This window comes from Delphinapterus leucas, chromosome 1, assembly GCF_059928025.1.
Source record: "Delphinapterus leucas isolate spDelLeu-1000000601 "Yukka" chromosome 1, BTC_Dleu_Yukka2, whole genome shotgun sequence".
Classification (NCBI taxonomy): Eukaryota; Metazoa; Chordata; class Mammalia; order Artiodactyla; family Monodontidae; genus Delphinapterus; species Delphinapterus leucas.
Genome location: NC_143129.1, coordinates 75,836,086 through 75,908,174, shown reverse-complemented (window position 1 = coordinate 75,908,174; position 72,089 = coordinate 75,836,086). Strand labels below are relative to the sequence as shown.

Genomic DNA, 72,089 nt, shown 5'->3' with positions numbered 1-72,089 from the left:
TTTCAATTATAATTCCAAAAAAATTAAAAAATGGAAAAAAGATGGAAAATCTTTGCAGAGAAAAAATTGCCAGCAAAGTAATAACAAATAGAATGATAGCAGTTTCCTCAACAATAGATGCAAGAAAACTACAAAATATAACTTGACACTAGAATTTGAAATCCGGATATATCTGGACATACATCTGCTATTCAGATATAAAGATCATATGAATCCACTATATGACTGTTAAAAGATATTGGGAGCATGGGATTAGCAGATGCAAACTATTATATATAGGATGGATAAACAACAATGTCCTACTGTATAGCACAGGGAACTATATTCAATAAGCTGTGATAAGTCTTAACAGAAAAAATATGAAAAAGAATATATATTGTATGTATATATATGTATAGCTGAGTCACTTTGCTATACATCAGAAATTAAACACAACATTGTAAATCAACTATACTTCAATAATTTTTTTAAAAAGGTAGACAACAGCAAAAAGAATAGTAAATCTATAAAAACAATATCATAAAAAAATGGAACCCCAAAACATGCAGTGTGGATTGAAGGGCCAATAAGACAAAAATTCAGTGGGTTTGCCAATCAGTCTGTTTCAGAAGTTTAAGTCACTCTATGTCCAAATGACTGAGGAGGCAGGTAAAATTTTGCAGGAAAAATATTTCTTACAGGTCAAGTTTGAGGTTCTTTACAACTCTTAAAAATCTGTGGATCCTAGACAAATTTAAGCCAATCAAGTTTTCTGAGCTAAAAGGGTCTGTGAACTCACCTCCAAGTTTTGGATAAGGTGGGACGACGGGTCATGACATTTCATTGGTGAAGAGGTAGTGAAGAGCTGCTATAGGTGCAAGCAGTAGGCACTCAATTAATAACTAACTATTGAATGAATGAACAAATGCATAAACAAGTAAGTCAAAATATACTTGTCTTTTTTAGATTTATTGTTAATGTTTATTACTTTGTTAAAATCACAGCGCTAAAAAAAAAAAAGAGCAATACCATGGGCTACTCATTTCCTTCAGTTTCCTCTGCCTAGTTTAGCATCTTTAGGTACTGTGACCACCTCTCAGACTGTATAGGATTGCACACAGTAGCAGCCCGCAGGCAACCGTTAGATACCAGCTCACTTGAGCAGCTGCCTTGTACTTCAGTGGGAGGCCCTCTGTTGTCCTCAGGTCTGTGGAAATTTTACCTTTGGATCCAAGGTGTGTCGTCTATGCTTTTGGAGTAGAATTTTAGGATATTTGTTGTATTTACTGTTGTTAGGAATTTGGGGCAATCAGAGGTAAATTTTCACCTTTTCATTCCTACCTTTTCACTCTACTTTCCACCAATAAAAGCAGGACCTTGCCTTTTGAGCCTCTTGATTTGCAGTAATCTTGATTTTAAAATATTTTTTTCCACTCAGGCTTTGTTTTTTGAGGCATGAGCCATTTGAAGGAGGAGTCTTTACAGTATTAGTGTGGAGTGGCTTGTGGAGAATAGTGGAAAAATAGTGAAAAAACTGGTGAAATCTGAACAAATCTGCACTTTAATGATAAAGTACCAATGTTAATTTCTTAGTTTTCGCAAATTTATCACAGTTATGTAAGGTGTTAATAAGGTGTTAACTTTAGGGGAAACTGGGTAGAATTTTCTGTACTATCTTGCACCTTTTCTTTAAACCTAAAATTATTGAAAACAAATTTAAAAGTCCTAGTAAAGTCTATAAAAAAGTAGCCAGAGTTAATAAAGTATATGAACTGGTAAGAAGGCCTACACAAGTGTGTGCCACATGAAATAGCACTTACTCAGTGGGCCTACACACTATGGTATAAACTAAGAACAACTAAAAATAAATTCCCTGAGGTAAGAGCAGTGAAAGAAAAATATTAATTAGAAATAGATGGAAGAGATGTTGAATTAATAGGAATAAAAAAAAATAAAAGCTGAAATTCAGTATTAAATCTTCTATTCAAATATTTTTCATTGAAAGCCTTCATGAGCCTGTTAAGAAGTGTGAACTATCCTGGCTGGAGATGATCAGAGAAAAGGTACTCAGGCTAATGAGAAACCAGCCTATGCAATGGCCACTTCACCTTCTGCTGTACTTCAAAATAGTGCAAAGAATTAGGAAATAGTAATCTTTAGCCATAGAATATAAGCTATCATGGACTGGGTAGTGTGGATGGAGAAGGGTAGGGTGTCATGATGGAGCCTTCAGACTCCCTAAATGAAGCACTGCAGTCAGCATGCAAGTGTGTAAGGGGTTCCAGCCTGGGCTGAACAATGTCTTCAGGATTCAGACATGAGGGGGAGGTCTGAGCTGGACACATTTAAAACACAAAAAGCCATAGGGATGTGGATAAAAATGGAAAGTTATTATTTTCAGTTTAAACACTAGGAATGCTCTTTCCAAATTTAAACTAATGTAAACTAAATGCTGTACCATTAAAGCACAGAATAGAATATTTCCATCATACAAATAGTTTTGTTAGACAGCACTACTCTAAGATGCGTTTAGCATAACTCAAAACTCCTTAAGATACATAACAAAAATGTAACTAAAATTGGGGAGAAAGACATGTATTTCCATTTGGAATTAGCACTTTGAGGGCCTCAGAGCATACAGTACTACTTTGGAGCATGTGGACCCAGTTCATGTCAATAGCCATGACTGTAATGGCCCATGACACTGAATGGCTGAGGACACAGAAGACAGGGCCAAGAAACTTGTACACAGGTTTTCAAAAAGTGGGAGCTAAATGGACTCATCGGTAAGTTCATGGAAGTATCACAGAGGTGCTCTTAGAGATAATTATTTAAGACTTTGGGGAATCTGAAGGTAATCCAATAAGAGGTAAGGGCAATGATAAAAGCAATGTAGATTAGAACAGCCAAAGAGACCTTTTTGCACCCTGTTATTGTGGCTATCTGGGACAAAATTGGCTTCATAAATTCACACGAATGGAACTGTTATCTAAATGGAAATCTCTCTGAAAAAGAATGAGACCTCAGAGAGAAAATGTCACTGAGCTTTAGAATTAGATTTGGAAGGAAAAGAGCTGGAATATATAAACCTCCTGGAAATTAACCATAGGCAGGAGTTGGCTGTGTGGGCAGAGTTGGAAGATTAAACAATTGCTGAATAGATGAATGAAGCTTAGGAATGGTCCAACTGTGTGATCATATTGGACTGTCTGGGCACTTTCTCTTCTTTTCCCTGCATCTTTGAAGAAAGAGTGACACACTCAAATTGAAAGATGAGATTTTATTACACAATGGTTGGTTGGTTAGCTATTGAATGCTTGTAGATATAACAGGAGTTGATATTATTTCTGTTAACATTTTATTAAGTTGGCACTGCTTATTCTAATATCATTAAAGTTGTAAATCAGACTTCTTTGGAGGAAATACAGGAAGGTCACCCTGATGATTACAGAGTTTTCAACAGTAGCAGATTGAACCACTTCCCTACATTTATACAAATGTATTTAAAAATACTATTTTAAATCAATTCTAGGTGATTTCCCCCTATCATTTTCATACTTAGGAAGATTACGTTGTCTAAAGCCACATCTCTTGTCATACGTTTCCAGTTAATTTTTCGGTTTTGGCAAGAACATTAACAAAAGGTGATCTGTGACTGTGATTGTGGGTTAGCCTCAGAGTAAAGCAAAGGAGGGGGAATTTCTTCTTAAAAGAGACCTGACCACAAAGAGTAAGTACTTTTAGTCAAAACTGGTTAGGCACTAATGAAATTTGTCATGCAAGGTGGAAGTACTCATACCATAATGTGTACCAAAAAATTAAAGTTAGATAATTTTTCCCTTGGAATTTATCTTCTGCATAATTTAAATTTAGAAGAAATCTCAGTGATTTTGTTAATTATTTGGCTTTGTTATCAGAAATTTCTTTCTCCTTTGCTCAGTTTATTTCTGTGACTTGTGGCTTCAGTAAACTCAAAAATTGAAAACTCGTGTTTGGTTATTTTCATCTACATAACAGTGCAATTTCTTGTGTAATACTGAAATTATTTTCTTCTCTAAATTGTTTTTGCTTTATTTTAATTTTAAAATGATTATAAAATTCTTTAAAGTAGTACAGTTACTTGTAGTATGTTTGGCATATATCATTTGAATCTTTTGACCATATATTATGTTTTTTGTAGGGTAGTATGTATTCTCTTTACTATCTATCCTTGTCCATAGTCCGTAATGGTATTATGAAACCAAAGTAGAATTGCAAGCATTTTATAGCTTAAAATGTATTTGTAGAGAAGAAGAAAAATTGAAAAGAAGTAACCTAGACATTCACTCAGGAAGAAAGTAAAATCAAAAAATGAGTAACGGGCTTCCCTGGTGGCGCAGTGGATGAGAGTCCGCCTGCCAATGCAGGGGACATGGGTTTGTGTCCCAGTCTGGGAAGATCCCACACGCCATGGAGCGGCTGGGCCCGTGAGCCATGGCCGCTGAGCCTGCGTGTCCGAAGACTGTGCTCCACAACGGGAGAGGCCGCAACAGTGAGAGGCCCGCGTACCGCAAAAAAAAAAAAAAAAAAAAAAAAAAAATTAGTAACACAGGAAGTAAATATAAAGGCTGTATCATTAAAATAGAAATTAAAACAAATATAAGAAAAATGACCAAATGAGACACAGACAGCTTCTTTGAAAAAAAAAATATAGCATAAAAGTAAACTCAAGAAGGCACGATAAACAAGATAATACACAAATAAAGAACACTGGGATTTAAAAAGTGGATGTTAATGGATATAGTAAAAAGTGAAAATAAGAGAAAAGTATGTACAACTTCATTTCAGGTCATTTGAAATCAAAATGAGGTGGAAATTTTTATTAAAAATTATGAATGAGTCAAATAAGGCCCAAAAGAAAAAATCTTAAGGATACCAGTTACCATAAAAATTGAAACTGTTGGCGAATTTGTTGACTAATCCAAAAGGCCTCAGGATCTAAATGACGATCAGTTTCAAGATATATAAAATAATGGAAAACAAGTGGAGTCATTTTATGAGGCTAGAATATCACAACACAAAAACTCAGCAACCCGACAAAAATACTTGAAGATAAACAAAGCAAACAAATAAACCAAACACAAAATAGCTATTATCCAACTGCACTTAGGTATTGAAGAAAACTTAGATATACCATACAGAGTTTTTACCAGGAGTGTAAGAATAATTTAACATTAGAAAATCCATTAATGTGGTTGTCTACATTAACAGATTAAAGGGGAAAAAAGGAACCATCTAATCATCTCACTACTTGCTGAATAAAACTCTCAATAAAAATACACATACATTGATGAAAAAAATCTTATTGATTTTTGAATAAAAGAGAGCTTCCTTTGTATGGTTTAGTTTAGCCATAACCAACATGTAGTAAGTATACATAGTACCAAAATTTGAAGATTTACCATTACAATTAGGAAAAAGACAGCGGTGTCTGCTACTGTCATGGCTATTCAAAGTGGTACTAAAGTGGTACATTCAGTGAGTAAATACCAAAAAACGTATAAAGAAAGAAGACCTAGAGTCTGTCATACAGAGTGAAGTAAGTCAGAAAGAGAAAGACAAATACTGTATGCTAACATATATATATGGAATTTAAGAAAAAAAATGTCGTGTAGAACCTAGGGGTAAGACAGGAATAAAGACACAGACCTACTAGAGAATGGACTTGAGGATATGGGGAGGGGGAAGGGTGAGTTGTGACAAAGCGAGAAAGAGGCATGGAAATATATACACTACCAAACGTAAGGTAGATAGCTAGTGAGAAGCAGCGGCATAGCACAGGGAGATCAGCTCGGTGCTTTGTGACCGTCTGGAGGGGTGGGATAGGGAGGGTGGGAGGGAGGGAGACGCAAGAGGGAAGAGATATGGGAACATATGTATATGTATAACTGATTCACTTTGTTATAAAGCAGAAACTAACACACCATTGTAAAGCAATTATACCCCAATAAAGATGTTAAAAAAAAAAAGAAAGATGAGATTGTCATTATTTGCACATGATATGATTTTCTCTACAGAAAAATAGAGAAATTAACTTAAAATGAAATAATTCAGCAATTTAGCTGGACAAAATATCAACATGCTAAATCAATATAATAGTAAAACAAAATTTTCCATTAAATCCCACTTATCCAAAACGATATTCAGCAAAAACAAAATAAAACAGTATAAACAGAAAAACACTCTATTGGCAGGAAAAACAAGATAATTGTTTATGACATATGTAGATGTAAAATGAATACAGGTATTACATTTTTGTTAATTTTCTTCCTTTTTCTCATTATTTTTTGATGCCACCATGAATGAATAAAATGTTTCTCCATTTATTTAGATCATTAATTTCTCTCAACAATCTTCTTTAGTTTTCAGTGTACGTCTTGCATTTCCTTTATTAAATTTGTTGATATGTATTTTATTGTTTTTGAGTCTTTTGTGAATGAAATTGCTTTCCTAATTTCATTTTTCATTATCTGTTGTTAGGATATAGAAATATAATTGATTTGTGTCCTGCTAGGAATTTATTGTACTTTTCAATTTGAGAATTTCCACTTAGTTTTTTAAAAAATATTTTCTATTTCTTTAATGATAACTCTCTATTTGATGCATCATGATTGACATACTTTAATTTTTGATTCTTGAACATGTGCTTTATTCCTTGAAAATATTTAATGTTCATTGCTTTCCAGCTTTGAGGTTTTTTGATTATGTCAGTTATGTCTAACACTTGAACAACATCAAAGACAGTTTGTATTGACTTCCTTTCTCCCTGTGTATAGTCACACTTCCCTCTTTCTTTTTATACCTTCTTGTTTGTTGTTGAAAAATGGAAATTATAGATGACATGTTGATTCTGATATCCCCATGTTATTGTTGTTGTTCTTTGCTTCTTTGTATTGTATGTTTGTTTAGTCACTTGGCTGGGCTAATCTGTCAGTCTGACTCTCCCACAGTATTCAACCACGGGTGTCTCTGTTAAGTTTTTGGTAATTCTTGTTTTTCTTTTTAAGCCTGGTTTCTCAGGGATCACTCCTGTGTAAGTATAGCTTAATAAGGTCATGCTCAAACACTTTGAGCCAATAAGGCTTCTATCCTTTGCCAGTGGATCTTTGTTTGAGTTGGAGAGAGTGTTCAAAGTTCAGGAAGTTTCAAGTCAGCCCTGACTTTTACTTTCCTGTCCACTTTCTTATTTCTCCTTGCAGCATGTGCACAAGCCACATCTTCATCCAGGGACCTGCAGAAATCTGGGATTGGTTGTTTCTGGTCTCTTGTGAGCATGCATGCAGCCTTGCTCCTGTGTGCATTCTTCCAGACAGGCAGGGATGTGTGGCAGATTATCCATGCCCACTAAACTCTCCCTCTAAATTTTCTGGTTTTTCTGCAGGTATGTTGCTCCATCTAGTGTTAAACCCTCAGGATAACTGGGAAATTAAACTTTTCCATTTGTTTGCCTTTGAGTTTGCAATTATTTTCAGTGATGCCCTTGGGTTTGGCTGTTTTCCCTACTTCTCTCTAAATCACATTAGCCACCTTCAGCAGGGAAGCTTCTGACTTTCATGGCCTTCCCTGCCCTAGTAGAACTTCACTGAAGGTACTGGGCATAGGAAAAAGATGGGGGCAGCCCAGCTTAGAGCCACAGCTGTTCTTAGCCCACTTATTAATTTGTGATATACATTTGATCCATTTCCAGAGTCTCGATATGGCTGTTTTTGAAAATATTCTCATTTTTCATTGCTTTGGGGGAGAGGGTTAGCCAAGGTCTTTACTCCACCACTGTGGAAGTTCCTCGTACTAGAGAATGAGGGAGTCAGAGTTACTGCAGCACCTCAGTCTGCATAGTATTAGGATGAATTCTGAATATTCCCACTTAACTAAGGGCTTGGTGTCATTCACAGGAGCAAAAAATTTCAACGGAGGCATTGGAGGCCTCCTGAATAGTGGCGGCTGTAACATAAGTGAATTATTCAAGTTTTAGCTCATGTCTGCTCTACATGGTGGGGGTAGGGGAGGAAGTCCCTATGTTACCCAGATGTTACATAAAAGGCTGTTATTCTGAGAGTGTTGGCTGACCAGCACATAGGCACCTGGCACTTTAATGAATTGATAGAACAATGAGCTCTGCCATGTTCATTACTGAGTTTGAGACTTGCAGATGTTGTAGACTATTATGAGTGGACTGCACTGTTATTAGATGATCAACCTCCTGAATATACTACCTTGCTGTAAACACGGTACACCATTTACTAGTGTACTCTATGAGGTTCAGTTTATAATCATGTCAAGGAATATCTTTTGTCCATTTTTCGAGAAAAGATATACTTAAAACAGAGAAGTAGATTTTAATGATATTTGAGAAATATTGTGTTATGAAATACATAAACTGTGGCCTTTTTAGTTTCTCAGATGAGCTATATTCCCTCTATTTACTGGGTCTTTGCATGTAATGTGGCCTCTTTTCCAGGCTAGCTCCTAATCTTCCCTCAGAATACAGGTCTGTCATCACCTTCTGGGAACACTTTTTGGATCTCCCTGACTTTGTCCATTCCTCTTATTATTAGTCATCATAGCACTGTGTACTTCTAAATTCAGTGTTTATGACAGCTGTGCTTATCTATTCATCTGTATTCGTGTTAAGCTCTACCAGGACAAGGACTATATCCCTTCTTTCTTACTCTTCTCTTGCTCTACCATTATATTCTCAGCTCTTAGTAAAATGCCTGGCATATAGGTAAGTTCTCAATAAATATTTATTTATTAAAAATATTTTAAACTCTTTATTGAATTTGTTACAATATTGCTTCTGTTCTATGTTTTGGTTTTTTGGCTGTGAGGGATGTGGGATCCTAGCTCCCCAACCAGGGATTGAACCTGCACCCCTTCCATTGGAAGGCAAAGTCCTAACCACTGGACTGCCAGGGAAGTCCCTCAGTAAATATTTATTTAATGAATGAAGGAGATAATGAATAAATGAACAAATTCAAGAGCCTTGACCATTTTCTATGACACAGATAATACTGTTTATTAAATTTAACTTAAAAATATAATTTGAAAAAGAGGAACAGATTTATAGCCATCTACACGTCTTTCTATAGTACCACATGCTTGGCAGGTTCTGTGTTATCCACAACACCCCCTTGTGACAACCCATGTGCTGGGAAACACTTGAATACCTCCAACTGGAGCCTTAATCTAACATGACCCAATCTGAGCTGTGCATCTCCATGCCATCCTTCCCAAGCTTGTGCTGTCTACCTTCGTGAGTGGCCCCGTTTTATCTCCTCCTGGTCATACTTCTTTGTTTGATTACTCCTGATGACCTCCAAGCTATCTTTTGTTATTTCCACACCTCTCCATTCTCACTGCTACTACCTTTGTCCAGGTCACTAAGGTCATGTGCCATCATGGTCTCATCACCCTCTGTTACAAGCTCCAGTGAATTTCCTTGGGATTTAAGAAATTTTCCTAAAGGTCATTTTAACCACAAAACTCTCATGTTTAAAATCCTTCGCTTGCTTGAAAAACTAGACAATTCTTCAGTATGGCTCACACATCAGGTCGTACCAGCATCTCCTGCTTTGTCTCTTTTCCTTTCTCTGGTTCCTAAGCTCCAATATCCACTTTCCTATAACAAGTTTCTGTACATTTTCAACCTGTTTTAACACAAACTTTCTAGTATGTTTTACTTTGTGGTAAGGCAAATACTCCCTTCATTACTCTTTAGCTAAAAGATGTAGGATCTTATACTTTTAAGTTTTTCAGATAAAGTTGAAAATAAATCTGCCTGAACTTTCCATAGAACTAGGAAAATGCACCCCTGCCTCCCTCTGCTTTTCTGTGCAAATGATGCAATTGATTCTTCAGTTTGTAGCAAGAACAAAGGAGGTGCTGTTGGGGGTCTAGTTGCCTTTGTCCCTGATCTGCTTCCCCTGCAAGTACAGTGCCTGTTTTCAGGCTGGAATATCTCCCCAGGCAAACATATCGCTCTGCTAAGAGAGAAGTTCTTGGAATACTGTCATATGACAAAATGTATTGCAGCCTGAAACTCAGTAAAACAAGTTGTAATAAATAATTATCTGATTAATTTTCATAATATTTTGCATGTTTTTATTTATGTTATAGTATTTGCAAGCATCTTCTTATACTAGTGTTATTTTCCTTCTGCATATGTTTTGGGCGGTGGATTTTGAAGCCATTTCATCTGCTTTTATTTTTGAAGGATTTGTTTAAAATTTCTCTTCAGCAGTTGGATCTCTTCCTTGTTTTCCAGTATGATGAGTTATTCATCTTTTTTAAACACAGATTTTAAACATTTTAATTGTTTTAGAGATATGAGCTAAATGTTTGTACTCTCTGTCATCTTGTTTCAATCTAGTTTTTTATAAACAACATAATTCAAACAATTTTTCTAACTGACTCCATTTTATTTTGTGCTCTTATGATCAATAAAATATGATTTGAAATAAATCTTATTTCTTTCCTTTCTTTTCATCTCCCTTCCCAGGTTTTAGTGATGTAAAATGGAATTTAATTATTTGGTTGTTATTAATATTTTTCCTAAAATATTAAACAAATGTGCTAAATTTTACAAGCTCATTTTAAACAACTGTTTAGAGTTAACAATATATTTTATTTATTTATTTATTTATTTATTTATTTTGCGGTACGCAGGCCTCTCACTGCTGCGGCCCCTCCTGCCGCGGAGCCCAGACTCCGGACGCGCACAGCCGCTCCACGGCATGTGGGATCCTCCCAGACCGGGGCAGAAACCCGCGTCCCCGGCATCGGCAGGCGGACTCCCAACCACTGTGCCACCAGGGAAGCCCAACAATATATTTTTAAAATAATTTTATTCCAGAATGTTTTACAACATTTCCTGAGTTCTTTATGCAAGCTATTTTTTGGTTTTACTCAGATAATTTGTTTAATAAAAGGTGTTAGATCTCACATTCTTTGAGTTTCTGAACGTTCAAATATGGATTAATTTTGCCCTCATTGGAGAATGAAAATTTGCCTAAATAAAACATTTTAGGATTATGTCATTACCTCAAAATTCTGAAATCTCTCTCCACAGCATTGCACTAGAGGTATTTGAAGCCAGTGTCATTCTCTTCTTCTGTAAGCAGTCAGTATTTTGTCTAAAAATTTGGGATTTTTTTTTTTTGTCCTGGGAATTCAGAAACAACCCCAGAAGAGACCTAAAACAAGAACAAGAAACACATAATGCAGTATCTGGGGGAAGAGCATTCCAAGCAAAGAAGCTACAAATAAAGTAGCATTATACTGGATGTGTTCTAATATCTATAAGAACTTCATCATAACTGGATTGGAGTAAGTGATGGGGAACACAGTAGGGGATGAGGCCACTGAGTTGGAGTCGCACCATAAAGGAGCCTTATTAGGCCATTGCACAGGCATTGGAAGTCACTGGAGAGTTCTGAATTAAAGTATAGCACTTCTTAGGTAAAAGAATATGAGTTCTAAAACACAAATGATACCTGGTCTCACCATCAAATGACTGTAAAATCGGGCACAATTGTATCTATACGCAAATTACAGTGACCCTGATTTGCTTATTGGGTACAAACTTAGCCTTACTAAAAGTATGTCTCACTTATGCTCACAAACCAGATTTTCAGCATCAGTTATCAACTGGCTTCTGACTTGTTTTTTTTCTCTCCAGTTCATGTTTCCACTTGCCAACTATCTTCTGCTCACAAGGTTGCTTGGAGCAGCATTATAACTTCCACTGCTGCTCATGTACCCAAGGTGAGAAGATGATATATTCTCACCTGTTTCTCCCAAAGCAACCAAACAATGCTCAGGTGCCTTTTGGAGGGATGTTTCATACAGGGGCATGAGATATGGCCTATTTTTCAGTTCTATGTCTCATTTGATACCTAGTTCCAGAAAATGTTTTGCTTGTGTCTAATCTAAAGCCTCTTATGTACAATAGCATCAGCTCAGGCTTTTTCACTTCTCTTGGGATTTAATAAAAAATCTCTTAACAACTTTTCCTTCAGTTGCAGTTGACTGGCCAAATTAGATAGTTAAGTCATAGCAGCAAATAAAATCATATTAGTTGTAAAGGATTTACATAAACTCAATTAGAACTCAACATCTTAAAAGACCTAAAAATTATTCTCAATATTTGTCATTATTAAAAGTGTCCCCAAAACACTAGTAGCAGCACCTTTGCCTATCACTAAAATACCGTATGTGTCCCAGAATCCATATTCTACATTTAAAGAAAAAAGAGAAATTCCTTTAGGAGAGGTAGTTGCTTTCATTTTGTGTTAAGAAAATGATTAACTATAATTAATAATTTCTATTAATTATAGTTTCATTTGTATGCATGGCTATTTGTGTAAGCAGATAGGACTAAACAGGGGATAATAAGCCAAGTAATCACAGGCAAAGTACACGTTGAATCAAATACAGGAATAATTGTTTACCAGCAGTAATCATCTATACAATAAACAGGTAGAAAAGGAGTCCTGCAGTTCATCATTATAGATGATCACACAAAATAACCAACCACAAATAAAGTTCAGAAGTGTCTTCCAACATGATGAATTGGTCAAATATTTTATTTTATTTTATTTTATTTGGAAAGAGACTTAATTTTATTTTACTTTTAAATTCAGAAAACGGAAGCATTAAATTTTATGAGAGATGTTTTCTGGGAAAAGCAGTATAAAATATATCACTGAGATAACCTTTATTCTGTAATTATTTAATAGTCTAAAAAAATACATTATTTAAATATGGACGTGACAGAGAATCATCTTAAAACAACCTAATTTTTTTAAACTGAGCATACAAATTTAGGGTCAAAATAAGTTTAATTAAAATTTATTTGATAAACAACAAAGCTTTACCATATAGCACAGGGAGCTATATTCAATATCTTGTAATAAACTATAATGGAAAATAATCAAAAAAGAATATATATATATAAATATATATGTATAACTGAAGCACTTTGCTGTACACTTGAAACTAACACAATTTTTTAAATCAACTATACTTCAATAAAAAAATTTATTTGCATTTATTTGTGACCTAAAGTAACATTTATCACAATCATTTAATCTTGAATGTTTAAGAATCCAAGAAAGAGGAAAACAGCACTGTCATTTCTCGTTAATTCACTCAGCATTTAAGAACCTAGCAACACGGTTTACACCGTGAGTCAAGTAACCATTTTGTCATTGAATTAAATTATTACAAAGAGACAACATACTATATTTAAACTATACTTAAGTCCTGAGTTGCTAAAACATTTCTCCAGTCCTCAATGTCTAACGACCATGTAATTTGTGTCAAGTGCAAACAATCAGAGGAGAACAACTAGGGACTCTGAACATTGGGACTTGGGGATGCTTTGCATCGCGCCCCATCCTCTGCTGTCCTCCTATCGCTGGGGGCGATGAGACACCCTCACCTCCCAGCCCAGGATGCTGCCACTGTGGGTGCTGCTCCTTCTGGCTATTTTCCAAGGAAACTTTCCTTTCACAATTTTTATTTTACACAAAGTCTAAGAATGATTTACACTTTCTTTTGTCTGAATATAGAACATATGTTTGCTTTTGGCTCATCTTGAAGTCACTCTTAAAGCATCCTTGGAACTGTGATGGCAGCATCTCCTGGCCTCAGACCTGAGGGGCTCAGGTGGGGATAAGAACCTTGAGTGTTTGCCCAGCACTACGCCACCCTGTCACCCTGCCAGTGTAGCCCAGGGATATAATGGTCCCTGGCTGTAGGGCTTTGCCCAATGCAGGGACCCAGGTGGCCTGTTTCTGGAGATCTCTGGCTCCTACCAGTTACTTGCCCCTAACCCTTGACCAGAGTTCACTTGACTAAGGTTCTGTTCCTTGAAACCTTAAGAGGTCTGCCCCTAGGAGCCCCAAGGAGGTAAATTATGAGACATGCAGGAAGAGCTACAGCTGGTAAAAGTTCCTGTACAAGATAAGTACTGGTAGTGGGTCACCACACCACCAGCTGAAGAGCAGAATCCATTTGCTCAATGATCCCATAAACAAGCTGTCTAGTGCACCAGGTTATCTGCTCTGGGACAACAGGATCTTAACATCTCAGAAGTTGACTCAGGGCACATCTGCATCTGCGTGGTCGTTCACTAGTTCCACGGGTGACAAATACATGCCCACTTTCCATTCTCTCCATCTGCCTTCACAGAGATGGTAACATATAACAAGAGATATCTTTAACAGTTTGTAATTGGTTACTATGGAAAGTCACCCTCAAAGTCTCTAAGAATTGATAAGCGAAAGGAATTAGAAACAATAACACTGGAAGTTGCCGAAAGAAGACCTTTAAATGACCTTAAAGTCAGTTAGTGAGTTTGATGGGGTGGGGGAAAGAATTAAAAGCTAGAATACAGTTCATGCCTCCGGGCTCGCTCACATGGAACCAGGGTCCTGCCCAGTTCCCTAACTGCTGTTGTTTCTTTGCAGATGCACACAGTGTCACACGGGCTGGTGACAGGTTGTGTTTAGCAGAGGCTGTGGCATGATGCGTGAGATGGGGTTCTTGTGTCCCCTGGTGTTTGGTGCAGTACTCCACTCCCTGAGGACCTCTGTGGACACCTGGGTTAACAGCCCACAGAACTGACGGGCTGCGCTGTGTTCACTAGGAATCACAGTGCTCAGCGGCACTGGGTGTCTGGCTTTCCTCTTCAGAGTCATCCTCGTCCATCCGCACAGCCCTTAAAAGCCTGGGGTGGGGATGGGGCTGGGGGTGGGGTATGCGGTTGATGTGCTTCCTCTGGTCTCTGGAATTTCTCCTTGGAAATCATCTTTGGTGGCAACAGTTTATAAGCCACAGAAGAAATCCAGCCTTTTGACTCTACTGTCACACCTCATTTTGGAATAAAAACTCTTTGCCAAGTGGCTTTCTGTAAAAGCCAGATGTCTGTCCTCAGAGGACAGGCTTGTGACCTGGTTCTGAAGGCCGCTTTCCCACTGCTGAGGCAGGTTTCCCTTCTCCCCCGCCATGGCTCCAGGACACAGTACAAAGCGAGCTTCATCATTTTACAACCACATAATCCTATTTGAAACAATGCTGATTTTTACAAGAATTGAAACAGAGGGACATGATACACAGCAAGCTGTTCCAGAAAACTTTGGAAACACTCTCTGCCTCACTGGGGTAAATGGAGAAAAGTTCCCTGTAAGTGCTTCTGCCATCTCCTGGGGTCTGATGGAGGAGTCTCAACTACTTCCAGGTCTGTGTGCATACACCTCCCAGGACAGCTGCTTTTCCTCATGGCCTGGACCTAGGGACCTCCAACAACCATGGCCCACTGGTCAGGTGAGGCCTTGGTAACACTGCAGCCAGCTTCCAAATAATTCCCATCAGTGGAGTCAAACTTTTCAAGCGAAATTTTATTAATATTTTAATTCTGTTCTCTTTCAAACTGGTATAATTCAAAAACACAGAAAACAGGCACACAGTGCTTGGCTTTAATATCACTTTCCTGAACAACAGCCAGCTTGGAATCCACAGTCAGGATGGAGCCACATGGGCCTAGTGCACAAGGACCTGCTTTTTGACCTGATTCAGGTCTCAGTTACAGGCCTTTGGCATTTAGTCTTGAGTGAATAAGTTCTTCTTTTTCCTTATGAAAAATCAAATTCTGGTTTTCCCAGAAATGTTGGTTCCATTCTTGTGTTTTTTAACTTAATTCTCTTAGCTTTTGTTCCAATGGTGATTCATTTTCAGGGATGTAAAAGTGAACAGGTCGAAGGTTAGAATATTTATCTGGGGGTCTTATCCAATCATGGCAAGATTTCCATGGAGGGTTGGGGGGTGACCTTCAAGATGGTGGAAGAGTAAGACATGGAGATCATCTTCCTTCCCACAAATACATCAAAAATACATCTACATGTGGAACAACTCCTACGGAACACCTACTGAATGCTGGCAGAAGACCTCAGACTTCCCAAAAGGCAAGAAACGCCCCTGGGTAGGGCAAAAGGAAAAAGAAAAAACAGAGACAAAAGAATAGGGACAGGGCCTGCACCTCTGGGGGGGAGCTGTGAAGGAGGAAAAGTTTCCACACAATAGGAAGCCACTTCACTGCTGGAGATGGGGGGTGGGCAGGGGGGAAGCTTCGGAACCACAGAGGAGAGCACAGCAACAGGGGTGCAGAGGGCAAAGTGGAGAGATTCCTGCACAGAGGATCAGTGCTGACCAGCACTCACCAGACTGAGAGTCTTGTCCGCTCACCCACAAGAGTGGGTAGGGGCTGGGAGCTGAGACTCAAGCTTCAGAATTCAGACCCCAGGGAGAGAACTGGGGTTGGCTGCATGAACACAGCCTGAAGGGGCCTAGTGCACCACAGCTAGCCAGGAGGGAGTCCAGGAAAATGTCTGGACCTGCCTAAGAGGCAAGAGACCATTGTTTTAAGATGTGTGAGGAGAGAAGATTCAGAGCACCAAGTAAACGAATTCCAGAGATGGATGCAAGGCGTGGCTATCAGTGCAGACACCAGAGACAGGCATGAAATGCTAAGGCTGTTGCTGCAGCCACCAAGAAGCCTGTGTGCAAGCACAGGTCACTACCCACACCTCCTCTCCTGGGAGCCTGTGCAGCCACCACTGCCAGGGTCCCGTGATCCAGGGACAAATTCCCCAGGAGAAAACATGGCATGCCTCAGGCTGTTGCAATGTCATGCTGGCCTCTGTTGCCACAGGCTCACTCCACAATCCATACCCCTCCCTTCCACTGGCCTGGGTGAGCCAGAGCCCCATAATCAGCGGCTCCTTTAACCCCGTCCTTTCTGGGCGGGAACAGATGCCTTCAGGTGACCTACACGCAGAGGCGGGGCCAAATCCAAAGCTGAACCCCAGGAGCTGTGCGAACAAAGAAGAGAAAGGGAAATCTCTCCCAGCAGCTTCAGGAACAGTGGATTAGATCCCCACAATCACCTTGATGTACCCTGAATCTGTGGAATACCTGAATAGAAAACAAATCATCCCAAAATTGAGGTGGTGGATTTGGGGAGCAACTGTAGACTTGGGGGTTGCTTTCTGCATCTAATTTGTTTCTGGTTTTATATTTACCTTAGTTTAATATTTAGAGCTTATTATCATTGGTAGATTTGTTTATTAATTTGGTTGCTCTCTTCTATTGATTTTAATGTATATATATATTTTCCTTTTTCTCTTTTTGTGAGTGTGTATGTTTATGCTTCTTTGCGTGATTTTGTCTGTATAGTTTTGCTTTTACCATTTGTCTTATGGTTCTGTCTTTCCATCTGTTGGGTTATTTTTAGTATAGTTTTTAGTGCTTGTTAACATTGGTGGATTTGTTTATTGGTTTGGTTGATTTTATTTTTTAATAATATTTTTTAATTTTTATTTTAATAATTTTTAATTTAATTTAATTTTTTTCTTCCTTTCTTTTTTTTCCTCCCTTTTCCTCTGTCAGCCACATGGGGCAGCCACCCTGACCCATGTGGCTGACAGGGTCTTGGTGCTCCAGCTTGGTGTCAGGCCTGAGCCTCTTAGGTGGGAGAGCCGAGTTCAGGACATTGGTACAGCAGAGACCTCCTGTCCCCATGTAATATCAAATGGCGAAAGCTCTCCCAGAGATATCCATCTCAATACTAAGACCCAGATCCACTCAACGACCAGCATGCTTCAGTGCTGGAAACTCCACACCAAACAACTAGCAAGACAGGAACACAACACCATGTATTAGCAGAGAGGCTGCTGAAAATCATAATAAGTTCACAGACACCCCAAAACACACCACTGGATGTGGTCCTTCCCACCAAAAAGACAAGATCCAGCCTCATCTACAAGAACACAGGCACCAGTCCCCTCCACCAGGAAGCCTACGCAACCCACTGAACCAACTTAACCCACTGGCGGCAGAGACCAAAAACAAGGGAACTACGAACCTGCAGCCTGTGAAAAGGAGACCTCAAACTCAGAGAGTTAATCAAAATGAGAAGGTAGAGAGACACACAGCAGATGAAAAAGCAAGATAAAAAACCACCAGAACAAACAAATGAGGAGTAAATAGGTATTCTACCTGAAAACAAATTAAGAGTAATGATAGTAAAGATGATTCAAAATCTTGGAAATAAAATGGAGAATATACAAGAAATGTTTGACAAGGACCTAGAAGAACTAAAGAGCAAAAAACAGTGATGAACAGCACAATAAATGAAATTAAAAATTCTCTAGAAGGGATCAATAGCAGAATAACTGAGGCAGAAAAATGCATAAGTGACCTGGAGGATAAAATAGTGGAAATAACTATCGCAGAACAGAATAAAGAAAAAAGAATGAAAAAAATTGAGGACAGTCTCAGAGATCTCTGGGACAACATTAAATGCACCAACATTCAAATTACAGGGGTCCCAGAAGAAGAAGAGGAAAAGAAAGGGAATGAGAAACTATTTGAGGAGACTATAGTTGAAAATTTATGTAATATGGGAAAGGAAATAGTCAATTAAGCACAGGAAATGCAGAGTCCCATACAGGATAAATCCAAGGAGAAACACGCTGAGACACATATTAATCAAACTATCAAACATTAAATACAAAGAAAAAATATTAAAAGCAGCAAGGGAAAAGCAACAAATAACATAGAAGGGAATACCTATACGGTTAACAGCTGATCTTTCAGCAGAAACTCTGCAACCCAGAAGAGACTGGCAGGACATATTTAAAGGGATGAAAGGAAAAAACCTACAACCAAGATTACTCTACCCAGCAAGGATTTCAGTCAGACCCGACAGAGAAATCAAAGCCTTTACAGACAAGCAAAAGCTAAGAGAATTGGGCTTCCCTGGTGGCACAGCGGTTGGGAGTCCGCCTGCTGATGCAGGGGACATGGGTTCATGCCCCAGTCTGGGAAGATCCCACATGCCGTGGTGCGGCTAGGCCTATGAGCCTGTGCTCTGCAACGGGAGAGGCAACAAATGTGAGAGGCCCGCGTACAGCAAAAAAAAAAAAAAAAAAAAAGCTAAGAGAATTCAGCACTACAAAACCAGCTTTACAACAAACGCTAAAGGAACTTCTCTAGGCAGGAAACACAAGAGAAGTAAAAAACCTACAATAACAAACCCCAAACAATTAAGAAAATGGCCAAAGGAACATACATATCGATAATTACCTTAAATGTAAATAGATTAAATGCTTCAACCAAAAGGCATAGACTGGCTGAATGGATAAAAAGCAAGACCTGTATATATGCTGTCTACAAGAGACCCACTTCTGACCTAGGGACTCATACTGACTGAAAGTGAGGGGATGGAAAAATATATTCCATGCAAATGGAAATCAAAAGAAAACTGAAGTAGCAATTCTCATACCAGACAATATAGACTTTAAAATAAAGACTATTAGAAGAGACAAAGAAGGAAACTACATAATGATGAAGGGATCAATCCAAGAAGAAGATATAACAATTGTATATATTTATGCACCCAACATAGGAGCACCTCAATACATAAGGCAAAAGCTAACAGCCATAAAAGGGAAAGCGACAGTAACACAATCATAGTAGGGTACTTTAACACCCCACTGTCACCAATGGACATATCTTCCAAAATGAAAATACATATGGAAACACAAGCTTTAAATGATACATTAAACAAGATGGATTAATTGATAATTATAGGACATTCCATCCAAAAAACAATGAAATACACTTTCTTCTCAAGTGCTCATGTAACATTCTCCAGGATAGATCACATCTTGGTCACAAATCAAACCTTGGTAAATTTAAGAAAATTGAAATCGTATGAAGTAACTGTTCTGACCATAATGCTATGAGACTAGATATCAATTGCAGGAAAAAAACTGTAAAAAATACAAACACATGGTGGGTAAACAGTACACTACTAAATAACCAAGAGATCACTGAAGAAATCAAAGAAGAATTCAAAATTTCCCTAGAAACAATTGACAATGAAAACACGATGACCCAAAACCTACAGGATGCAGCAATGGCAGTTTAGGTGGGAAGTTTATAACAATACAATCTTACCTCAAGAAACAAGAAACATCTCAAATAAACAACCTAACCTTACACCTAAAGCAATTAGAGAAAGAAGAGCAAAAAACCCCAAACTTACCAGAAGGAAAGAAATCATAAATATCAGATCAGAAATAAAAGAAAAAGAAATGAAGGAAATGATAGCAAAGATCAATAAAACTAAAAGCTGTTTCTTTGAGAGGATAAATAAAATTGATAACCAAACTCACCAAGATAAAAAGGGAGAAGACTCAAATCAATAGAATTAGAAATGAAAAAGGAGAAGTAAAAACTGACACTGCAGAAATACAAAAGATCCTGAGAGATTACTACAAGCAACTCTATGCCAATAAAATGGACAACCTGGAAGAAATGGACAACTTCTTAGAAAGCACAGCCTTCTGAGACTGAACCAGGAAGATATAGAGAATATAAACAGACTAATCAGAGCACTGAAAATGAGACTGAGATAAAAAATCTTGCAAAAAACAAAAGCCCAGGACCACATGTTTCATAGGCAAATTCTATCAAAGATTTAGAGAAGAGCTAATACCTATCCTTCTCAAAATCTTCCAAAATATAGCAGACTGAGGAACACTCCCAAACTCAGTCTACAAGGTTCCCATCACCCTGATACCAAAACCAGACAGATATCACAAGAAAAGACAACTACAGGCCAATATTACTGATGAACAAAGATGCAAAAATTCTCAACAAAATACTAGCAAACAAACTCCAAGAGCACATAGAAAGGATCATACACCATGATCAAGTGGGGTTTATTCCAGGAATGCAAGGATTCTTCAATATACACAAATCAATCAATGTGATACACCATATTAACAAACTGAAGGATAAAAACCATTTGATTATCTCAATAGATGCAAAAAAGCTTTTGACAAAATTCAACACACATTTATGATAAAAACCCTCCAGAATGTAGTTATAGAGGGAACCTACCTCAACATAATAAAGGCCATATATGGCAAACATGCAGCCAACATCATTCTCAATGGTGAAAAACTGAAACAGTTTCCTCTGAGATCAGGAACATGACATGGTTGCCCATTCTCACCACTATTATTCAACATAGTTTTGGATGTTTTAGCCACAGCAATCAGAGAAGATAAATAAATAAAATGAATCCAAATCGTAAAAGAATAAGTAACTCTGTCACTGTTGGCAGATGGCATGACACTATATATAGAGAATCCTAAAGATACTACCAGAAAACTACTAGAGTTAATCAATGAATTTGGTAATGTAGCAGGATACAAAAGTAATGCACAGAAATCTCTTCCATTCCTATACACTGACGATGAAAAATTTGAAAGACAAACTAAGGAAACACTCCCATTTACCATTACAACAAAAAGAATAAAATGCCTAGGAGTAAACCTACCTAAGGAGACAAAACCTGTATGCAGAAAAGTATAAGATACTGATGAAAAAATTAAAGGTAATACAAACAGATGGAGAGCTATACTGTGTTCTTGGATTGAAAGAATCAGCATAGTGAAAATGACTATACGACCAAAAGAAATCCACAGATTCAGTGCAATCCCTAAGAAACTGCCAATGAAATCTTTCACAGAACTAGAACAAAAAATTTCACAACTTGTATGGAAACACAGAAGACCCTGAATAGCCAAAGCAATATTGCCAAAGAAAAACAGAGCTGGAGGAATCAGGCTCCCTGTCTTCAGACTATACTACAAAGCTACAGTAATCAAGACATTATGGTACTGGCACAAAAGCAGAAATAGAGATCAATGGAACAGGATAGAAAGCCCACAGATAAACCCATGCACATATGGGCACCTTACCTTTGATAGAGGAGGCAAGAATATACAATGGAGAAAAGACAGCCTCTTCAATAAGTGGTGCTGGGAAAACTGCACAGCTGCATGTAAAAGAATGAAATTAGAACACTCCCTAACACCATACACAAAAATAAACTCAAAATGGATTAAAGACCGAAATGTAAGGCCAGACACTATCAAACTCTTAGAGGAAAACATAGGCAGAACACCCTATGACATAAATCACAGCAAGATCCCTATTGACCCACCTCCTAGAGAAATGGAAATAAAAACAAAAATAAACAAATGGGACCTAATGGAAGGTAAAAGCTTTTGCACAGCAAAGGAAACCATAAACAAGACAAAAAGACAATCCACAGAATGGGAGAAAATATTTGCAAATGAAGCAACTGACACAGGATTAATTTCCAAAATTTACAAGCAGCTCATGCAGCTCAATATCAAAAAAACCAACAACCCAATCCAACAATGGGCAGAAGACCTAAATAGACATTTCTCCAAAGAAGATATACAGATTGCCAACAAACACAAGAAAAAATGCTCAATGTCATTAATCATTAGAGAAAAGCAAATTAAAACTACAATGCAATATCATCTCACACCAGTCAGAATGGCCATCATCAAAAAATCTACAAACAATAAATGCTGGAGAGAGTGTGGATAAAAGGGAACCCTCATACACTGTTGGTGGGAATGTAACTTGATACAGCCACTATGGAGAACAGTATGGAGGTTCCTTACAAAACTGAAAATAGAACTAACATACGACACAGCAATCCCACTACTGGGCATATACCCTGAGAAAACCAAAATTCAAAAAGAGTCATGTACCACAATGTTCATTCCAGCTCTATTTACAATAACCAGGACGTTGAAGCAACCTAAGTGTCTATCAACAGATGAATAGATAAAGAATATGTGGCACATATATACAATGGAATATTACTCAGCCATAGAAAGAAACGAAATTGAGTTATTTGTAGTGAGGTGGATGGACCTAGAGTCTGTCATACAGAGTGAAGTAAGTCAGAAGGAGAAAACCAAATACTGTATGCTAACACATATATATGGAATCTAAAAAAAAAAAAAGGTTCTGAAGAACCTAGGGGCAGGACAGGAACAAAGACACAGATGTATAGAATGGACTTGAGGACACCGGGAGGGGGAAAGGTAAGCTGTGACGAAGTGAGAGAGTGGCATGGACATTTATACACTATCAAATGCAAAATATATAACTTGTGAGAAGCAGCCGCATAGCACAGGAGTATCATCAGCTTTTTTGTCCAACTAGAGTGGTGGGATAGGGTGGATGGGAGGGAGATGCAAGAGGGAGGAGATATGGGGATATATGTATACATATAGCTGATTCACTTTGTTACACAGCAGAAAATAACACAACGTTGTAAAGCAGTTATACTCCAATAAAGATATTAAACAAAAACAAATAAATAAGTAAATAAAAAAAATTAAAGAAAAAAGGATTTTTCTTGGAGTGCAGAATCTTGAGACCCGGTACCGCATCGCAGCACGCACTGCTACGTTCAGGGGCTATCTGACAGCAGCAGCCCTAGAAGGCGCAGCAGAGAGGAGGAAGAAGGATTTTCCTCGGGGCCCGTCAGGCCACAATGGCTGCTCTCTGCTGCCTCCTTCTGGTGAAATATTTTAAAGCGGAGACCTAACTACCTAAAATGTTCATATCCTGAGTCGTATATTTTAGACGTCTCTCCTAATTGTATTAAATACTAAGGTCTTTTGTGTAATAACTGTAATAAATGCCATAGTATATAAATTTTACTAATGCTTACCTACTAAGTAATTACATCACAATGATAGTATAATAGCTTAGGTAATGCCAGCTCCTCACAGGTTAAAAATGTGGTAATTTCCAGAAAAAACATGACGTTTAAAAAATTTAAAAGATATGGAAGATATAGACCTGAAAATTCTGTGGCAAAATAATCAGAATTTTATTCTTAAATATTCCCAGCTGGATCTTCATTATTTTAATCCTCATCCTTATTCATATTTTTATTCTTAGTCATTTTCTACCTCTATTTGTATTATAGAAGGAAATACAAATAAAAATTTAAAATGCTCATGCCACGGAGCAACTACACCCGTGCGCCACAACTACTGAGCCTGCAAGCCACACCTACTGAGCCCACGTGCCACAACTACTGAAGCCCACAAGCTTAGAGCCCGTGCTCTGCAACAAGAGAAGCCACTGCAATGAAAAGCCCGCTCACTGCAACGAAGAGTAGCCCCCGCTCGCCGCAACTAGAGAAAGCCTACACGCAGCAATGAAGTCCTAATGCAGCCAAAACTAACTAAATAAATAAATATATTTAAAAAAATAAAAGAAAAAAATAAAAATGCTACCATTTTATTGAAGGAGAAATACACAGATACACACACATATAATTCATATAAATTCCCATTAAGTTTTCTTCTAGGATTTGCCTTCCCAGTGTTTCATTGATTTTTACCAACTTCATACATTCTAGGCTTTATAATTAGTTGTGTATTTAATGCCTACATATATAGAAGGATTGTGAGGGTTTAATGTTTGAATGTATTCGTGTTATTACTTAAAAGGCTTTAAGCCAGTAAAAATTTAATGAGTTTTCCCATCCACACACAAAAGTCTCACGGGACAATAAAAATATATATCAACAGGTTCATATTCAAATTCAGTCCAAAGAACCAGGCAAGAAACGGATATGAAGCCATCTCTCCACTGTCTTCTTCCCCTTGCAAATCTCTGCCAGTGGAAATCATCAGAAAAAAGGTCTCAGAGGAATGAGCCTCCAGATAATTTGTGGTCTTGTAGGTCACTCTGAGACTATGGAAGAAACAGATTTGGGGGGCAAAGGGAGTATTCAGTTTTAGATGTTTAATTTGAAATGCCTGTTAAGATTCAGAATGGAAGCTCAAACAGTCCATTGGGTTTAGGTCTAGATCTGAGATGAATCCGTGCTAAAGACACTTATTTGAGAACAATAACAGAAAGTGTGAGAACTTCTTTCCAGTGGTGGAGATAGTCATATGAAGGGATAGTTGGAGTACAGTGCTGTGATTGCTGGTCAGAAGCAAGTGTTTTGTGTTGTGCATTAGGCTGAGGGCATAAGAGGAGTGGCCAGTTCTACCTGAGGATTACAAGAAAGACTTCATGTGTTCCACTTAAACTGAGACTTGAAAGGTGGGCATATACCTGGGGGCACTCCAACCTGAGAGAGTGAAAGCATGGAGATAAACAATATTTCAGTTTTGAATGTTGTAGGGATTCTATGTATTTGGAAATATCTGAAGCACAAAGCAACGCCAAAGAACAGAAGGAGACTAGGGAATATTTGCTACTTGTCCATAACAAGATAAATATAAAAACTGAAAGTAAATGTTTAGAAACTTTTATACCAGTTCAACAGAGCGATTCCATGTATGCTAATCTAATAATAAAACAAGAAAATGCCTTGTATTCCTTTTCATTTTGTTTGAAATCACTCTCATTTTCATTATATTTTACAAAATCTTTGGTGCATAATAAATTTGGGGAAAAATTGGTCTTTCACCTCAGAAAGATTGAGAAGGACAGACATAGATCATGAAGAAGTAGGTGTGGTCATATAAAAGACTGGAAATAAGGAGTGGGACATAAGGTCTTTGCATGTCATGCTGCATTATTTTTTTATTTTTTTAACATCTTTATTGGGGTATAATTGCTTTACAATGGTGTGTTAGTTTCTGCTTTATAACAAAGTGAATCAGTTATACATATACATATGTTCCCATATCTCTTCCCTCTTGCATCTCCCTCCCTCCCATCCCTCCCTATCCCACCCCTCTAGGTGGTCACAAAGCACCGAGCTGATCTTCCTGTGCTATGCGGCTGCTTCCCACTAGCTATCTACCTTACGTTTGGTAGTGTATATATGTCCATGCCTCTCTCGCTTTGTCACAGCTCACCCTTCCCCCTCCCCATATCCTCAAGTCTGTTCTCCAGTAGGTCTGTGTCTTTATTCCTGTCTTATCCCTAGGTTCTTCATGACATTTTTTTTTCTTAAATTCCATATATATGTGTTAGCATACGGTATTTGTCTTTCTCTTTCTGACTTACTTCACTCTGTATGACAGACTCTAGGTCTATCCATATCATTACAAATAGCTCAATTCCGTTTCTTTTTATGGCTGAGTAATATTCCATTGTATATATGTGCCACATCTTCTTTATCCATTCATCTGATGATGGGCACTTAGGTTGTTTCCATCTCCGGGCTATCGTAAATATTGCTGCAATGAACATTGTGGTACATGACTCTTTTTGAATTATGGTTTTCTCAGGGTCTATGCCCAGTAGTGGGATTGCTGGGTCATATGGTAGTTCTATTTGTAGTTTTTTAAGGAACCTCCATACTGTTCTCCATAGTGGCTGTGCCAATTCACATTCCCACCAGCAGTGCAGGAGTGTTCCCTTTTCTCCACACCATGTTGCATTATTTAAATGTAATCTCATAAGAAATGAAAGGTTGTGTGTTTAAAAATATGTTAAAAATTCTTAGAAAAAATGATATCAAGCATGTGTTAGAATTTACTACTGTACTAACAAGTATATCAGCAAGGTGAAGGTGAAGAAATCGTTAAAAAGTGAAAGTTTCAGGGATGGTGCAGAAGGGGAGTGATGAATTTGTGAAACAGAACACTCATAAAATGAGTGATTATCATTTCACTCATAAAATGAGTGATTATCATTTCATTTCACAGTTTCATAAAAGCATCATGGCCAAGTCTTTATTTACACAAGACGTCTGTACAAGGTTGACCTGAGATACCAGGTGTACAGACATTAGGTCAGAATCAAAAAGAAAAAAAAAAGCAGCAAACAATAGAGATACAACTTTGTCTAAAGTTGAAATATCATGTTTTTACTCCCCAACAACTAACATGAAAGCATAAAGCTGTGTCAAACACAGATCTGAAAGGACACAAGTTCTGATTTTCAGCATTGCCAGGGGATTTCTCCCCTGCCAAGCTGAAAACAAAGCCGATGACCCAGTTCACCCATTTCTTATACTGGGGATGTTTTATTTTATTTTGTTTCGACACTGAGAAGAGTTTTTGGTAAGGATGAAATATGATGTTTTCATTTTGGAAAGTTAACTGGGTCTGATGCAGAGAATGGATTTAAGGGGTCAATAAAGAGACATTTTCAGTGATTACTGTGTACATTGAGAAAGGACTGAACTGAAGCAAGGAGAGAAGATTAATCCTGGCTGCACAGTCTAACCTAAATGAGAAATTAAACAACACATCACTGGAAAACGAAAAACAAACAAACAAAAAACCACCAACAACAACAAAAACAAGCCAGTAACAAAGAAGAGTTACTTTCTATGGACTTTACCTTCACACTTCCTTGAAACTTGCCAGAAGTTTTGTCAATAGTAGCAACATAGTCCCAGCAGTCTCTGTGATGGAATTCAGAGGAGGCTCGGAGCCTGTACTTGGGCCCACAGTAAAGTGTGCCGCAGGACTATCTTTATGGGATGAGCACTATTGAAAAAAATTGTCTTAAGGGGCCCTGCGAGAACAGGCTTCAAAGTGTCACAAGGTTAGATCTCATGGTATGTGTTTTGTTTTTTCTTTTGAAATTTTTTTAACATCTTTATTGGAGTATAATTGCTTTACAACGGTGTGTTAGTTTCTGCTTTATAACAAGGTGAATCAGCTATACATTTACATATATCCCCATATCTCCTCCCTCTTGCGTCTCCCTCCCATCACAATTAAAAAAACACACATGCATAAGAGGTGTCTCTAAAAGTGCTTATTTTCTGTTGCATGAGTAGTGTTACTGCAGTGAATGCATGCGTTCACCACACTACAGTGCATATAATACACTATGTAGACACAAGTATAAAAGATGTTTCTAAGAGTGATAGCTGTGCATATGAATCAGGACTGTGCTGTTTCAGTGAAAGAGTATGTTCATCATACTGTGATGCATATAATAAGTTACATAAAGAAACATGTTTTAAGAAAGGGTATACGTGATTGTGGATCAGGAGTCAAGATGCTCTTTCTTTTCCTTTCTGTTTGAGGGTTAATTTGGCCCTAAACTTTTTCAAGGAGTATGAAGTCTGTTTTGTCTGATATGAGTGCTGCTACCCCGACTTTCTTGTTGTTTCCATTTTCGTGAAATATCATTTTCCATCCCCTCCCTTTCAGTCTCTGACTGTCTTTAGTTCTGAAGTGAATCTTTTGTTAGTAGCATACAGATGGGTCTTGTTTTTTAATCTAATCAGTCACTCTTGTCTTTTGATTGGATCTTTTAGTCCATTGACATTTAAAGTAAATATTGATAGGTATTATTTGTACTTTACTAAGTTCTCTAACATAATAGGTGGATAAAGTCATATCAGAATTAAATACTGGAGTCATAGTCATGGAGTGCTTAATTGATTCCATAGTTGAGACCTATATACTCACACCATAATGGAAATTAATGACAGAATCCTTACTAATAGTAGAATAAACAGGCTATTTGATTGTCTGAGTTTATGTGACATCTAATTATAGGAAAGCCAGCTTCCCAATATATGGGCCCGTGGGAATTTGAGTTTTCTACCCTTTCCTGCACTGGTAGAAAACCAGTGGTCTAGAGTTATAAGATTTAACAAATATGAACAGAGGATACCCAGTTATATTTGAATTCCAGATAAGCAACAAATATAATTTTTTAGTCTAAGTATGTCTCATGCAATATTTAGGGCATTCTTATAGTAAATCTGTCATTTTTGTTTGCCCGAATTTAAAATTAACTGGGCATCTTGTATTTTATATGGAAACCCCATACGGATCCCACAAGAAATAGAATTTGAATGCAGTCATTTTTGCTGGAAAAAAGAAGAACACTGGGGGCTTCCCTGGGGCTTCCCTGGTGGTGCAGTGGTTGAGAGTCCGCCTGCCGATGCAGGGGACGTGGGTTCATGCCCCGGTCCGGGAAGATCCCACATGCCGCGGAGCGGCTGGGCCCATGAGCCATGGCCGCTGAGCCTGCGCGTCCGGAGCCTGTGCTCCGCAACGGGAGAGGCCACAACAGTGAGAGGCCCGCGTACCGCAAAAAAAAAAAAAAAAAAAAGAAGAACACTGGCTCCTAGCTAGTTCATTGTCCAAGTATCACAAACTGAGTTTTAGGTTCATTTGAAACAGTATTATTATAAGTGGTGCTTATAGTGGTGCTGATTTATCTAGTTATAGTTTCATGCTATATAAGCCATGATATCAATGCCTTTTTCTTTTTATTATATTTTAATAATGACTTAATTTATTAATTACTGAGTATAAAATTTATAAAAATACCATATTAGTAAAAACCTATATTTACCTAAATATTAGAATAAAACATGAAAATAATTATTTGCCTCTTTTCTAGGGAAGAACAGCCTTTTCAAAATTCAGTTTACATTACTCTAGAGGTTTCAGGGAAATACACACAATGATATAATAATTTTTAGTGCATCTTTCAGGAATATCAATTTTTACTTGGAGTTTTTAGAACAGTCTTGAATCTTTATGCTCTCAACATTTAAAAAATCTCCTATCTTTTTGTAAGGGAATATATTTTTCCATAAAATTCAAGGAGGAATATACATTTGTGCACAGTGAGTGGTAGGAAAATTTGGTATTTTATGTTCAAATTGCACAGAATTTTATAACTATTGTATAAAACTGTGGCATAAAGAACTGAAGTTTTCTGTGGGAGAGATGCAGATCAAGGCAAACATTTTAGCCTTGAAGAAGGATAGAAAGACCCTGGAGATGCTAAGTCATATTTCATTGCTTCATATAAATGGATAAAAGAGATTGAAATAACTACCTTGATCTAGTCTACTGAGCTTATAGGTGGATCACATAATTAATTGAATAATAGATAAAACTCCTAGGACTCAGATGTGGGGGGTAGTGATTAATAGCTACTGCCCACATCAGAGAAGCTGGAGGGCTATTCTGGAGGCATATGTTAAGAGGATCAATTTATTCATAAATTGATAGACAATTGGATAGTTTTCTTCATTTGGCTATTATGAATAAGGCTACTAAGAACAGTCACATAAAAATATTTATGTGGATAGTATTCACTTCTCTCTGGTATATTCCTGGAAATAAAATTGCTGTGTCATTAGGTAAATTTATATTTACCATTAAAACAAGCTGTGGATCTGTTTTCAAAAGTGACTGCATAATTTTTACATTTTCATCAGCAAAATGTGAAGGTTTCAGTCTCTCTGCATCCTCACCAGCACATTTTAGTGTCTATCATTTTAGTTATAGTCATTCTAGTGCATGTGAACAGTCATTTTATTGTGGTTTTAATTTGCATTCTTCTAACTACAAGTGATGCTGAACATATTTTCATATACCTAATAGCCACATATTTTGATATACCTATTAGCCATTTGTCAACCTCTGCATTACCCTATGCAAAGGACTTTATCCTTTGATGAAATGTCTGTTGAAAGAGTTTGCCCTTTTTTTTTTTTGCGGTACGTGGGCCTCTCCCGTTGCGGGGCACAGGCTCCGGACGTGCAGGCTCAGCGGCCATGGCTCACGGGCCCAGCCGCTCCACGGCATGTGGGATCTTCCCAGACCGGAGCACGAACCCGTGTGCCCTGCATCGGCAGGCGGACTCTCAACCACTGCGCCACTAGGGAAACCCCTAGTCTGCCCATTTTTAAACTGCATGCTCCTTTTACTTTAATTGTAAGAGTTATATGTATATTCTGGATACAAATCGCTTATAAGATATATGTTTTGCAAATATATTATTCTCTGTGTGGTGTTCTCTTCATTTTCACAGTTGTACTTTTTGAAGTGTATATTTCTGGACACTAAATTCTAACCATTGTCTATATTTATAATTATATGCCAGTGTCATACTTTCTTGATTACTGCATCATTAAGGTAAGTTTTGCAATCAGAAAGTATAAATCCTCCATCTTTGCCCTCCTTTTTCACAATTATTTTGGCTATTCTAGTTCCTTTTCATAGTCATTTTGTGATCACTTTGTCAATTTTTACAAAAAAGTTTATGATGAATATATAGATCAGTTTGCTCATAATTGCCTGTAATAATGTTGAGTTTTACAACCCATGAACATGGATGTCTCTTTATTTATTTAGATTTTCTTTAATTTCTCTCAACATTTGGTGGTTTCCTGTGAATATGTCTTGCACCTCATCTGTTAAGTTTAATCCTAGTTTTTTATTCCATTAAATAAGGGATTATTTTCTTTGGTTCATTTTTGCATTGTGTGTTCCTACTTGTAGAAGGCAGAATAATGTCCTTGCAAAGATGTCCATGTATCAATCCCAGAAACATAAAAATTGGTTAGGTTACATGAAAAAGGGAAATTAAGGCTGGAGATAAAATTAAGTTTGCTAACCCTGTGCCCTTCAGATAGAGATCATTTTATATTATTTGGGTGTGACTATGTAATCACAGTATTCTTAAAAGTGGAAGACAGAATCAGAGTTGGGGAAAGATATACAACTTTCCTGGCTTTGAAGAAGGCGGAGGGGGACCATGAACCAGAAGCTGCTAGAAACGGGTAAAGGCAAGATCTTTCCAACACCTGAAGAAAGACATACGAGCCTGCATACCCTGCATATAGATTCCTATATCCATGTATCTGAATGCATTTACTTCCCTTTTCTTTGCAGGTCTTGGCAGAAAACCTCACCATGGTCACTGAGTTCCTGTTGCTGTGTTTTTCAAGCCTTGGTGAAATTCAGCTTGTCCTTTTTGCGGTTTTCCTTTTTCTGTACCTAGTCATTCTCAGTGGCAATGTCACTATTGTTAGTGTCATCCTCCTAGATAAAAGCCTCCACACACCAATGTACTTCTTCTTCAGCATTCTCTCAACATCAGAGACCTTCTACACCTTTGTCATCTTACCCAAGATGTTCATCAATCTCCTTTCTGTGGCCAAGACAACCTCCTTTACGTGTTGTGCCATCCAAATGTTCTTCTTCCTTGGTTTTGCTATTACCTACTGCCTGCTATTGGGAGTGATGGGCTATGATCATTATGCTGCCATTTGTCAACCTCTACATTACCCTATCCTTATGAATTGACAGGTGTGTGGAAAATTGGAAGCCACCTGTGGGATTGGTGGGTTCTTGGCCTCACTAACAGTAGTGTATTTAGTTTTCAGCCTTCCTTTCTGTAGTGCTAACAAAGTCAACCATTATTTCTGTGACATCTCACCAGTCATTCGTCTGGCTTGCACAAATACAGATGTTCATGAGTTTGTCATATTCATCTGTGGGGTTCTTGTACTTGTGGTCCCATTTTTATTCATCTGTGTTTCTTATATCTGCATTCTGAGGACTATCCTGAAGAGTCCCTCTGCTGAAGGCAGAGAGAAAGCCTTTCCACCTGTGCCTCTCACCTCACTGTTGTTATTATTCACTGTGGTTTTGCTTCCTACATCTACCTGAGACCAACAGCAAACTATGTGTCCAAAAAGGACAGGCTGGTAATGGTGACATACACTTTTGTCACTCCATTATTAAACCCCATGGTATACAGTCTCAGAAACAAGGATGTCCAAGTTGCTGTTAGAAAAGTGTTGGGGAAGAAATGATCCCTAAAATTATTTAATTGAAATATTATATTTCAGATTCTGTAAAAAACATAGCTCTTCTACTATAAAGAATGCACTTCCACATCTTTTTAACTGAACATTTTTATTTTTTGAGAGTAGTTGACACATTTTCATCTCTCAGCTTTTGTACCTCAATTGCAATATAGAAAAGCTCACATTAGTGTCACTTATGTGACACTAATGTCTGCTTTTCCTCTAGAATAAGATGTTATTATGAGCTTTATTGGTAAATATTGAGTTTGGAATGTTATTGTTTGTAAAAATAGTCAAATAGTTGGCCTGACCAGTGTTATGACCATAGTTAATCATCTTAATCACTCTAGTCCACATACAACAACAGACAGTATTTTGAAAGCAATATCCAAACATGAAATTATCCTCATGAACATGAGTGGGAGAAGACTTGCTTACAATTTAAGGAGTTTACAGAATATCTAAACCCATTCATAGACCCAATTCATGATAGTCCTTGCTCATGGCCAATCTTATCTAAATCGCTTCACTCTATTTTTACCATTTAATCTTTTCTTTTCTACTTTTGACATTTTGTTATAATGTTCCTTTTTACCTGTTTGAGAAATTATTTATATCATCCTGTCACAGATTTTATGTTTTATAATTTGAAAATAATGACAGGTTATATTAATTGGCATTTTGCATCTACCCACTAGATTTTCTTCCTGGATGTAAATGTCCCTTCAATGGTGAATTTCAGAAAAACTCACCATGGGGTAAAAAGATATTCTATTCTGGTTAGGACAGCACATACAATTAACTAGAGTAGTGCTGCTTTATTACGTCACATGCATTAAAAAAATTAATAGGTGCAATCTAAAATTTAAAGTTTCTGAATATAGAGTATGTAGACATTAGGAAATTAAATTCTATACTGCAGGAAGTTGTAGTAGTTAAATAGAAAGCTCCAGAAGCAGACTTTACACTTAATGCCTTGATCAACTTTCATAAAAAGTGGCTGAGAGGGCTTCCCTGGTGGCGCAGTGGTTGAGAGTCCGCCTGCCGATGCAGGGGACACGGGTTCGTGCCCCGGTCTGGGAAGATCCCACATGCCATGGAGCGGCTGGGCCTGTGAGCCATGGCCGCTGAGCCTGCGCGTCCGGAGCCTGTGCTCTGCAACGGGAGAGGACACAGCAGTGAGAGGCCCACGTACAGAAAAAAAAAAAAAAAGTGGCTGAGTTTTGTGTCCAGCACTAGTGCTTGGAATATTTTCTACAGCAGCCTGATGCTAAAGTGCTTTTAAAAATTTTTTGTGTATCCTACTTTGTAGGTCTAATTTTCTATTATCCTCTTCATGTGTGGGCCCACTGAATGACTTTTTAATTTAACTCATCTTTTTTTTAGTGTTTCTATAGTGAACAGCCTTAGAAGAGAGTGATATTGTTATTCTTTGGAGACAATGTGCTTATTGCCTATTCCCTATGTCGAAGCAAAAATAGTGCCAGACTATGTTAAACAGGCAAGGAAAGCTTTCTTCAAGGTTATTTTAGTAAAGGAGAAAGACTGTAACTAAGTCTGAACTTGGCAACTCTGACATCATTAGATGAATGGATAAAGAGGATATGATACATATATACAATGGAATATTACTCAGCCATGAAAAAGAACAAAATAAGGCCATTTGAAGCAATATGGATGGACCTAGAGATTGTCATACTGAGTGAAGTATGTCAGACACAGAAAGACAAATATCATACGTATATGTATAACTGATTCACTTTGCTGTACAGCAGAAACTAACACAACATTGTAAATCAACTACACTCCAATAAAAATCAATTAAAAAAAGTTAGGCTTTCAAGAATGTACACATTTGTTTGCACACACAGAAACATCTTTTTCTTTCTATAATTCCAAAACTATCCATTTTAAAACAATAAATTACTGTTTACTGAACACTTACAAAGTGTTAGGCACTATTTTAGTTACAGGATACATTAGTAAACAAAAATAAAAAATCCTGCCTTCATGGAGCTTCTATTCTACTGCGGAGACATAAAACCTAAACGATAAGCAGGATATATTAGTAAATTATATGTTAGAAGATTATGTGTGCTATGGGAAAAAAGTGGAGCAAGGTAAAAAGCACAGGTGTTGGGGGTGATGATTTTAAATAGAGTGTCCAAGAAGACCTCTTTAAGAAGGAGCCATTCAAGCAAATACATGAAAGAAGTGAGGAAGAACATTATGGAGGCATAAATTGTCCCTCCTTTTTGTCACCTTTTATGAGTTAAAATTCAGTATCCATCCATGAACAAAAGTACCTCTCAGGGAGTTGGGGGATCCAGTATCATACACCAAAGTATCCAGGAGGAGTTTTTCCCACCTGTGCATTGGATAACGGGTAGATAAACCTTTTTATGCATTATGGAAATGGCAGATGTCTGTGAACTGGCTTCAGCCCCTCTTCATTGCAGTAGGGGAGCACCTGCAAAGTGTTGACTTGGACATACACCCATGGGTAAAAGAGCCTTTGCAGAAGTCCTGGTTTACAGAGGAGAGATATCAGTGAGCAAAAAACAAAAACAAAAACAGAAACAAAAACAAAAACAAACACAAAACAGGTGCATTGGACAGTGTAAGAAGAAATTTGTCAGTGCCACCTGTCCCCCAAGGTTGCACATCTTGGGAATGAGCTAGCTGACAACAACCTCTCCTGAGGGAAAAGGGAGAGAAATGACTGAGTGTCCAGGTTCCCCAGCTGTGTGGGATGCTGCGGGAGAAAACTTTCTCTGTCCCGGAGCACCCAGGGTACAGGCAAGACTTTCATGACTGGGTAGGGAGAGGAGATCAGGAAAATACGAGAGAGCATTTAAGGGATGTGGTTTCTGTTGACTGTGTTCAAGACTGTAGCAGCAAGTCCACCCACAAGCTGCTGGGAAAACCTCACTTGAGGATCCCCACAACTGGCCCATGGGCACCCCCAATACCCCAAGTGCCAAGCCCAAATCTCCCCCAACTCTTCAGCCAGCTCCTTGTGAATGTTCCTGAAGTGTCTGTGAGAGTAAGCTAAGGTAGACAGGGAGGGCAAACAGAAAACAGAAGAGCGTCTATGAACAAGGGAGAAAGCACAAAGTTGAGCTACAGCACCACCTTCAGGAAAATAAAAGAGAAGTTTCCAATATCTGATCTGACGTGTTGTAAGATCAAGAGAAGACATACAAACTTAAGAATTCTGCTACATAAAAAGAAATGAAGTATTGATACAAGCTGTAATATTGGATGAACCTTGAAAGCATACTAAGTGAAAAAAGCCAGTCATGTAGGACCACATCATATATGATTCCATTTATATGACATGTCCAGAACAGGCAAATCTATATAGATGGAAAGTAGGTTAGTAATTGCCTAAGAATGAGGGTGGGGTGGGCATGTTGGCTAAAGGTATGGATTAACTTCTTAGGCTAATAAAATGTTCTAAAATTGATTGTAGTGATGGGTGTACAACTATGTGAATATTCTAAAAGCCATTTAATTGGACTCTTTACATGGTTGGCATATATGGTACATGAATTATGTCTCAATAAAGCTGTTAAAAGAAGAATTCTGCTACAAGAGGGAGCATGGAGCAGGTGTATCCATGCAAGGTCAGGAAAGCCCAGGGTATAAGTAGGACCAACAAAAAGTATTTTCCGCCTGAAGATGGCTAGTAAGGAATGGGGAAGGTGACAGCTACTTCAAATGCAAAAGTAGCAATGTAAATCTCCAAGATACGCAAGGAACCAAGGAAACATGACATGATCAAATGATCACAATAATCCTCTAGTAAGTGAACCCAAAGACACAGAGATATGTGATTTGCCCAATAAATAATTCAAAGTAACTTATTTGAAGAAACTTAATGAGCTAAAAGAAAACACACAAAGACAGCTCAACAAAATCAAGAGAACAATACAGAAACGAAATGAGAAATTTAACGCAGAGATATGTCATTAAAAAAAGAGAGTCGTACAGAAATTCTGGTGCTTAAGAATTTAATGAATGAAATTAAAATGCAGTAAAGAACATCAACAGCAGAGTAGACCAAACAGAAGATGGACTCAGTGAGTTAGAGAATAGGAAGTTTGAAATAACTCAGAGGACAAAGGAAAAAGTATGAAAATAGCAAAGAAAGCCTATGTGATCTAATGGACATCATCAAAAGAACAAACCTCAGAATCATCGGATTTCTAGAAAGAGAAGACAGGGGAAGAGGACAGAAAGTTCATCTGAAGAAATAATAGTTGAGACCTTCTCAAACCTTGGGAGAGACTTGGACACCCAAGTTCATGAAGCTAATACATTACCCCATTATTTCAATTCAGAATGATCTTCTCCAAGACACATTATAATAAACTTTCAAAAATCAAAAACAAAGAGAGAATACTAAAAGCCGCAAAAAAATAAAGATTGCAACCTACAAAGTAACCCCCATTAGGCGATCAGCAGATTCCTCAGCAGAAAATTTACAGGCCAGGAGAGAGCAGAATGATACATTCAAAGTGCTGAATTAAGAAAAAAAGCCAGCCAAGAGTACTCCATCTGGCAAAGTTATTCTTCAGAAACAAAGGAGAAATAAAGATTTTTCCAAATAAACGAATGCTGGGGGAGTTCATCAATCACCACTAGACCTGCCTTACAAAAAAATGCTGAAAGGAGTTCTTTAAGCTGAAATGAAAAGGTGATGATTAGTAATATGAAAATACATGAAAATATACAACACACCGGAAAAAGTAAATATCTAGTCAGATTTAGAGATTTTGAATTTTTAATATGATATTGTGTTAACTATTCAACTGTAGTATAAAAGTTAAAGAAGAGAATTAGAATGAGTATAACTACTATAATTTCTTCATTAATGCAAAATACTAAAAGGGTTAAGTTTGACATTAAAAACTTAAAAGAGAGACTAAAAGAATGGAGGTTTTTATACAATCAAAGGTATGTTGCTATCAGTGTAAGAAAGAAAACACAGTTTTAAAAATGGCTAAAGGATTTAAATAGTCTCTAAAGAATACATGCAAATCTCTAATAAGCACAGGAAAAAATGGTCAACAGTATTAGTCGCTGGGGAAATACTAATCAAAACCATTACATACAACTTCACATCTACTAGGATGGCAATACTACTACTACTACTACTAATAATAATAATGCAGAAAATACCAAGCGTTGGCAAGGAAACGGAGAAATTGGGACTCATATATTTCTGGTGGGAATGTAAATTAGTGCAGCTGCTGTGGACAACAATTTGATAGTTCCTCAAAAAGTTACAAATAGAATTACAATATGATCTAGTATTTCCACTCCTATGTGCATGCTCAAGAGAATTAAATACATATGTTTACCCAAAAACTTGTACATGATTCTTCACAGAAGCATCACACATAATAACTAAAAAGTGGGAACTACCCAAATGCCAAATGTTGATGGATGGATAAATAAATCTGGTATACCTATGCAACGAAATATTATTCAGCCATTAAAAGGCATGAAGCCCTGATACATGTTACAACATAGATGACCTTTATGCTAGGTAAAAAGAACCATAGGCAAAAGACCACATATAATATGATTCCATTTGTATAAAACGTTTAGGATAGGCAAATCTATAGAGACAGAAAGTAGAGTAGAGGTTGCTGGGGGAAGAGGAGATGACTGCTAAAGCATATGGGGTTTCTTTTCAGGCTAATGAAATGTTCTGGAATTAGACAGTGGTGATGGCTGCCCAATTCTGTGAATATACTAAAATCCATTGAATCAACATTTTAAAATAGTAAATATTGTAGTATGCGAATTATCTCTTAACTAAAAAAATCAGATCCAACCATGAATACAGACTTGAAAGAGGTTCATAATATACTCTTGCAGAAAAAATAAGTTGCAGAATAATTTAAAGATAGATATCAGATATCTACCTATTTTTCTGTCTTCGTATCTATCTATCATGTCTCTCTCTCTCTCTCTAAGTGATGTGTGTTTGTGTGTGCATGTGTATATATTTATAATCAGTCTAAACATAAATAGTGGAAATTCAAGGATAAGAAAGTTCAGGAAGAGAGGACATTTCAGAATCTATTTTATATATTGGTACTTTTTATTATTCTGAGGATCATATGTTATTTAGATAGTTTTACATTTATTTTGAAATAACAATATATTTTAATTAAAAAATGCTAAGTAAACTACTAAGAATCCTCCTGTTGGGACAGAGAGCAAAGGATATTTTTTCACTGCAACTAAATAATAAAAATTTGTTTAATAGAAATGGGGGCTCAGATTCCCCATCCCCCTCCTGCTGACAACCTGCTTTCACTTCCTGCCCTCAGGCGTGTGAGAGGAGCATGTTTCTTTCCAATAAATACCAATACATCAAAAAAAAAAAAAAGAAATGGGGGGCATTTTAAAATGAAGAATTTTGTTACGGGTTGAATTGTGTCCCTCTAAAATTCATATGTTGAAGCCTTAACCACTGGTACCTCAGAATGTGACTGTATTTGAGAATAGGGTTTTTAAAGAGCCAATGAAGCTAAAATTAAGTCATTAGGATGGTCATTAGAGATGACTGACATCTCTATAAGAAGCGGAAATGTTTTTTAAAAGGAGGAAATTTGAACACAGAATTATAGAGAGAAGACGATATGAAGACATAGGCAGAAGATAGCCAAAAACAAGTCAAGGAGAAAGGCCACAGAAGAAACCAGCCCTGCTGACATTTTGAATTGGATTTCTAGCTTTCAGACTGTGAAAAAATAAATTTCTGTTGTTTAACTAGCCAGGTCTATGGTAGTTTGTTATGGCAGCCTTAGCAAACTAATACAGAACATGTGGTATAAATATGTTTTGCATATTTAGGAACTCTGAGTAGAATGAGATGGCTGGAGAGGCAGATGTGAGGAGAGAGAGATTTGAGGACAGTTCATGGAGGACCTTATGGCCATCCCTAAATGCTTACTTTTGTTGGTTGTAAATTGTGAAGTTTTGAGGAAGAGAGGAATTTGATCTGATATTTTCTTAGGTTGAGATCCATGAGCATGGTCAATTTAGTAGTGGAAAGACTAATAGCAACAGAGATTTTAGGAGCAGTTTAGTGACCTAGGAAGATCAATTACTACCAAATAATTATTACACTTGACTGTTTATCTTTCTACTATACATAATACTATACAAAATAGCCTTGTCTTTATCCCATTTAAATGAAGACATAGACCAATATAGGAGAAGGCACCAATCTCCTTATTTTACAGATGAGTAGTCTGGGGCCCAAAGTAAGAAAGTAATTTACTCTTAGTAATTTTCTAGGTCACAGAGTAACTTCATGACATAAAAAGGGGCCTCTTTCCTTGCAAATTTTTCCTTTGGATGGCCCCAGGCAGTGTGGTAAGTGAGGGAGAGGCAATAGTGCTGGTTGATGTATGAGGTTATCCACAGAATTGACTTCTATGTCACTGCACAGGGAGAGGGTCATGGTGTCCAGGGGTGTGTGTGACAAGGTATGGGAAATAGTTTTCACCATTGTTGGGGCAATGCTAGTGCCTTAGTCATAGCAGGAAGCAGCAGGGACAGTGGCACTGGACATACCCATGGAGTGAAAATTGAAATGAGCTCTAGGAAAGGGGTAAGAGAGTGGATTATCTGCCATGTACCTGCAGTGTGATAATAAAATTTTATGTAATCTCTGCTATATTCAGTGTTTATAAATGTAGTAGGGGGGTGAAAGTCCTGACTTAGCTTATCTCAAAAATTTTAAAGAAATTGAATACACACAAAGACACACATACAGAAATATATTCCTCTATATAGGTATATAAAGGGGGGTTGGGGGATTCATGATTAGTATTTTATTTGAAATTTGAGAATATTTATCATATTATCTAGCAATGGATATTTGAGTGGAATTGATTTGGATTTAAAGATGAAATAAGGACAATTGGTATCGCTACAAAATTGAGACATCCTGTCCTTGTATAAAGTATCTCTATGTTTATTCGTTTTATTCTGTATCCCTTGGAAAAGTTTCTTTACAGCTTCATTTTAATAGGTCTCAACTAGAAATTGTTAAATATATTTCTAAATGTTTTCCAAGGAAAATAAGTAAAATTTCCCATTTTTACAAACACCTTCCTTTGACCTTTTCACACAGTTATGTTGAGGTTCCAAAGGAACTCATATATCCCAGACCTAACACTTTCCTCTTGATATCTTAATTTGTAGTCTGTTTAGGGATTTACTCTTAAACTTTTCAGAGTCCTATAGGCACATATAGGGCTCCTAGTACATCTTTCTACTACACTGGATCACTCTCTGTAGAGTTCACTTCTACAAATTCCTTCTGAGCTGTTGAACCACTGATTGTTACCAATGATGTCTTTTTTTGTCTCTTGCCAAGCCCAGATAGATACAACATCTGCTCTGCAGTTGTGTTATCAAGTCCCCTGGAATGATTACTGCATTACGCTTTTTTTTTTTAATTTATTTTTTGATACAAGTTCTTTCCATCTTGCTAATAAAGATTGATCAAGGGAAATGGGCAACTTTCTTGGCTGGGACATAAGGAGTGAAAATGCAAAAACTGAAATTAAGTTCCAAAAGATTTTCCAGAGGGAAAAGTGCAAGATGAAGTTAAATGGTTGGAAAATCATCTCAGGAAGTATGGAAGGTTTATTTTTTGGTGGGAGGAAGTATAGGAAGTTACTTCATGAGTATTGAATGAGTTTCAATTAATGCATGAAAGTTGAGTCAGTGAAGAAAGGACAAGGGATATTTTGCTAGAAGTTGGGGATTTTTAGAGTCTTATTTTTGCAATGAGCTGATCACCTTCTCCCTATTAGTTGTATACGGACTGTATTTCTGGTCACTGGGCTCAATGTCTTATTGAGACAAGTACACTTGTGCCACAGTCACATTTTAATTACAAGGATCATAGAAAGAGGATGGCTCTACACATATAAAAGTGTGCATGTGTGCTTTTCTGAGGAATTGTCTTCTCAAATGAAAGATGTCTAGGAGAAACTTGTGCTAGCAGAACTAAGCTAGCACAAGTAGAATTAATGTTTTATTTTATAATGGCTGGTTTTCTGAAAATGTGTGAAACTATTAGTAGCTCTTTAAAATTACCAGGAAAGATAAAAGGACAGTCAGGAATTTAGAAAAAATAATGCATTGAATTTTTTTCTCTGAATGTATCTACCCAATCAACCTATCAACTCTTAATCTTTGTGAATGTTGTTTTTTTTTATATCACTGATTAGGAAAACAAAAATCTATGTGTTTTTAATAAACTTTCACTGACTTATATGGAATATATATCCTTGAGGCAGGAGAATCTTTGTGTTTGCTAAGCACAAACTTATTCATCTTTCTCAATGTAAATGTCTCTGTGGAGTTATTTAACTGTTGTCTCTCAGCTGTAATTCACTATTCTCTACTTTATATATAACTTAGGTTGAGATTCTGAAAAGTACATTTTCTTGAATCATAATTGGTTCATATGTTCAATGATAAAGAGTGTCTTAGAAAATCAGTCCTAATATTAAGGCCAGCCTGATAGGTTACAAATCCAATTTCAGTGCAACTATATTATATCATGGCCAAGGTCACAGAAATTCCCTAATTCTGCCTTGGTTTAAGCTTTCCTACAGTGTATTCAAAAGATATATATATATATATATATAGGAGACAATGATGAATGGGAAATAAACATACCAATTTATTATTATTGGTTGAATTTATGCCTGAAACTTAAGTGCAGATTTCTCTGTAAGTTCAGCTGGAATACATGGCCTAGTTGAAGGCTGAAGGGGCTTTGTTTTCTCGCTAAAGCCAACCCCAAATCCAAAGATCTTATCTCTTTCCTGCAAGTCACATAGACTAAAGAGGGAAGCTAAAATTAACCAAGGGTGTGTGTGTGTGTGTGAAAAGAGGAAGGAGAGCAAGATGTTTAGTTCTAACCCATGAGCACAGGCCCAAAGCCAAATTAATTCTTTGGTCACGTGAAAAAATAAAAAGAGGCAGAATAAAATTCCAGAAGGAGAATCATTCTAATATACATAACCTTCTAACAAACAGTGATCCCACCCATTTGTGAGTGTTCTGCTGACTCAAAATGATGGTAGCCACAAGTCTTGGAAAAGAACAAAGCAAAAGTTGGGAGTTTTTCTTTTTCCCCCTCCCTCAACACCATATTACACATCAGGGTAGGGATTAACTATACCATATGATATAAAGGCCATTTACCTCATACTTATCAGTATATCTTTTCTACAGATGTCACATGGTTTAGCCTACTGTTGAAGATGAATACTTATGCATTTTGAACTCCATTAATTAAGAAAGTCATAGTCTTCACAAAGTGTCATGTGAGAGCATTGCAGGAGCATTAAAAAAGGAAGTGAGTGTTGTGGAATCAGTATTAATTCTACTCAGTAATAGGAAAGACATTTTAATTTTCTAAGTGTCAGTTTTCTCATCTATAAGAAGTAGGTTATAATATACACTTCCAAGGGATGCTCTAAAGTTCAAATATGGTGATATTTTAAAACAGAAGCCCATAAATGTAAATTTGAACAATTAACACATTAAACTGACTCACATTAAGGGTTATCAGTTTATTTCCTTTTCATGAGATGACTTGATAGGCTAGAAGTCTGGGTGAACAATGGGTCCAAGGAAAAAGAGAAGTTGGTGGCCAAAGAAATTAAATTTGTTTTGGTCTCTGTGACCTTCAGGACCCACCCTCAGGAAGTCTCAAGCTTCAGAGAAATGGAAGAAATTATATTCTTAGCAGACAAGTTCAGCATTCCACAATAAAAGAGGGCCCGTGAATAAAACATCCAGTTCCTTCCCTCTTCCTTCAACCCCTGAAAATCTATAAGTCATTGATGAGGAAACTGGTGGAAGAAAAGACTAAGAAATGAAATGATTCAGTCAGAAGACCTTTATTAACAAGTTGATCTTGAAAAAAATATATAAAGCAAGGAAGAAGCTCTCTCCATGGAGCTCCTTGTTTGCTCTCCCTTCTGTAGGAAGGAGAGATAAGTAAAATGTCTAATTCGAATTCTGGCCTGAAATGCACATGACAACTCCGGAGATTCGTGAAACAGAAACTGTTTGCTCTTTACACAGATTTTTCTATTTGGTTACTATTTAATAAAATGCGTTTAAGCTTAACCTGCCTTTCTTGACAACTCTGCATGATTTTAGGTCTTCTTTTTAACCTATGCCCCTGTGAATATCTTTAAGGAATGCTGACCAAACTAGATTTGTACCAATGTATAAAAAATCAGAAAAAAACCCAGCTGCCAGTAATAGAAACATAGAGGTGGAAAATTTTTGCATAATTTTCTTATTTGAACATTAATTAGATATAACTTATGCACCAAAAATTATAACTTTACAAATGTTATCTCATTTAAAAACTGTGATCTGACTATACTGAAAGACTGAGACTCAGGAAACATCCAGAAAAGGGAGGGATATAGAGACAGGAGAGTTAGGGTTGTACAATATTTTGTAGGATTGGTTTCCATTCTGGCTGAGATTGGGTAGTGGTATTTGCCAGAGCCTAGAATTCTGAACATGTAATTGTATTCCTACATCCTAATGTTAGCCATCCATCATTCTTCCATCAATTGAAAAAACTTCAATAGGCAATAATTTATGTGATCATGGCAAGGAGCTATTATTTTTTATTTTTATATTTGGAAATAAATGAGAAATGATCTCTGTTCTTGAACATTGTTCTCAATTGCTTGATCATTTTTGCTCAGGGAATTTTTTCCCACATACTTTATGTTTTATTATTTGAAAAGAGCAGAATCTAGATTAATGTTGTGGCAGAGAAATTGTTCTTCCCACAACTCTTTGAAGAGCTGATTTGAACTCTTTATTTCTCAAGCTGTAAATCATAGGATTGAACAATGGAGTTAGGATAGTGTAGGATACTGATATGAGAGCATCCTGGCTTGAGGAGTAGTTGGACTTAGGCCTTAAGTAGATAAAGGAGGCACAGCCATAATGGACAATGACAATAATGAGGTGAGAAGCACAGGTGGAAAAAGCTTTGTACCTGCCTAATGTGGAAGGAAACTGGAGTATACCAGAGATGATGTGAATATAGGATACCAAAATCAATAACAGGGGGATAACCAGGACCAATGCACAGAGCATGATAATGACAAACTGACTACCGTGAGAACAGGAGAAATGTCACAGAAGAAGTGGTGTAGTTGGTTGGAGGAGTGAAAGGGCAGGTGAAATACCAAGGATGTGATGATCTCTGCAATAGTGAAACCACAGAGACAGGCAACAGCCACAAGTCCCACACACATCCCATGTCCCATGAGCACTGTGTCCCGCAGAGGGTTACAGATGGCCACATAGCGATCATAACCCATGGCTGCCAGCAGGAAGGAGTGCGAGCAACCTAGGAAGAGGAAGGAAAACATCTGGATAGAACAGCCCAAGAAGGAGATGGTCTTTTTCTGTGCTAGCAGGTCAACCAGCATCTTGGGTACAATGACGAAGGTGTAGCAAGTCTCAGAGCAGGAGAGTCTAGCAAGGAAGAAGTACATAGGGGTGTGGAGGGCTCTGTCCAGGACAATGGTGGAAATGATGATGGCATTGGTGCCCAGGGTGAACATGTAGATGAGCAGGAAGACAACGAAGAGCAGCCGATGCAGCCCAGCCAGAGATGAGAAGCCGAGGAAGACAAACTCTCTCACCAAGGTCTCATTGACCCACTCCATGGAAGGCAGATCATCAGGAGACAATCTGAGAGAGAAGACAGTGCCAAGAAAAACCCCTGAAAACTAGAAGAATCATTAGAATGATCACTATATTGATCATCATATCATGTGTTCTCAGGTTTTGAGTTCTAACTCATTCCTCCTCTTTCCAGTTTTTGTAAGACATCAAGAAGTATCTAAAATTATTCAAAGTGTGCATCCAACTTTGAGTCTCCCCAGTATTTTTAATACCATAGGAAAACTTTCTTGACATTTCCCAGATTAACTATCCCTTCATCTCCATTCCCAGGCTGAGGCTGCTATTAAAATTCTCAGCCTCTCACTCTAAGTTTACTCTGCAAAGCTAGCCCATTCAATTTTGTTACCTTCATATTCTCCCACTTTCCTGCAGCTGCAAAATACATCATCTGAATGCACTACATTTATACATTACCTTATTTATGATTTTATATATAATCTTCAATAGTTTTTCATTATCCCTCTACTTATACCTAAATGTCTACTCTTAGTTTAATCTCTCCATATTCTAGACCTACATTCTATCTAACTCTTTTTGCCTTACTTCCTGACATGGATCATCAACTCCACCTTCTTAAATGCTCATTAAGCTGACTCTTGCTTCTGTATATGTATTCTGTTCCCAAATCTGGAAAAAGTTCTCCAAGACGGAATAATTCTACACATCCTCCAATGCCTATCTCAGATTCCTTCTTCCTGCAGACAGAACCACAATCTTTCTTCAAGCCTCTTGCCCATTTTCATCACCTTTCGTTAATGCCTACAAAAATCACCTTATGGTTATTTTTCCCATCACCATTCTCACATCTCTTTAGTCCATCTTTCCCCTGATGTCAGACTGATCTTCTGAAATATAAATTGTATCCTATTGCTCACCTCTTCAAAAATTTTACTCATGGCTATAGCACAAAGTGCAAAGTCTTTATGGTTTTTAAGGTCTCCTTTTGGAAACTAAACAATGTTTCAGTGTTTACTCATAGACATTATGGGATGCATCACTATTGTGCAATATGTTGTATTCTTCCTTGCCTCTATTCATTGCTCATGTTAATTTGTTAACCATTCTTTCTTTACAAATATTTTACCATTATTCTGAAGCCTCAACCAAGTCTAATTTTTTTTTGGAAGCTTCCTTGGAATGTCCTCATAAAGGAGTTGTTTCTTCCTCAGAATTCACATAAGACATTGATTGCCAATTTGATTTGTTTTTTATTTAATTTTGAAAGAGTGTGTTGTTTTTTTCTTTTCCATTAAATTTTATACTCTTGAGGGTAAGAAGAGAATCGTAAGCATTTTAATCTAAATTCTCCTCAGCATCTAGAACCATTTTAATTGCCTAATAGTTTCTCAATAAAAATTGTCATATAAATTAGAAAAGCTAACTTGGTATATTGTTACATACCACATTCACATCACCATGTTCTTCCCAGAACTCACAGAGTAAGAGAATCCTCAGTGTTCTCTGATCCTGGCCATGAAGATTGTACAAGATCATAAATTTCTAAATATTTCCGTACTACATGGAACTAAGTTTTACCCTTTCACAGCAAAAGGAAAATCTCAGTTTATGATAGAAAAATAGCACTGACAAGAGCATCTGGTCACTGGAATTCTATGTACATAGATTTATTCTCAATTCCTAGTATGTTTGCAACTGTCTAGAACATACCAGAATGCAAATAAATGGGAGGGAAATTGTAAAGTGACCTTGAGTTTATCCCATTTTAAAAAGTATACCTTTCAAAATTATATCTTAGCTGATATTAGTAACAAAAATTAATGTCATCATACTCTACCTTAGACGAGAACCACTAAATCTAGAATATTAGGCACTATTCAACAATTATTAATCAGAATGAATACAACCATGTGTCAGGCGCTAGGTATGTGTTAAAAATACCCATATAAAAGATTTGGTCCAAGGCCTCAAGTTGCTCACATTTCAAAGGTGAGACATATTCAAAAGAATAGATTGTTATAAAATGATGTGATTGAAGTAATAGATATGCATTTGCAATTGTGAGAAAACTGAGGAGACAATTTCTTTTGTATAGCCTTGGAAAAATTATTTTGTATTTATTTCTGAGTTATTGGCATCTGTTATAGAAATGTTGAATTGAAGCATTCTTGGAAAAATATCATGAGTCTGAGCACTGTTTAATTTCTATGACTTTTATACAGATGTGTAAGAGTTCAGGTAACCACAGCTACATCTCCTGCCTTCTGGAAAGTGCTGCCCTGTCCCTTATATTTTCTGATTCTATAGTTATGCCTCCTCATCCCCACAACCCAAACCTTGTGAAAGGGACAAATCTTCTCTTTCTCCATCTTATCCCCCTGGTTCTTTGTTCAGTACTTAACACAGGATTTTTGTTGCCTGAAAGGTATATTTATTAATAAATAATTACTGTTATCTTTCTAATTCGAGGATCCTCAATTCTCAGGACTACTAATAAATTTCTACATATATAATCTTGAATTTTACCCTTACAAACACATGTAAAATTGAGTAATATAGGAATAAAATGTAGGAGTTTTGAACTTAGATATAAGCTTTAATCCTGACTCTGGCATTTTCTTTTGGTAAGATCTTAAATTCTCTAAGCCCCATTTTCTCATTTGTATGGTGAGAAAAGTAATTCCTACCTTCCAGGTTACAGTGAAAATTAATTGATATCATGTTTACAGAAGAGACTAATTCAGTACATAGTGAGTGCTCAATAAATATTTCCCTCTAATCACTTTATTGTGGTTATACAGGGATTAAAATCAGAAATATTTTCATCGATGATATAATGAGCATTTAACTCATGGCAAGTTGTTGAAGCTGCCTTTCTGTACTTTCTCGAGGGTGGGGAGTGGATTTAAGAGAGATTAACATTTTTCTGAATTCTCCAAGCTTGATTAAAAGTAACTTGGTTTTACATGGAGTCCTGTTCTGCACTGGAAGGGAAGCAAGTGTTACTGATCTTGAAGTTCCATGCAAGTTCTTTGGTATCTGGTTGTTCTGTAGTCAGAGTCACCCAGACAGTTATCCATACCTGGTAGAAAGCAAAGGAGGTATCCTAAATATTCTATTTTGGGGGTGGGTTATAGGATAAACATAGAATATAAAACTGTAGTTAAACTTAATCACATACAAATAACGATGTAGAGGTTTCTCATTATGGACACTCTATAATTATCAATGATGCCTATTTTATATATGTTTTAATTTACATATTTAGAAATCAATCTCAACTCTTTATTGAGCTCTTAAAGGTTGGAGTAGATTGTTTCATAATTTTCATATTTTATGAGTTTATCATTTTGATTATGTTTTAAGCACTGCGGTTATAAATGTGAATAAAATATTTTTTCCTTTCTCAGGGGAGAGAGAATCAAATAGTTAGCCATATTACAAGACCGACTATCATAAACACCATAAAGGAAAAAGCAAAAAGTGTCTGAAAATGTTGAAGAAAAAACAAACAATTCCATGGAAATCTTTGAAGAAGAAATAGTATTTGAATATTATCTATAAACATTTTGATAAAAATGTAGGCTGAACTTCAGTGGCACTATTTATGTAAACATTGGGATAGAGCTGATTAATATTTTCCTTAATGTTGATTGGCCCTTCAGAATTGAACAAGTACCTGCTGTTTTGCTGTCATAGAGATACATCTCTTTTACAAAGGAAATACCTAAATTTACACGGGGCTGTGAAAAGAGAGACACACCTTTCCTCCCTTTTTCTTCCTTTTCTTTCTTTACCAAAACCTTCACATTGGGGTCACAAACTCAAAAACAAACAACTCAATTCAATCAGCTTCTTTAGGAATCATCAGCCAAAGTATCAGTACATCAGTATTGCTTTTAATATTTCCAGGAAGAAAAATAGGACACAATTTTGGTATTAATTTATTAACCAAAATTTAGATTCATTGTATAGAAATATAATGTGAATTATCATTTATCACACATTTTTCATAGTGCAGAAAGGGTGAAAATACTGTTATATATAGTCTTTCATTTGGTCATCATGATCTCATGAAGTAGGTATTACTTTTAACATCTTCACTATAAAGAAGAGTAATTTGAGAATCAAAGTGTTTGTGGGCTCCACTCAAGTTCACACTGCTGGGAAACTAGCACTAGACTATAGATCTTCTGATTGGCATAGGAGTAAAATGTTTGTGTGTGTGTGTTGGTGAGAAAGGGAAAACAGTATTCTGTCACCCTCCTTTCATAGGAAGGTATTTAAAGAAAAGGATTCCTGTTACAATTTTGTTACAGGCTCAAGTCCCAGCTCCGCTGTGTATTAGCTCCAGGACTTTAACATGTCTGAATCACTTTCCTCTTCTTTATAAGGGATTCATTCTGATATCTGCTAATCTAAATTTCAAGGTTTGTTCAAAATGAATGAGAAAATATCATTGCAATGGTTAAATGTTACACAAATGTTAGTTTTGTAATTATAATTTAGAGTTGAGAAGGGACAGACAGTTTTGAGAATATTACTCTCATACTGCTTGGTGTACTCCATTGATTTCAGGAAGGGTTTAATAGGATAAAGGTGATTTCCCTTCCCCCAAACTAGGGAAGGTATATTGCATTTTTTGTCCTTGTCTGTTACTCGAGGATCTCCAGAAAGCTGGGGTCATAAGTGTTATAGCTGTAGGATACCTTAAAGATCTAGCCTAGTAGTCTCATTTGACAGAAGAAGAAATTAAGCCTCAGTACTGTGAAGATCCCAAGACCAGAAAGCAACTGGGAGGATGTGTTAGCAATAGAACAGACGACTTTTGTTTTTCAGATGAATGGGATTCCCACAGTATTGTGCTTCCTCCTGAAGATGTTTATTATGTAGATATTGACTTGGCTCTCTTCCTGAGTCTGCTCTCTATGACCTTGTGCTAGTGTTTCTGACTGTCTCTGATTTTATGTTCCCCAAAGGCAGGGTTTCTGTGTCTTTATATCTGCCAAGTAAAATTATTTTCAGAGTACTCCCTAAGTTCTCAAACCTGGATTAGGTATTGTAATTTTTTTTCTAGATGTCACCTAATATAGCCATTTCTGAAAAAAAAAAAGATTGTGATTTAAGATTTTGTAGTTATATATATATATATATATACATACACTGGAATATTATTTGGCCCTATAAAAGAAGAAAATCCTGCCATGTGTGGCAGCATGGATGGACCTGGAGCACATTATGCTAAGTGAAATAAGCCAGTCACAGAAGGACAAATTCCATTTGTATGTGGTATCTAAAATAGTCAGATTCATAGAAGAAGGAAGTAGAATGGTGGTTGCCAGGGCTTGGGGGAAGGGAGAGAGAGGAAGTGGCTGTTCATTGGATATAAAGTTTCAGTTATGTGAGATGAAAACATTCTAGAGATCTGCTGTACAACATTGTGCCTATAGCTAACATTATGCTACTGTGTACTTAAACACTTACTGAGAGGGTAGATCTCATGTTAGATGTTCTTACTATAAGGAAACAAAAGATTTTGTGAGGAAAATGTTGAGTGCACTGTTGAATTAAATCGGAACCAAGACAGTGTCTGTGTAAATTTAGGAAGAGCAGTGAGTCAGTTAATTCAGAATATGTATAAAATTTATATGCATAGTTTTATAAAAAAAATCACTTTTAAGCTTCATTAATCCTGGTTAACAGTATTTGGGGTCCACATTTTTAGCTGTGGCTATCTCTTTCTTTCACTGGCATTGCACCAGCTTGGGCCCATCTCCCTTCTCTGTCTCTTACCTGAGCAGTGAAAGGACAGGTCCTGCTGGGGGATAGATGTTTACTCTTATTCCCTCTCCACTGTCCAGTTTCTCATTGCTGTAGGTGCTCAGTCCAACATGGTTGCCTGTTATTCAGGGATAGGCCCCCATTTGCCACTCCCTCTCCCTAAGAGAAGCCAAAGACACAGAGGCTACAGGAGATGGAATGCAAGTTGAAGGGAAAATATCAAAATGGGGCAGAAGCTACTGATCTCTACTCAGGGGTAGAGATATGATGATGGTCTGGGGACTTAGACCCCGACCAAAATAAAATGTAACCAGTTTCTTCTCAACTTTTTGTGCCAATTGACCAAAGACTACAAGTCATATCTAATAGTGATCATAGAGCAGTTGGCACTTTCATTGAATTTATTGGTAACGGGCGGTTCTGTGGGTCTCCTGATGCCAGAGTCATTGCCATGGAGACATTGCACTGGGTTTAATTAAACAGCTGAGTTGATTGTGGAAAATAGAGGCAAGTCATCAAATGCCAAACTGCTTCAAATTGAGCCCGGGCATTAGGGCCTGGGGAGTAGAAGGCTCTAAGCCATGCTCAGATGCAGCAATTTTTGAAAATTTGACGAATTTTAAGTTGGTTTCTCAATTTTACGTTACCAAAGGGATGAAAAGGTAATTACACACAAAATTCATGATGATAGGTACATTATAAAATATGTTTGTTTAGCTTAAAATGTCCTTTTGCACTTACAATTAGGAATGTAACTTTCTGTCGGGCTGAGAGGGCCAATTGAGCAAAGTTGCTTTCTGTAGTGAAGGTCCTGGTCAGAATAAGCTGAAAGGAGACTCATTTCACCATTCACCACTGAATTCATTTTTCTTTCTACCTCTCTATTCCATTATCCAGAAACTAATGCAGTGTATTGTTATACATAGGAGTCACTAAATAAATATGTGCTGAATGTTGGGTGAATGAATGGTCAGAGACAGCGATACCCTGATAATATAAATGACCTTTTGGTTTAAACAAAAATACCATTATTACTTTTCTAATCTCCAAAATTTCTAGTTTCCACTTGCCTTGTGGCTAAGCCAGGAATTAATGATTTAAACATCGCTCATGTCAATGAATGTTAAAGACACCTACCAATGGCTTGGTGCCTAATAAGAGCTCATAAGTATCTGACAGATGAAGAAATAATGATATTAAGAACAAAAGTGAGAACAAAAAATAATTTAGAATAAGAAATAATGCCTATAAAGAAGTAAGAATTAAGAAGAGTGGACTTTAATATATCTGAATCTGAATGCTGAACATTGTTTTGCTATTGATGTCCACCATTCAGTCCAAGCTCACAGTAGTTTTTTAAAAAAACTACTTCATTAAGGTATTAGTGACATGGAAAAAGCTGTCCATATTTAGTGTATATAACTTGATGAGTTTGATGTAAGTATACACCCATGAAACAATCACCGCCATCAAAGCCATAGACATATGCATCACCTCCCAAAGTTTTCTCTCACCAACTTTATTATTACTATTATTATTAATTGGGATAAGAAAACTTAACATAAGATCTATCTTCTTAGCAAATTTTAAGTATACAATACAGTACTATTACCTATAAGTACTATGCTGTATAGTATATCTCCAGAACTTATCTTATATAGCTGAAATTTGGTACACTTTAATTAACATTTCTACATTTCCCCCCTCTTCCCCAGCCCCTGGCAACCACCCTTGTACTATCTACTTCTATGTGTTTGACTATTTTAGGTTCCAGACACAAGGAGATCATGCAGTATTTATCTTTCTGTATCTAGCTTATTTCACTTAGAATTACATCCTTGAGGTTCAACCATATTGTGGCAAATGGAAGATCTCACTTCTTTTTTAAGGCTGAATAGCACTGTGTTCTATGTTTTTAATCCACATTTTTTTTTGTATCCACATTTTTTAATCCATTTTCTTTGATATGTACCATTAAACTGTTCATATCTTAGTCATTGTGAATGGTGCTGTAATGAACATGAGAATGCAGGTATTTCTTTGTGATTCTGATTTCAATTTTTTATAAATGCCAATAAGTGGGATATCTGGATCACATGGTAGTTTTGTTTTTTGAGGAACTTCCATACTATTTTCCCTAATGGCTGTACTAATTTATATTACCACCAACAGTGTACCAGAGTTCCCCTTTCTCCACATCCTTACCAACACTTGTTATCTTGTCTTTTTGATGATAGTCATTCTAACAGATATAAGGTGAATCTCACTATGGTTTTAATTTTCACATCCCTGATGACTAGCGATGTGAATAGGTTTCATATACCTGTTGGTTATTTGTATGTCTTCGAAATGGGGAAACCATAACCTCTTCTATAAATGACCGTGGGAAAAACTGGATAGCAACGTGCCAAGGAATAAAATTAAACCCTTATGCTACACCATACACAAAGATCATTTCAAAATGGATTAAGATTTAAACATGAGACCTGAAACCATAAAATTCTTAGAAGAAAACATTGGGGGAAAGCTTCTTGACATTTGTCTTGGCAACAAGTATTTAGAAATGCCTCCATAAGCACAAGTAACAAAAACAAAAATCAACAAGTGGGATTACATCAAACTAAAAAGCTTCTGCACAGCAAAGAAACAATCAACAAAATGAAAAGGCAATCTGTGAAATAGGAAACAGATTGGCAAACAATGTATCTGATAAGGGGTTAATATCCAAAATGTATAAGAAACTCATACAACTCAATAGCAAAAACAATAACTTGATTTAAAAATTGGTAAAGAAATTGAGTAGAGATTTTTTTCAAAAAAGAAATACAAATGGCTACTCCCACGACTTATAGTACCTCAATTTTATTTTATTTTTAAAACATTTTTTTCTCATTCTCATCCAACTGATTCATCCTGAAATTTCAGGGGGAGCAGATGATCTGTACTAAGTCAGTCAAGACATTGAGTTCTCTCTGTAGTGTTTGGCTATAATGTTTGGTTCAGGATGGGCATATGATCCAAGTCTGTTCAATCAGGAACAAGATTCAGTCTCCCATCTTTTGTTTTCACATCCAAAGAAGTGAATTATTTCTTCCTCTGGACTAGATTTTGTGAGCTGATGTTGTCAGAGACAGCTGGGTTTAGGCTAAAAATGAAGCCAAGACTGAATAAGAAGAGCTATGAGATGCATCCAGATGACTGAGGATGACTGTTTGAGTTCTACCAAATATGATGCTACAACCATTGTACCACTGGACTTTTCAGCTTTCTTAAACCAAGAGATTTATTTTTTGCTAGTTTGCCAGTTTAAGTTAGATTATCTTTTATTTGCAACCCAAAGAATCTTAAATTATAAGATTCTATTGCATTCCATGTTGGATTTGAGACGACTTAAAATATGTACTATTAAGGCAAGCATAAATGTATTATGTAAAAATATAAGAAATTAGAACCAAAGTAAAGTAAAGATATATTAAAGTGAATTTGGGAGGGGTCATTATACAGAAATGTATATAGTGAGCAAATATATGTATTAAATTTACTCTCAAAATTAAACATCAAAGTTCATACTAGCTAATTCAAGAGACAACATAATCAAGTTATATTGTTCTCAAATATAAAACATCTGAAGGATGTGATTTCCAACAGTACTTCCAGTAGAAGTACTGATCATATTAGTTAAACCATAAATTATCATTGGATATCCAAGCAGAATAAAAGAAGATCTATCAAACAATGTGACCATATCACACATCAGCCTTATAGCCTAAGTGGAAAGTGTAGGCTTATTTATCTACTCTCAGCCCACCCAGATCTCCAGTTTACATGAATCATTCCTCTGGATTAAGATGGACCAGACTTTCCCCAGGTGCAATTCCCACTCTACAGCCTCTTCAAGGCCTCAGGAGTTAGGGATGACAAAACAAAACATCCCAGTCCAATTGCTCATGTCTCTTCTCCCTTCCACACCACCAATATGAGTGTGACTCTGAGGCCCTGTCATGTTTACTTCAATTTCTGTTATCTTGCTCCAATGTGCACTTCAAAATCATCTGATATCCCACATCACCCATCTTTCCTTTCCCTCCTCTTCCCAATAGTTTCTTCTTTTAAAGTTATTCTCAGTATTCTTCCACATTTTCACTTTGTCTTCTCTCTGGCAGTCTGAATTTGAGGAGTTTATCTTACTTCTTTGCTCTACAGGCATCTCCCAAGAGAAGCCAATAGGATGAGAGTCAAACATGTTTTCCTTTACTCAGTTGTTCTGCTTCAAAATCCACTAGATTCCTCCTCCTGTGCAGTTAGGAGGATAAGCCACAACTTGAAAGGGTAATAGTTGTGAAGGAGGGGAGAGGAGGAAACAGGTAGCTCATTCTAAGTGTCAAATCTCTTAAGTTCTGTGTTGTCTCTGGGGCCAAGATGGCCCACAGCCAACCAGTGTGTTATTAGGTGGAGGGCAGGTCACAAAATATAACAGGAAGGGATGTCTAAAACAACATACAAGTGGATATTGGTATAAGCTAATTTCTTATTAGGAATAATAGGAAGTAACTCACATTGAAACAGATTGAAATCAAAATTATTGTAGAAATTTATTTATTCACTCATATTTATTTTACCTAATTTTACTATAAGTGAAACATTTAAAAAATTAAATTAAATATATAATTGGTGAATAACACTCTATGACTTACATTATTCTGAACATTCAGGGGATGTAAGGATGAATGAGGTATAGTTCTTGTCCTCATGGTGTTGTAATGTATTCATGGAGTAGGAAACAATTAGGAAACAATAATACTCTGTATATTAAAATACATAATTTATATCCATGTACCTTACATTGTCCACTAATCCTTTTCTGCTGTCTTTTCAATTTAGCCTTTTCAAGTTGATTCTTTCCTAAATTTTAAGCACATTTTACTAAAGGGTAGCATACATCACAGAAATACACATCAAAGTGTATATGTGAATTCACAGAGTGGTGTACCCATGTATCCACAACAAGATTAAGTAGATTATTGCTCACCCCCTTGCCTGAGGAACCATTATTCTAACTCCTACCAGCATATATTGACTTCACCATTTTAAAAAATATATGCATGCAATTATATAGTGTGTATTGTTTTTATTTTGGCTTTTTCATGCAAATTATGTTTGTGAGATTTAGCCATGATATTAATAACAGTGGTAAATTTTTACTGCTGTATAACATTAAATTACATGAATGTACTTCAATTTATTTGTTAGTTGTACTAGTGATGAATATTTAGATTATTTCCAGGTTAAGCCTATAGTGAAAAGTGCTGTTCAGAACGTAGTTATACCTATCTTTTAGTAACATATGACTCAATCTGGTCTATACTAGCAGTGGAATTGCTGGGTAGTAGATTACTGCTGTAGATTGAATTTTTAGCCACAGCTCTTTATCTCTTTCTATGTGTTCTGCTCTGTGACATTGTAATCACTCTAATTAGATACAGAACATCATTCCCGACCCAAGAATTTTGATTTGGTATTGATATTTACTTTAGCCAATGAAATGTGGGCAGAAGGGATAAATCACTAGTTCCAAGTCTTGGCCAAAAGAAGCATTGCTGGTTTTCTGCTATCACCATAAGATAGCTCCCCTTGTCCTTTTAAACGTGGGATGTAGAATAGAAATGCTGGTGCAAATCTGATCCCAACCTATCAAAAGGGGCCAAACGCAAGAGACATGCGTCTTGAAGCAGAGTATTATGCTGAGCTCAGCTTAGATCAGCCAATCCTAAGGCAACCTGCCCACACAGCAAGAAATATATTTTTTCGTGAAGTCAAGGAAATGGTGCCATGTAACAAAGCCAGTAAGAGAGGCAGAGCTGTGACTCAAACACAGGGATGCCTATGTCTGGGGTCAGTGTTTTTAATCTCTATCTTTAAAGATAAAATTATATAACTAGAAGGACCTGCAAGATGGTGGAGGATTAAGATGTGGAGATCACCTTCCTCCCCACAAAAACATCAAAAATACATCTACCTGTGGAACAACTCCTGCAGAACACCTACTGAACTCTGGCAGAAGACCTCAGACTTGCCAAGAGGCAAGAAAGTCTCCACATACATGGGTAGGACAAAAGTAAAAAGATAAAACAGAAACAAAAGAATAGGAATGGGACCTGCACCTCTGGGAGGTAGCTGTGAAGGAGGAAAAGTTTCCACACGCTAGGAGGCCCCTTCACTGGTTGAGGCAAGGGGATGGGCAGGGCAGAAGCATCGGAACCATGGAGGAGAACACAGCAAAAGGCATTTAGAGGGCAAAGTGGAGAGATTCCCACACAGGGGATCGGTGCCTACCAGCACTCACCAGCCTGAAAGGCTTTTCTGCTCACCCGCAGGTTGGGTGGGTGTTGGGTGCTGAGGTTTGGGCTTCCGAGGTCAGATGCCAGGGAGAGGATTGGGGTTGCCTGCATGAACACAGTCTAAAGGTGGCTAGTGTGCCAAAGCTAATGGGGAGGGAGTCGGGGAAAAAGTCTGGAATGACCTAAGAGGCAAGAAACCATTATTTTAGGGTGCACGAGGAGAGGGGATTCAGAGCACCGCCTAAATGAGCTCCAGAGACAGACACAAGCTGTGGCTATCAGTGTGGACACCAGAGACCAGCATGAAACACTAAGGCTGCTGCAGCCACCAAGAATCCTGTGTGCAAGCACAGGTCACTAAGCACATCTCCTCTCCCTGGAGCCTGTGCAGCCCACCACTCCTAGGGTCCTGTGATCCAGGGACAACTTCCCTGGGAGAACACACAGGGTGCCTCAGGTTGTTGCAGTGTCAGGCTGGCCTCTGCCGTTGCAAACTTGCCCTGCATTCCATATCCCCCCTCACCCCAGCCTGAGTGTGCCAGAGCCCCCTAATAAGCTGATACTTTAAACCCATCCTGTCTGGGTGGGGAACAGATGCCCTCAGGTGACCTACATGCAGAGGCAGGGCCAAATCCAGAGCTGAACCCCAGGAGCTGTGAGAACAAAGAAGGGAAAAGGAAATTTCTTCCAGCAACCTCAGGAGCAGTGGATTAAATCTCCACAATCAACTTGATGTACCCTGCATCTGTGGAATACCTGAATAGACAACGAATCATACCAAAATTGAGGTGGTGGCCTTTGGGAGCAACTGTAGACTTGGGGTTTGCTTTCTGCATCTAATTTGTTTCTGTTTTTTTTTTTTTTTGCGGTACGCAGGCCTCTCACTGCTGTGGCCTCTCCCATTGTGGAGCACAGGCTCCGGACGCACAGGCTCAGCAGCCATGGCTCACAGGCCCAGCCGCTCCACGGCACATGGGATCTTCCTGGACTGGGGCACGAACCCGTGTCCCCTGCATCGGCAGGCAGACTCTCAACCACTGCGCCACCAGGGAGACCCCTGTTTCTGGTTTTATGTTTATCTTAGTTTAGTATTTAGAGCTTATTATCATTGGTAGATTTGTTTATTGATTTGGTTGCTCTCTTCCTTTAATTTATATATATATATATATATATATATATATATATATAGTTTTTCTTTTTTCCCTTTTGCTGAGTGTGTATGTGTATGCTCTGTGTGATTTTGACTGTATAGCTTTGCTTTTACCATTTGTCCTAGGCTTCTGTCTGCCCATTTCTTTCTTTTTTTTTTTTTTAAGTATAATTTTTAGCACTTATTATCATTGGTGGAATTTTTTTTTTTTTTTTTTTTTTTTGCGGTACGCAGGCCTCTCACTGTTGTGGCCTCTCCCATTGTGGAGCCCAGGCTCTGGATGTGCAGGCTCAGAGGCCATGGCTTACGGGTGCAGCTGCTCCGTGGCATGTGGGATCTTCCCGGACTGGGGCACAAACCCGTGTCCCCTGCATCGGCAGGTGGACCCTCAACCATTGCGCCACCAGGGAAGCCCTGGTGGAATTCTTTACTGGTTAGGTTGCTAGCTTATTTCTGTCTTTCTTTTTAAAATTTTTTTGATTAATTTTTAATTTTTAATAATTTTATTAATTTTTAATTTTAGTAATTTTATTTTATTTATTTTCATTTTTTTCTCCCTTTTCTTCTGAGCCACGTGGCTGATGGGGTCTTGGGGTTCTGTCTGGGTGTCAAGCCTGAGCCTCCTGGTTGGAAGAGCTGAGCTCAGGACATTGGACCACCACAGACCTCCCAGGTCGATGTCATATCAGATTGCAAAAGCTCTCCAAGAGATCTCTATCTCAATGCAAAGACCCAGTTCCACTCAATGACCAGCAAGCTACAGTGCTGGACACCCTATACCAAACAACTAGCAAGACAGAAACACATCACCACTGATTAGCAAAGAGGCTGCCTAAAATCATACTAAGTTCACAGACACCCCAAAACACACCACCGGACAAGATCCTGCCCACCAGAGAGACAAGATGCAGCTTCACCCACCAAAACACAGGCACCAGCTCCCTCGACGAGGAAACCTACACAACCCACTGAAATAACCTTATCACTGGGGGCAGATACCAAAAATAATGGGAACTACGAACCTGCAACCTGCAAAAAGGAGACCCCAAACATAGTAAGTTAAGCAAAATGGGAAGACTGAGAAATACACAGCAGATGAATGAGCAAGGTAAAAATGCACCAGAACAAACAAATGAAAAGGAAATAGGCAGCCTACATGAAAAAGAATTCAGAATAATGATAGTGAAGGTGATCCAAATTCTTGAATATATAATGGAGAAAATAGAAGAAACGTTTAACAAGTAGAAAAACTAAAGAGCAAACAAACAATGATGAAGGACACAATAAATGAAATTAAAAATTATGTAGAAGGAAACAATAGCAGAATAATTGAAGCAGAAGAATGGATAAGTGACTTGGAAGGTAAAATAGTGAAAATAACTATCGCACAGTAGAATAAAGAAAAAAATGAAAAGAATTGAACACAGTCTCAGAGACCTCTGGAAAAACATTAAACTCATCAACATTCGAAATATAGGGGGCCCAGAAGAAGAAGAGAAAAAGAAAGGGACAGAAAATATTTGAGGAGATTATAGTTGAAAACTTCCCTAATATGGAAAAGGAAATAGTCAATCAAGTCCAGGAGGTGCAGACAGTCCCATACAGGGTAAATCCAAGGAGAAAAACAGCAAGACATGTATTAATCAAACTATCAAAAATTAAATACAAAGAAAAAATATTAAAAGCAGCGAGGGAAAAGCAGCAAATAACATACAAGGGAGTTCCCATAAGGTTAACAGCTGATCTTTCAGCAGAAACTCTGCAAGCCAGAAGGGAGTGTCAGGACATATTTAAAGTAATGAAAGAGAAAAACCTACAACCAAGATTACTCTAACCAGCAAGGATCTCATTCAGATTTGATGGAGAAATTAAAACCATTACAGAGAAGCAAAAGATTAGAAAATTCAGCACCACCAAACCAGCTTTACAGCAAATGCTAAAGGAAAATTTCTAGGAAGGAAACACAAGAGAAGGAAAAAACCTACAATAACAAACCCAAAACAATTAAGAAAATGGTAACAGGAACATACATATCAAAAATTACCTTAAGTGTAAATGGATTAAATTCTCCAACCAAAAGACATAGACTGGCTGAATGGACACAGACACAAGACCCATATATATGCTGTTTACAAGAGACTAACTTCAGACGTTGGGACACATACAGACTGAAAGTGAGGAGATGGAAAAAGATATTGCATGCAAATGGAAATCTAAAGAAAGCTGGAGTAGCTATACTCATATCAGGTAAAGTAGACTTTAAAATAAAGAATGTTACAAGAGACAAGGAAGGACACTACATAATGATCAAGCAATCAATCCAAGAAGAAGATATAACAATTGTAAATATTTGTGCACCGAACACAGGAGCACCTCAACATATAAGGCAAATGCTAACAGCCATAAAATGGGAAATTGACAGTAACACAGTAATAGTAAGGGACTTTAACACCCCACTTTCACCAATGGACGGATGATCCAAAGTGAAAATGAAAAAGGAAACACAAGCTTTAAATGACACATTAAACAAGATGGACTTAATTGATATTTATAGGAAATTTCATGCAAAAACAACAGAATACACTTTCTTTGCAAGAGCTCATGGAACATTCTCCAGGATACATCATATACTGGGTCACAAATCAAGCCTTGGTAAATTTAAGATAACTGAAATCATATCAAGTGTCTCTTCTGAGCACAACACTATGAGACTAGACATTCATTACAGGAAAAAATCTGTTAAGAACACAAAAAAATGGAGTCTAAACAATACACTACTAAATAACCAAGAGATCACTGAAGAAATCAAAGAGGAAATCAAAAAAATACCTAGAAACAAATGAAAATGAAAACATGACAACACAAACCCTGTGGGATGCAGCAAAAGCAGTTCTAAGAGGGAAGTTTATAGCAAGAAAATCCTTCCTCAAGACACAAGAAACATCTCAAATAAACAACCTAACATGACACCTAAAGCAATTAGAGAAAGAGGAACAAAAAACCCCCAAAGTTAGCAGAAGGAAAGAAATCATAAAGATCAGATCAGAAATAAATGAAAAAGAAATCAAGGAAACAATAGTAAAGATCAATAAAACTAAAAGCTGTTCTTTAAGAAGATAAAATTGATAAACCATTAGCCAGACTCATCAAGAAAAGAAGGGAGAATACTAAAATCAATAGAATTAGAAATGAAAAAGGAGAAGTAACAACTGACACTGCAGAAATACAAAGAATCATGAGAGATTACTACAAGCAGCTATATGCCAATAAAATGGACAACCTGGAAGAAATGGACAAATTCTTAGAAAAGCACAACCTATGAGATTGAAGCAGGAAGAAATAGAAAATATAAACAAACCAATCACAAACACTGAGTCTGTGATTAAAAATCTTCCAACAAACAAAAGTCCAGGACCAGATGGCTTCATAGGCAAATTCTACCAAACATTTAGAGAAGAGTTAACACCTATCATTCTCAAACTCTTCCAAAATATAGCAGAGGGAGGACCCTCCAAAACTCATTCTACGAGGCCACTATCACCCTGATACCAAAACCAGACAAAGATGTTACCAAACAAGACACCTACCGGCCAATATCACTGATGAACATAGATACAAAAATCCTCAACAAAGTACTAGCAAACAGAATCCAACAGCACATTCAAAGGATCATACACCATGCTCAAATGGGGTTTATCCCAGGAATGCAAGGATTCTTCAATATATACAAATCAATCAATGTAATAAAACATATTAACAAATTAAAGGAGAAATAACATATGATCATCTCAATAGATGCAGAAAAAACTTCTGACAAAATTTAATACCCATTTATGATAAAAACCCTCCAGACAGCAGGCATAGAAGGAACTTATCTCAACATAATAAAGGCCATATATGACAAACCCACAGCCAACATTGTTCTCAATCATGAAAACCTGAAAGCATTTCCTCTAACATCAGGAACAGACAAGGGTGTCCACACTCACCATTATTATTCAACATAGTTTTGGAAGTTTTAGCCACTGCAATCAGAGAAGAAAAAGAAATAAAAGGAATCCAAATGAGAAAAGAAGTAAAGCTGTCACTGTTTGCAGAAGATGACATGATGCTATACATAGAGAATCCTAAAGATGCTACCAGAAAACTACTAGACCTAAACAATGAATTTGGTAAAGTATCAGGGTACAAAATTAATGCACAGAAATCTCTAGTATTCCTATACACTAATGATGAAAAATCTGAAAGAGAAATTAAGGAAACTCTCCCATTTACCATTGCAACCAATAGAATAAAATACCTAGGAATAAACCTACCTATGGAGACAAAAGACCTGTATGCAGAAAACTATAAGACACTGATGAAAGAAATTAAAGATGATACAAAAAGGTGGAGAGATATACTATGTTCTTGGACTGGAAGAATAAGCATTGTGAAAATGACTATACTACCCAAAGTAATCTATAGATTCAATGCAATCCCTATCAAGCTACCAATGGCATTTTTCACAGAACTAGAACAAAAAATTTCAGAATTTGTAGAGAAACACAAAAGACCCCGAATCACCAAAGCAATCTTTAGAAAGCAATGCAGAGGTGGAGGAATCAGGCTCCCTGACTTCAGACTATACTACAAAGGTACAGTAATCAAGATAGTATTGTACTGGCACAAAAGCAGAAATATAGATCAGTAGAACAGAATAGAAAGCCCAGAGATAAACCCATGCACATATGTTCGCCTTACCTTTGATAAAGAAGGCAAGAATATAAAATGGAGAAAAGACAACCTGTGCAATAAATGATGCTGGGAAAACCAGACAGCTACATGTAAAAGTATGAGATTAGAACACTCCCTAACACCATACACAAAAATAAACTCAAAATGGATTAAAGACCTAAATATAAGGCCAGACACTATAAAACTCTTAGAGGAAAACATAGGAAGAACACTCTATGACATATATCACAGCAAGATCCCTATTGACCCACCTCCGAGAGAAATGGAAATAAAAACAAAAACCAATGGGACCTAATGAAACTTAGCCCCTTTTGCACTGCAAAGGAAACCATAAAGAAGGCGAAAAGACAACCCTAAGAATGGGAGAATATCTTTGCAAATGAAGCAACTGACAAACGAGTAATCTCCAAAATATACAGGCAGCTCATGCAGCTCAATATCAAAAAAACAAACAACCCAATCCAAAAATGGGCAGAAGACCTAAATAGACATTTTCTCCAAAGAAGATATACAGACTGCCAACAAACACATGAATGAATGCTCAATATCATTAGAGAAATGCAAATCAAAACTACAATCATATATCATCTCACACCAGTCAGAATGGCTGTCATCAAAAAATCTACAAACAATAAATGCTGGAGAGGGTGTGGAGAAAAGGGAACACTCTTGCACTGCTGGTGGGAATGTGAACTGCTACAGTCACTATGGAGAACAGTGTGGATGTTCCTTAAAAAGCTAAAAATAGAACTACCATATAACCCAGCAGTCCCACTACTGGGCATATACCCTGAGAATACCATAATTCAAAAAGAGCCATGTACCACAATGTTCATTGCAGCTCTATTTATAATAACCAGGACATGGAATCAACCTAAGTGTCCATCGACAGATGAATGGATAAAGAAGGTGTGACACATGTATACAATGGAATATTACTCAGCCATATAAAGAAATGAAATTGAGTTACTTGTAATGAGGTGGATGGACCTAGAGAGTGTCATACAGAGTGAATTAATCAGAAAGAGAAAAACAAATACCGTATGCTAACACATATATATGGAATAAAAAAAAATGGTTCTGAAGAACCTAGGGGCAGGACAGAAATAAATAGATGCAGACGTAGAGAATGCACTTGAGGATATGGGGAATGGGAAGTGTAAGCTGGGATGAAGTGAGAGAGTGGCATGAACATATATACACTACCAAATGTAAAATGGATAGCTAGGGCTTCCCTGGTGGTGCAGTGGTTGAGAGTCCGCCTGCCAATGCAGGGGACACGGGTTTGTGCCCTGGTCCAGGAAGATCCCACATGCCGTGGAGCGGCTAGTCCCGTGAGCCATGGCTGCTGAACCTGAGCGTCCGGAGCCTGTGCTCTGCAACGAGAGAGGCCACAACAGTGAGAGGCCCGCATACTGCAAAAAAAAAAAGGAAAAAAAAATAATAAAATAAAATAGATAGCTAGTGGGAAGCAGCTGCATAGAGCAGGAAGATCAGCTTGGTGCTTTGTGTCGACTTCGATGGGTGGGATAGGGAGGGTGGGAGGGACACGCACCAGGGTGGAGATATGTGGATATATGTACATTTATAGCTGATTCACTTTGTTATACAGCAGCAACTAAGACAACATTGTAAATCAATTATACTCCAATAAGGATGTTAAAATATGTATATATATGTATATATATATATTTATTTATTGTGGTTAAACAAAACAAAATAAAACAAAACACTTTATATAAAATTTACATTTCACCACTTAAGTGTACAGTTCAGTAGTGTTGAGTATATTCATAATCTTATAAACAGATCTTCAGAACTGTTTCATCTTGCAAATCTGAAACTCCATAAACAACAATATCCCTTTTCCTAAGTGAAATAAGCCAATCACAAAAAGACAAGCAAGACTCCTACCTACTGTGCTTTGAAGTGTTTTGTTACACAGCAAATATCAAATGAGAATATGCATATATTCCATATGCTAGACTCTGCCAAACAGGTTTTCAAAGTGGTTGGACCAGTTTATACTCCGGCCAGTATTGTATGTGACTTCCGGTTGCTCCACATTTGCAACATTGGGTGAGAGTCAAATATGCTCTCCTTTCCTCAGTTATTCTTCCTCCACATCCTCTAGATTTTTCCTCTTGGTCAGTTAGGAAGATAAACCTCAGCCTGAAATAATATTGCAACTCATTTTCATTTGAGACATCCTGGTATGTGTGGGTAATCACACTTGCATTTTCATGATACTAATGAAATTGAACACCTTTTCACAAGTTTATCATCCAATTGGATTTCCTCCTTTTTGAGAGTTGTGTTCAATATTTTGTACCCTAAAAATGGGGGAATATCTCTTTTCCTTATTGATTAACAGAAAATCACAAACATTCTATAAATCGTTATTTAATTAGTCATGTGCATTTCAAATATCCTGGCTCTGAAAATTGCATTTCACTCTCTTCATTGTGTCATTTGATAAACAAGTATTCTTAATTTTAATGAAGTGTAATTTATCAATCTTATGCTTTCTGAGTAATGCTTTGGTATGCTGTTTAAATAATTTTTGCCTCCACAAGATCATAATTTTTTAAACTATTCTAAAAAGTTTATTGCTTACCCTTAAACATTTAGTTCTCATATCCACGTAGAATTGATTTTTGTATATGGTATGAGATAAAGGTAAAGATTAATTGTTTTGTCTTGTGGATATCCATTTGTCCTTGTACTATTTTTTTTGTACTATTTTTTATAAAGATGATTTTTTATACCAGATGTGGGAGGATGCACTTGAACTTCAGTGTCACTTTTGTCATGATCAGATGAATATATATGTATTGGTTTATTTCTGAATTATCTTTTTCGTTGCATTGCTCAAGGTATGTATACTTGCACCAATACTGTACTCTCTTTTTCATATGAATTTCTTATATATTTTATATTGGGAACTATAATTCATCTAGGTTTGTGCTTCTTCAAGATTACTTGGCCTTTCTTGTTCTTTTGTATTTCCATACTTCATATTCCTAGACACAGAGATTTTCTTTTCTGCTGAAACTCAGAAATATAATTTATTTTTATATTATTGACTTTATCAGGTGATTTAACAAATGTATTTCATTTATTAATTCTTACTTATCTTTATATTCTTATGAAATTTCTATGTCCCTAATAATATTTTCTTTTTTATTAAAGCATAGTTTATATACAATATTATATTAGTTTCAGGTATACAACATTTATATACCTTATGATTCAACATTTATATGCTTTATGAATTGATCACCACATTAGGTCTAATAACCAACTGTCATCATACAGAATTACTATAATACTATTGACTATATTCCCTCTGCTGTGCATTACATCCTCATGACTTATTTATTTTATATTTGGAAGTTTGTACCTCTAAATCCCGTTCACCTATTTTGCCCAACCCCTCACTTCATCCCTTCTAGTAACTACCAGTTTGTTCTCTCTATATATGACTGTTTCTATTTGGTTATGTTTGTTCTTTTTTTTTTTTTATATTCTACAAATAAGTGAAATCAGACCATATTTGTCCTTCTCTAGCTGACTTATTTCACTTACCGTAACACCCTATAGGTCCACCCATGTGGTTGCAAATAGCAAGATTTCATTCTTTTTTATGGCTGAGTAATATTCAGTTGTATATATATGCATATATATTAAGTCTTCTTTACCCATTCGTCTATCAATGGACATTTAGTTTGCTTCCATATCCCAGATATTATAAACAAAGCTGCAATGAACATAGGAGTGCATATATCCATTCAAAGTAGTGTTTTTATTTTCTTCAGTTAAATACCCAGGAGTGGAATTGATGGATCATATGGTAGTTTTATTTTTAATTTTTTGAGGAATCTCCGTACTGTTTTCCATAGGGGTTGTGTCAATTTACATTCCCACCAGTAGTGTATTAGGGCTTCTTTTCTTCTTCACACCCTCACCAACACTTGTTATTTCTTTTTTGTCTTTCTTTCTTTTCTTTTCTTTTTTTTAAATAATAGCAATGCTGACAGGCATGAAGTGGTATGTTATTTTGGTCTTAATTTGCATTTCCCTGTTGATTAGTGATGTTGAACATCTTGTCATGCACCGTTAGCCATCTGCTTGTCTTTTTTGGAAAAATGTCTATTCAGATCCTCTGTTCACTTTTTAATGGGTTGCTTTGCTTTTTGATGTTGAGTTGCATGAGTTCTTTTTTTAAATTTTAGATACTAACCCCTTTTTGGATGTATCATTTCCACATATCTTCTCCCATTTCGCAGATGCTCTTTTCATTTTGTTGATAACTTGTTTGTTTGTTTTTGTTTTTTGCTGTGCAAAACTTTTTAGTTTGATGTAGTTCCATTTGTTTGTAATCACTTCTGTTGCCCTTTGCTTGATGAGACATGTCCAAAAAATATTAATAGACCAATGCCAAAGAGAGTAATGCCTATAATTTCTTCTAGAAGTTTCATGGTTTCAGGTCATACATCTAAGACTTTGTTCCAGTTTGAGTTTATTTTTGTGTACAGTGTGAGAAAGTAGTCATTTGATTCTTTTGCATGTAGCAGTCCAGTGTTTCTAACACTATTTATTGAAGAGGCTGTCTTTTTCCCACTACATATTGTTACCTCATTTTTGCCCATATAAATATGTGTTCATTTCTGGGACCTCTATTATGTTCCATTGATCTATGAGTCTGTTTCTGTTCCAATGCCATAATATTTTGACTACTGTAGCTTTGTAGTATAGTTTGAAATCAGGACATGTGATACATTCTGCTTTGTTCTCCTTCCTCAAGATTGTTTTGGCTATTCAGGGTCTTTTGTGTTTCCATAAAATTTTTACAGTTATTTGTTCTAGTTCTGTGAAAAATGCCATTGGTTCTGTGAAAAATGCCATTGATAGGGATTGCATTAATCTGTAGATTGTGTGGGGAAGTATGGTCATTTTAACAATATTAATTCTTCCAATTCATGAGTATGGTGTAACTTTCTATCTATTTGTGTGATCTTCAATTTCTTTCAACATTGCCTTATAGATTGCTGAGTACAGGTCTTTTACCCCTTAGTTAGATTTATTCCTGGGTATTTTATTCTTTTTGATATAATTGTAAACGTGATGTCTCTGGCTGCAGGGCCTAAGAACCAGAGCTGGTGCCCCTTACAGGTGGGTGAGGCTGATCCTGGGGCTAGTGATGGCCCACTGGTGGGAGGATCTGTGTTTCAGGGTCTCTGTCTGAGGGCCCTGGGCATCCTTAAGTTGATGTCAGACTCACTGGTAGATGAGACTGGGTCCTGGGCCCTCTGGTGGTCAGGACAGGGTCCCTTAGGACACAGCATGCTAGTGCATGGGCCTGTGTCCCTTCCTGGCTAGCTGATTGGCCTGTGACTTCACAGTACAGTCTTGTGGGTGACCAAGTCCTGGTGCTGATAAGCTAGAGGGAGGATTCTAAAATGACACTTGCCAGTATGAGTGTCCTCATGGTAGAATGAGCTCCCATAAATGGCTTCTGCTAGTTACTACGTCCCCAGGGTGAGCACTAGCTGCCTCCTGCCTCTCCAGGAGACTCACCAAGATCAGCAGGTGGGTCTGACCCAGGGTCATTTAAAATTACTGCCTCCTCCCTGGGTCCTAGAGTGTGTGGGATTTTGTGTGTGCTCTTTAAGAGTGAAATCTCTACTTTGTATAGCCCTCTGGCTCTCCCAAAAGTAAGCCCTTCTGGTTTTCAAAGCCAAACATTCTTGGGTGTCAGTTTCCAGGTGCAGAGATTCTCCGTAAAAATTGCAATTATCCTCTGTTTGTGGATTGCCCACTCAGGGTTATGGGTTGTTACTATACCCCATCTCTGCCCCTCCTATCCTTCTTGTTGCGGGTCCTTATTTATATCTTTAGTTGTATAAGATCTTTTCTGCTAGCCTTCCAGTATTTCTAGTCAATAGTTTGTCTGTAAATAGTTGTAATTTTGGTGTGTCTGTGGGAGGAGTTGAGCTCAGAGTCTCCCTAATCCACTATCTTGGCACTCCAGTCAGAAGGACTTTACAATAAAAAAAGATTAAGGTGACTTGAAGGCTTTACTTCTATTTTTTGATTAAAAAATCAATTTATTTATAGAATTGAAGTTTTATCTAAGACACTTTCCTGAATATAACCTCCCTGACATATTGACTCACTCATATAGTTGTGGGAAATAAATATCTACTGAGAACCTTTCTCAGAGCCGTCTTCACTTCTTTATTCCTCAGTGTGCAGATGAGGGGGTTAAATAGTGGGGTGATCACTGTATAGGTCATTGCCACAAGTTGGTCCTTATAGGAGGAGAAAAGGGTTGTGGGCCTCAAGTACATAAAGGAAGCAAGGCCATAATGCAAAATAACCGCAGTGATGTGGGAGACACAGGTGGCAAAGGTCTTATGCTGTCCCTCCACTGAGGAGATCTTGAGGATGGTGGAAACAATGAAGACATAGGAGATGAAGATCAACACTAAGGGAACCAGCAATACCAGAATGTTGAGGAAGAAGATAACCATCTCCTTCTGGTTGGTGTCTGTGCAGCCCAGGTTTATGACAGGGGAAATGTCACAGAAAAAGTGGTTGATTCAGTTGGAGGCAGAGAAGTGTACACTAAACACCAGGACGTTGGCAACCACAGAGATCAGGAAACCACAGAAGCCTGAGGCTAAAACCAACTGCATGCAGGTGGCTCAGCTGACAATGAGTGTATAGTTGAAAGGGTTGCAGATGGCAACATAGCAATCATAGCTCATCACAGCAATTAGGAAACAGTTGGTTCAAGCCAAGCCCACAGAGAAATAGAGCTGGGAAACGTACCCAGAGAAACAAATAGTCAGACTTGTGGAAAGCCCTTGGTCAGCATTTTGGTACAATGACAAAGGTATAGCAGATTTCAAGCAGGAGAGGCCAAAGAGAAAGAAGTACATAGAGGTGTGCAAAGCCCAATTCAGATGAATACAGTCATGATGGTTGCATTGGCCATCAGAATGGTCAGGTAGTCCAGAAGGAAAATAAAGAAGAGAAAGATTTGCAGATGTACCAGGTTTGAGAATCCTATAATGTTGGACTCAGTGATCATATTCTGGTTCTGTCTCTGCAATAGGCACTGGTATTCTGACTCAGACATCCTAACGTCCAGAACAGAAAGAATTTGACAAAAATGAAATGCTCCCATGGAAACCACAAATATGTTTCTGTACAAAGCTAATAATACTGGTATGAAAAGATGAGTAACAAGTTAAGCACATTGATCATGGAATGAGGGGAAAGCAGGAGGCATGAGGAGTAGTGATGTAAGTAATATCCCAATTCAATGATATCTGAAGAAATTTATTTTTGTAAGTTGTTTTCATTCTTTGTATTCTTATTTGCACAGAAGATTCATATAAAGTTCATTAAATCAGTAAGTGATTTCAAGCTCATCTCATCCAATCCTGCCATTTTATGGAAGAAACTGAAGCTTAAAAAAAGTAAACCATTTGCTTAATTGACCTGAGTTCACCTAAACTTAACAGAAGGAGTAAAATGATGAACTTAGAGAATAAATCAATCAAATATAGACTAGAAAAAGAACATAAAAAATCAATAAAACTAAAAGCTGTTTTTTTTAAAAAGTAAACAAAATTGACAGTCTTAGCTAAACTAAGTAGAATGAAAGAGGAGACTGAAATAAAATAAAAAATGAGAGAGAAGATATTATATGTCTCAGAATTTAAAAAGGGACATAAATGAATATTATCAATGATTGCGCACCTATAAATTGGATAATTTAGAAGAAATGAACAAATTTCTAGAAACATTAATCTACCAAAACTGTATCAAGAAGAAATAGAAAGCTTAAACAGACAATTAACAGATAAAGAGATTTATCAGTAATCAAAAATCTCCCAACAAAGAAAGGTCCAGGACCAGATGGCTTCATTGGTGAATTCTACCAAACATGCAAAGAGTTAATACCACTCCTTATTAAACTCTTCCAAAAAATCAAAGAAGAAAGAACACTTTCAAACTCAAATTATGAGGCTAACGTCACCCTAATACCAAGGCCATATTAAGAAACAACAGAAAAACTACCGGCCAACATCCCTGATGAACATAGATGCAAAAATCCTCAACAAAATACTAGGAAATTATTGATAAATATAAGAGAACATTGAATTTATTATATATTATTCTTTGGATGCAAGGATGGTTGAAGATATACAAATCAATCAATGTACTATACCACATTAATAAAATAAAATAAAATGCATGATAAAATCTATAGATGTAGAAAAAGTATTTGACAAAATTCAACATCCAGTAATGATTAAAACTCTCTCCAAAGAACTTACCTTAACACAGTAAAGTTTATACATGAAAAGCCAACAGCTAAAGCATAATTGGTAGGAGAAAATTGAAAGTTTTTCTCTAAAATTGGTTACAGTAGGGAGGGTTCCCACTCTCATCACTCCTAAACAGCACAGTACTAGAAGTCCTAGCCAGAACAATTAGACAAGAAAAAGAAATAAAAAGCATCCAAATCAGAATGAGAAAAGTTAAATTATTTCTATTTGCAGATGGTACAATCATATATGTAGAAAATGCTAACAATTCAATCAGAAAAACTATTAGAACTAGTAAGCAAATTTAGTAAAGTAGCAGATACAAAATCAGCATAAAAAGCCATTTTTCTATACACAAACAATGAATTATCCGAAAAGGAAATTAAGAAAACAATCTCATTCACAATAGCAACAGAAAGAATAAAATATTTAGGAATTAACTTAGCCAAAGGGGTGAAAAACTTGTACACTGAAAATGATAAAATATTGAGAAAGGAAATTAGTAA

General features: G+C 37.0%; 2 protein-coding genes and 1 pseudogene across 2 annotated transcripts; 1 reads left to right on the top strand and 2 right to left on the bottom strand.

Moving 5' to 3' along the window:
- Positions 1-31,181: 31,181 nt before the first annotated feature.
- LOC111167016 (olfactory receptor 10R2-like) lies at positions 31,182-32,608 on the top strand. Its single transcript, XM_022559368.2, is given in 2 exon segments — positions 31,182-32,280; positions 32,283-32,608. Coding segments are annotated over 2 exon segments (951 nt in total). The 5' UTR covers positions 31,182-31,541; the 3' UTR covers positions 32,495-32,608.
- An 11,724-nt stretch (positions 32,609-44,332) lies between these two features.
- On the bottom strand, positions 44,333-46,414 carry LOC111167154 (olfactory receptor 10K2-like). Its single transcript, XM_022559649.2, is given in 2 exon segments — positions 44,333-44,703; positions 44,706-46,414. Coding segments are annotated over 2 exon segments (921 nt in total). The 5' UTR covers positions 45,256-46,414.
- Positions 46,415-69,230: 22,816 nt separating this feature from the next.
- On the bottom strand, positions 69,231-70,826 carry LOC149750600 (olfactory receptor 10T2-like; annotated as a pseudogene).
- Positions 70,827-72,089: the final 1,263 nt, after the last annotated feature.